Here is a 71,345-nt window from a genome sequence, read left to right as displayed (position 1 = left end):
TGAGATTAAACTGACTTTTAAAAGGAAAGAGAAGGCACATTTCCACCGGGAGGAGCAGGGTTTGCAACGGCATGTTCATCATGAAGTCTGCAACCTGGACAGAAATATTATATCATCTGTTTTTTAATAGTTATTCAACTGTATTCTAAGCACCAGCTGTCTGTTAGAATGTGATTTTTTTCTCTCTCTCTTTTTTTTTTTTTTTTTTGCTTTTTCGGTCATGTTATGTTTACCTGTCAAAGGTTTGTTACAAACTATGAAACACATCGTGCAGACTTCTGGATGTTAGAAGAAAACTAATACTGCTCATGAGGGAGACTAAAGGCAGGAAGGTGTCCTTTAAAACTAAACATGTTAATAGGACCTCCCTATTTATATAATAGTTTATGATATAGCACATGTATTTCAGTAATAGCCTGCTGATTTCAGTGTAGTGGTGAACAGTCACACAGCTCACGTAGGCGTTATCTGTGATACTCTTTAACTATAATTTATCCAAGTTAACTTCAGTTAACCATTCAGACAGTTCTTTTGCAATGAAAAACATAAACACTCATGCTGCCGGTAGGTTTCCTCAGTGCCCGCTTTTAACATTATAGTTGCTTATGCAGTAACCATGGTAACCACGGACTCTGAGCAGCTGGATCGACGGAGGTCAGACAACAATTTTACATGTATGATCTTAAAACAGGACACAGCCACTATACGTGCTGGCCTTATATCAAATGTGAAGGCAGACTGAGTCTATGTTTGACGTTTTTTATATCTAATCTTCCTTTTCAAACATTTAAACAGCAGCGAGTCTGCAGCTGAGGGAATACAAACTCAAATTGTCGGAACAGGTTTGCTCGTTTCTTGGATTCATTTGGTGATTTATTAAATGTATAACTATTATTCTAATCTGCTGCTGGGTCTCTTACACTTTTCTTTATGCTGTATATTTTCACGTCTTTGGAATAGTTGGAAGTTAGATAGTCAGCTGGGAAACTCTGTGTTAACTCATGGAGCTGAGGATATCGTGGATATGCTGACCTCGCTGCGTGGTGTACAGAGCGAGGTCAGCATGATTAATATTCACAATAAAAATATTAGCCGAACATCATGAAGTCTGTATGTGTTTCATAGTGTCGAACAACCTTTGTACAGTTAAAGCCAGCAGTTACTACATGACAGAAACACCAACGTTATCTCTTTTATGTGTTTATACACAGGTCACGCTGATTACTGAACAAAAACCCAAAGATCAGATGTTAAACAGATTTATTTGCTCTCTCTCCTCCTTAAACATGTTTTTAATGTTAGTTATAATTCAGAATTGGCGACTGAAACACGTAGGACATATAAGAACATCAGGAAATAAAACACCGATAAATATAACCTCAGTAAAAGAAGTCAGCGGGGGTTAATACAGCTGTGTACCGGGGCCTGCACTTTGTCGGCGGTAATAATAGCTCGATTGCTTGCGAGGCGAGCGGGTCTATCCCACGCTTTGCCGTGAGACTGGGCAGACATCTCCGAAATCATCGCAGCACTTTTGCAAAGAGGCTGTATCTTGACAAACCGACCAGACACATGAAGATTAAACCACTACATTCTCTGCTAAAAAAATATTAAAACGGTATTTGGTGACACACAAACAGGGTTTTTCAAAGTTCAGTTCTGTTAGCTTCCACATGCCGGTTGTTGTGTGCTAGAAACAATGGCCACCAGGCCAAAGCAATGGTTTTGACTCGATCAGCGTTAACCCCGCCCCCTGGGTTTGATGGGTGAGGCTGACAGATAAAATTATTTCAAGATGAGAGCCAGGCGCCAAGACTGCCAAAATGAAATAAATAAATATATCATTAAATAATTAATTAAATGTGTCAATAATTAATTAATTAATTACATGTGTCATAACTATTTATTTAATTAATTAATTCCAATTTTAATTAATTATTGCCACATTTAATTAATTATTTAATGGTGTATTTAATTAATTCATTATGGCAGTCCTGGCATTCCATACTTGACATCCATGAGCATACATTACTTTAAAAAAGGTCAGAAAAAAAGAAACAAAAATACTGTTGTTAAATTTGGAATAATAACATTTCTGGCTAATGGAATCCTTTTTTTCTTTTCTTTATTTGCATATTTGCATTCACAAGAACTGCACTTCCAAACCATAAAGGTCTCATTTCAATTCCAAAATATCTTCATTTTGACAATTAAAAATCAGGGAAAACTGTAGTGGTGCAGAAATAAACGTTTGGACTAAAAATTAACACTTACCCTGATTTCTTGCTTTCAGAGCTGAGAGTCAAGATGAGTCCCTTTGCAGTGGTGACAGAGGGTCAGAGAGTCACACTGACCTGCAGTACCAGCTGTCCTCTGACTGACAACACAAACTACATTTGGTACTTGAACAGTCGACCTCTGACCCCGAGAGAGAACCAGAACAAACATCTGATCCTAGACCCAGTCAGCAGGGAGGATGCAGGAAGCTACTCCTGTGCTGTGAAAACCAACAAAGATATCAGCTCTGCTCCAAAGACTCTCACTGTCCAAAGTATCACAGGAACATGGACACCAGCAGCTGCAGGAGTTTCTGCAGCTCTGCTCCTTTTAACACCTGTCATTGTCTGCTGGTGTGTTAGGTGAGCAATACGTTTATCTCACTCAGATCAATAGTATTCATCTGATATATATATATATACATATATATATATATATATATATATATATATATATATATATATATATATATATATATATATATATGTGTGTGTGTGTGTGTGTGTGTGTATACATATACATATTTGCTCTTTTTTTACAAATCAGAAAAAAGAGGATTTCAAACCAGCCTTCAAGAAGTGCAACACTAGGCAACAAACAGCAGGTACAAAATGAGAAACAAAAAACATTCTGCTGCAATAACAGCTGAATTTTTTTTTTTTTTTTAATGCCCCTTGAACACCTTGTTTTTCTTCACATTAATCCATTCCTCCGTATCCCAAACTCATGTTATTTTAACCACTGCACTGTTCTCTTTCATCTGAATTATAACCTCTTTATGTAAATGTATAAAATGTGAAGCTATTTGTTACTTGTCTCCACAGATTTATCCTGATTTCATTGGTAAAAATGTTCCAGCTAAATCGGAAGAGCAGGATACTCATTACTATGTCGGGCTGCGTTGCAGTTTGAAAAACAAAATTGACCCCTACTCAATCATTGAGTTATCGCCTACTAAGTAAATACACATTTTATTTTTGCTATAATCATCATATTCAAACTATGATTTGAAATCTCTTGTTGATTTGGAAATTATTTCTTTCTTCTTTTTTTTTTTAATTAGAATGACGACGACTTCCAGTCACTTTCCAAGAAGTGAAACATCAGACAATAAAGAGCAGGTAGAGGACAGAATTCAGATATAAACATCCCCTCCTCTGTGGTATTTTCTTCATGTATCATCAATTAGTCTCCTTTTTTTTGCCTGTCCCGTTTGGTTCTTTTGCCATCAGAATTATTGTCTAAAGGTGAGGAAAGATACCCAACGGATTTACTTTACCAAATTGACCATCTCAGTCTTGCCGTAATGGTCTATTTGATTCACCTTTTATTGTTTATTTTATTTATTTTTTATTTTCACTTGCTAGATACGGGACAGACTTGAATGAGGAAAAGAAAAGGGAGAAAGGAAGAGGGGGAGAAAAAAAACTGCGGAGAAGAGGGACGGGGATAAAGGGCAAAAAAACAAAAACCAACTAAATAAGCAGACAAAAAAATACATATATCAATCACCTGGATCACCTGTTGAGAAAGAAAAAAGAAAACAAGCAGAAGAAAACGAGAGCAATACAATAAAAAACATCACGATGAGATATGGGAATATAACAGTAAATACTAAATATTAAACATTATTGTGCAGCACGTAATATCGATAGCGCACAGTGAAACTCATTTCTGCTGCTTGTACCCGCGATCTTATTCTTTCGGTCACTACCCACAGCTTCTGACCATAGGTGAAGGTAGGGGCGTAGATCGACCGGTAAATTGAGAGCTTCACTTTTACAGTCAGTGGGCACTCCACCCTTTTCTGGCTGAGGACCATAACCTCAGGTTTGGAGGTATTGATTTTCATTCCCACCACTTCACACTTGGCTCTGCATTGTTCTGGTGCGAGCTGGAGGCCATCACCCGATGAAGCCAACAGAACCACATCATTTGCAAAAAGCAGAGATGAGATTCTTAGACCACCCAAGTAAAAGCCTTCCCCCACTTGGCTACGCCTAAAAATTCTGTCCATAAAAATTATAAACAGAATTGGTGACGAAGGGCAAGTCCGACTTATTGCCGACGATGCAGACCAAGCTCTTGCAATGGTTTTATAAGAATCAAATGGCACGTAGCAATGGGCCAGACACCCCATACTCTGGAAACACCTCCCATAGAACACTCCGAGGGACACGGTCGAATGCCTTCTCCAAGTCCACGAAGCACATATACACTGGTTGGGCAAACTTCCACGCACCCTCAAGTATCCTTGAGAGGATAAAGAGCTGGTCCAGTGTCCCTCTGCCAGGATCTGCCAGACTCTCCTTTTCAGCACCTTGGCATAGACTTTCCAAGGGAGGCTGAGGAGTGTGATCCCCCTATAGTTGGAACACACTACAGTCCCCTTCTTAAAGATGGGAACCACCATCCCGATCTGCGGTCTGCCAACCTAGAGGTATCTCCCCTGATCTCCACGCGACATTGTAGAGGCATGTCAACCAAGATAGCCCTAGAACATCCATGGCCTTCAGGAACTCAGTGCAATCCTCATCCACCCCAGGGGCTCTGGCACCAAGGAGTTGTTTAATTGCCTCAGTGACCTGACCCCCGGAGATAGGCGAATTGTTCCCCTTATCCCCAGATTCCTCCATTAAGGAGGTCCTCTAAGTATTCCTTCCACCACCCGACAATTTTCTCAGTCATAGTCAGCAGTGCTCCATCTGCACTATACACAGTACAGCCCAAATAGCAGACAGGTCTGGCCCGGATCTGGTGTCAAGCTGGCACTGCTGGCTGACTTCTGGCATGCTAAGTGGTATGTCATCCAGATATGGGTCAGGTCTGGCAATGAATGCACTGTTTATGTGATGGCATGCCATATCTGGCCCGATCGTGGTTTTGTTTTTGTGGCCCAGGTTCATAGAAAACAGGTCTGGCCCGGATTCTGCATCAAGCTGGTACTTCTGACTGACTGGTGTCATGGCAGGATGTATGTCAACCAGATGCAGGCCAGGTCTGACAATGATGGCACTATTTATGTTCCTATTTTCCTATTTTAGTTAGAAGACCCAAATGCCATCTTGCAATACTATACTGCTATGGTAGCCAACGTTTCAAATGCAGGTTTGACAAGTTTGTGAGTGTACACTTTATCCAAAACCTAGTGAGGGTTTACTCACATTCACCACTGGGTAGCTGTAGCTCAGGCGGTAGAGCAGGTCACCTGCTGATCAGAATGTTAGTGGTTTGATCCCTGGCTCCTCCAGTTTGCACTTAGTTTAGAGAAAGTGTGTGATTGGATGAATACAGCATGTAATCCGGGAGAGTAGAAAAAAGGGCTATCAGTCCATTCACTGTCTGAACAGAGTTTTGTCATGTTACTTTTGCACTATTATGTTCCGGGACATGTTGTTATTACATGGCTTGATTAAGGTACACATTAGGCTGACATCTGGGGCCAGAGTTTAAACTGTTCTGGGCCAGCACAGGGCCAGCAGTGTGTCTGCAACTTTGGCTGCACACGACTTACATATGGCCCAGATCAGGTTTGCCAGAAGTAATCCACACATGGGCCAGCACAGGACCACCAGTGTGCCTGCAACTGGCCTTGTTCTGGCCCATGAGTGGGCCACCTCTGGCAAATCTGATCTGGGCCACCAAAGGGCCGTCATTCTTTGAGGTATGTGGGCCGTGTTTAAGCACATTGTGTGGGCCAGATCCGGGCCATACCAATTTTGCTACGTGGGAGGTAGAGCACCGCTTTCCCCTTCTGAGTCCCATGACAGTTTGCCAGAATCTCTTCTAGGCAGACTGAAAGTCTTTTTCCGTGGCCTCTACGAACTACTCCCACACTCGAGTTTTTGCTTTAGCCATTGCCACGTTCTGCTTTGCCTGTCAGTTGTTACCACCACGACAGGCACCAACCAACTTGCGACTTTGGCAATGGAGGTGGTGAACATGGTCCATTCAGACTAGTGATGTGTCGGTCACGAACGAAACGGCTCTTAGAGCCGACTCTTTGAAGTGAACGACGTGATCCGGCTCCTTATTGGGAGCCATGGGTTGTTTTTTTTTTTCTTTCTCTCACCCTCTCTCTCGCACTTTTTTTCCGCTTCACTCCGCACACGAGCCTTGTGCTTTGCGCTGGAAAGAAGGGGGAGGGGCAGTAGTTACACTCGCAGTAGCACAGGAACAGAGCGGGGACAACAACGTCACATTAGAAAGGTATAGTAATCATCCACAACTATTTTCAGTTGCGGATGATAAAGGATTCAGAAAGTTTATCCATGCAGGCCCATATGACAGAGAATGTGCATCTTCTTTTTGTTTTCATATTTAAATTTATATTTAATTGTGTTGTGGTTTGCAGTGTTTTGTGTTGTTTCACTTTGAATTTGTTTAAAAGGAAAAAGCTGAAGATTTAAATAGTTAAAATTTGAAAATAGTTGCTTTTTGTATTATATGATTTATTTATTACATTTTATGTGGAGTGAATAAATAAAATTATATTTACGGTGTGGCCACTAGAGACAAAGCATGTACAAACCCCGAAGCACGTACAAACTCCAAAACACATACAAACTCCAAAACACGTAAAAACTCCATAGCACGTACAAACTCCGAAGCACGTACAAACCCTGAAGCACGTAAAAACTACAATACACAACAGAAGTACTCCAGGATGCTTGGCGCAGTGTTGAGGTTTTGTTATCTAGTGGCTACACAAGCCATGAAGTACCAACGACCAGATTTGGTGTGTGGTAGTAACAGGTAAATGAACATTTATTTAAATTATTTGAATATATATGAGCGTTTGCGTATAAATACACAAACAATACACATATGCCTTCAATTGTGTAATATAAGTGATCTAGGTAGCTCTGTTTTGGAAGTTCAGTTAACGCTAGAAATGTGTTTTGGAGTTTGTACGTGCTTTGGAGTTTGTATGTGCTTTGGAATTTGTAGGAGAGGAGAAAAATGACCTATAACCCAGTATGTTGTTTGTCTTCCTCCTCAGGTGAACCCTGGTCCCATTTATGAAAACATCTCAGCCCGTTATAGCAGATTGCACCTACCTATGACCCACACAACTGATCTCTGCTCCAATATTGACACACTTCCTGCTTACTAAAGTAACTTTGTTACCATAGTGATTTAAAGGGCCTTTTTCTCTGATAGGTTTAGTGACTGAACTAACTTCAGTATCACAGCAGGGACACCACATTTGGTGGATCTGCCAGTGGTTTTCATACTCTGCAACACAAATTACAGAATAAATTAATCTTGAACTTTTTAGTTATAAAATACATGTTATTGAAACATATGTCACAACTGAAAGATGGCAGAAAACAACTACTTGTGTTTGAGTGACGTTTTCTTAACATAGAACATAATAAATGTTGTGACTGTTCAAATTAAGCCGTGTGGGTTCATATGTATTCTATTTCAAACAAGTACTGGTATGTGGTTTGTCTCTAAACCTGAGCTCACTACAGATAAATATCATGGAAAACTTCTAGAGAGTACATTGAGCAGATTTACAAAATTAGGAAATTGCTGCGGTACTTTGTGTGAGACATACATTAAGACAAACACTTAAATAAAAATAAAAAGTGCTAAGCAGATTGATATATAGATGAACACAGGTGATGATCAGTGCAAAGTTGCAACAGGTGTAGAGAACACAATACAGGGGTCATGTGTTTGAATTAGAGCAAGTGGTGGGAACAGTCTTATGGTTATTGTTCATGAGTCCAACAGCAGAGGGGAAGAAACTGTTCTTATGGCGAGAGGTTTTGGTCCAAATGGACCGAAGCTTGCTGCCTGAGGGAAGCAGGTCAAACAGACCTTGTCCGGTCAGTTGTGCGCCCCAGTGTCCTGGAGGTGTAGAGGTCCTGCAGAGATGGGAGTCTGCAGCAAATCACCTTGTCAGCAGAGTGCACAACATGCTGCAGTCTCTGTTTTTCCCTGGTGGTGGCTCCAGCATACCACACCACAATGGAGGAGGTGAGGATGGACTCGATGATTGCAGTGTAGAATTGCGTCATCGTCCATGTTGGCAGGTTGAATTTCTTTAGCTGACTCAGGAAGTACACCAGGTTGTTATGCCTGCACCATGACACCAGACATTCAGCCTCCATCCTGTAAGCAGACTCACCCCGTCCGAGATGAGTCCAATAACGGTCATCTGCAAACTTAATTACCTTGACAGAGTGGTGGTTGGAGGTACAGCAGTTGGTGTATAGGGAGAAGAGCAGAGGAAAAAGAACACCACCCTGAGGGGAGCCAGTGCTGATTGTCTGTGAGTCAGAGACATTCTTCCCTAGTCTCATATGTTGCTTCCTGTCTGTCAGGAAGTCAATGTCCCAACGGCAGACGGGACTGACTTGCATGGTATGACCTGCTTGTCCAGGTCAATAAAAAAAATGTGGATGGTGCTCTTCTTTGTCCCAACAGCAAGCAGATAGAATTGCGTAGTGGAGTTGAGGGCATCAACATGTTTGTGAATGCTTGTTCTGCCTCATTTTAAAAATGAAGAAAAAAGGAAAATATGTTGAATTACCGAATCAGAATTTCCGTTGTTGCAAAGTTCAAATCAAAACCTCATTTATAACAGCCAATATAATAGTCAGTTTCAGGCGTACTATTAAAGCAAGAATAGTGCATAATTACAAAGTAATATATTGTTAATCAACTCTATAATACACCTCATACTGTGTAATGGACTGTATTATGAGCTTGGTATCATGTCTTAAAATTATGTAATTTTATTCATAAGTTGTTCTTTTGTAAAAGATGCTGTACACACTAGTTGATTTGTTAAATACTACCTGTAAAAACTCAAATTATTACCATCTGAAATTAAGACCAACCTTTTTTTTCAACAGAGAAAGAGTCCACTGAAAGCGGCCTGACTCAAACCTGATTTTATTAATGGTTCAGCACAGACACACAGTTTCTCATCCAGGATTAAAGGAGCCAGACTTTGCTCAGACAGGTAGGATTTAATTTTACACTGAGCATGGGTCAGTACTAGTGATACAGTTTAAGTGACGCACAGAAATCAGCAAATAATTTATTATAGATGCATTAAAGCTTGTTGGGGTATTTACTGTGAATCTGTGGCTGCGATGAATCATTTTACTGGTAACTTGATCAACTAGCAACTTAAGTCATGACAGAAGATAGTATTTCAGTCCTGGCATTGTTTAAATATTAATTACTTTACTACTATATACGATAACCGTTACATAGTAACAGTAAAACATTTAAAAACATCTACAATTGCCATGGGAATGAAGCACTGTTAGCCAAGATCTGTTTTACAAGGACCAGAAGACCACAGTTGTGATAATTGTGTCAATCACAGCTAACAGTAAGAAAGCAGAAACACAGTGAAATCGTGGAGTACCAGGGGCTGAAGGACCAACTGGAGGAGATTACGAAGGTAAAGTCCAAAGTGGTCTCAATGGTAATAGGAGCATGAGGAGCTGCCACCCCAAACTGGGAAGAGTGGCTTCAGCAGATTCCAGGCACAGCATCAGAGGTTTCTGTACAGAAGAGTGCAGTCCTAGGAACAGCAATGGAAACACTGCATAGAACCACATATAAATATGCAATATACATGAAGTATTAAAGTTGTTATTTCTATTTTACTGTAAAACACACTGAAGGAACTGACTTCTTGAAAATACAGCATGATTTGTTAAATATTACCTGTAAAAATTCTAATTATTAGCATTTGTTCAAGAAGTGGAGCTGATAATCTGATTAGAGACAAGAAAAACTATCCAAAATCAAGGCAAAAAGGCCGAAACCTGAGCTTTTGACTTATAGGGATTATTTGTATACATGTTGAATTTATTATTTAAATCTTGGGCATCCACCACTGTAACAGTATACAAATGATAGAAAATAAATACAAGTAAAATTGGTTCCTTTTAAGCTTGATTATTTACACTATAACTACTGATCCAATATTTTTTACATACTCATTTAAAATGTAAAAAAAAGAAGAAAAAAGCTACTGAAAACTTGCAACATAAGATAATGAAATAACTGCAGATATTTGCACCTCACTTATCTTGTACTGTGAACTTGACAAGAAGTAGCAGAGAACAATTCAAAATGTTGCTGAGATGAAGAGCTAATGGTGTCCTCTGGTGGACATGTCCTAAACTGCTAAGCAACTTCAAGAAGTCCCCCAAAATTATCTAGTTTCATCTTGAAGGTGACACAGGAACAAGTACAGTACTTATTTTTCATTAAAGAATATATGATAGTCCATCCGTCCATCTTGTTCTGCTTATCCGAGGCCAGGTCCCCGGGGGACAGCAGCCTAAGCAGACAAGCCCAGACCTCCCTCTCCCCAGCCACCTCCTCCAGCTTGTCCGGGGAAACACCAAGGTGTTCTCAGGCAACCCAAGAGATATAATCTCTCCAGTTTGTCCTGGCATGTCCCCGGGGCCTCCTCCCGGTGGGAGATGCCCAGAACACATCACCCAGGAGGCGCCCAGGTGGCATCCTTGTCAGATGCCCAAACCACCTCAACTGGCTCCACTATGTATGATAGTGTTTCATTTCATTTTGTTGAATTCCATTTATCCTTTCTGGGTGCGGCTAAAAAAGATTAAAGCCTTCCACAAGTTTTGACTGTTGAGCCACACTCAGCAGTGACATTAAAGAAACAGGAATAACCAAGTCTGCAGTAAGTGACAAGTTCAACCACTACAGTGAAGCAACAATAATAAATTAAGGTTAACTCTTCAAAGCCAGAATACAATTCAATCAGACAACTCAAACAGTGGTTGCATATGGATATGCATACAAGCATACAAGAAGGCAAGAGACAAAGAGGAAGAAAGTCAGTTTTAGTGTCAAAGCTGTACAAAGTGTGAAACCAGTTCCTTCTTACAAGAAAAGAAAAAAAAGGTGTTTGTCACCCTCACCCATCAGTCTGCAGAGAAAGAGTGTTTAGTTTGACTAATGCATTTCTTTTTGTCTTTTGGTTGAAAGTTTTACTGTCAGCTTTACACAAAAACCAGGATCTGTACTGTAAAAGGAAACGTTCATGGAAATGGAAAATACAATTCAATCTGAGAGCTCAAACACTCGTTAAGGATATTTTAAATAACGTGTTTCCCATATCACATTGTTTAATATTTTGAAAAAGAAAAGATAAAAATGGCAATAGAATTATGTCTACATCACTCCAGCTGTGTGTTTACATTTTAAACTGTTATACTCAAACATGCTCAGCAGTTTAACACCTCCACAACTTCCTGTTGAACAACTTCAATATATTTAATAAACGGAAGATTTAACACATTCAAATCACAACTGCATGCATCAAGTAAATAAAACAAAAGAATCATTATATAGGAAATCAATTGATGCAAATTAAAATATCACTCATGCTAACAAAGCATAAAATGAATGCAAAAGATTTAAAGAAAGAGGAAGCAAGTTTACTTTTAGTTTCAAAGATGCACGACATGTGAAACCAAAGAACATGAGTAGCAGACAGCAGCCACCCCCCCTTCCCCCCTCCTCACCCTTCGCTCAGACAAAGAGTGCTGTTTAGTTTGACCGATGACTTACTTTGTCTTCATGGTTCAAGCTTTTACTGTCAGCTTTATGCTCAAAGTCTGGACTAAAACAATGGAGTTGAGAGATGCTGGTCGTCTGCTTGTGGGTCTCATCTTTTACATTTCAGGTATCTGAAATTATTTATGAGTTCTTATGTAAAAATCATTAGTTAATATTAACTTAAGTCAAAAGTTTAAAAAAAGTTGAGAAATTTTTTAACAGATGAGAAATTTTAGATTAGATTAGTTCCTAATTTAAAGTACTGAAAATTATTAAGTGATTACTAACAAAGACATATTAATAAGATAAAAACATTTATTAACTCCCTTTTGTTAAAGGTGTTAATGGAAGAGAAACCAGGACCTGTGCTTTCAAAGGTTCATCAGTGGATCTGCACTGCTCACATCAACATCTGACTTCAAACAGAAAATGGTTCACTATACACTGGGATGGTAACAAGTACATTCAGAGTGAGCTCTCTGTGGATGGACAACGTGTAACGTACAACATGTCTGAAGAGAAAAACCCAACTTTAACCATCAATGATCTAAGAGAGAGTGATGCAAACGCTTACTGCTGTATGAAGACTACAGACAGTCCAGGACACTGTTGGCTCAACAGAATTACTCTTCAAGTTGTTGCAGGTACAGTGACTTTTACTCATGAATTACTTTCCAAATGACATCATTGTATAAGTTGTTCTCCATCATCCTCTCAGAGCTGCAGGTAAAGGTGATTCCTGCCACAGAGGGACAGACAGTAACACTGATGTGCAGCAGCAGCTGTCCTCTGACTGAAAAGCCTGCAGCCTACATCTGGTACAAGAACAGAGAGTTTCTCTATGAGGACTGGTCTCCCTGGTACCAAGAGCTGCTCAGCAGTGAGGAAGCAGTCACATACTCCTGTGCTGTCAAAGGCTACGAGCATCTCAGAGCCCCTCAAGTCTCTGTGGGTGAGTCATGACTGTTGTTGCTACAGACTCTCCAGCTAAACCCTGTGAAAATGACCTCAGTACAAATATTTAACATCATGTCTTTTTGTTCAGATTCCATCACACAGACATGCTTCAGTCTCTCTTATGCTTATGGAAACATTTGTTCTTATAAACAGACATTAGTGGATAAGCCGTGCTCCATCACCTACCCCAGAGGTGAAGTTTATATCATATTTGTTGCAACAATACATGTATATATCTTAAATAAGATGTATGATTATATCAAATATAGTGACAAGCAGTGTGTTTATCCTTTTTCAACAGAGGTTCATGTTCAAAGAGCTTCTTCCATCTCAGAGTTTGTCACACTGACCTGTAACACCAGCTGTAACCTGACTGATGATCAAACTGTTTTCATGTGGTATCACAACAAACAAAACCATCATGAGAATCAAGATTATTCAACTCAAAAATCTTCAACAGGCACATTCTCTTGTACAGTTAAAGCTCACAAACATCTCCAATCTAAGGAAGTTTGTAAGTGTTAAACATATTTTATTTTATATATAATAATGAACTCAAGCGCTGAAACACAGACCAATCAAACAACTTTAAATCTTCCATCTATATTTCAGGTGTTCAGGATAAAAACTGCTGGAGAGTGAATTATGTCAGCAGGAGAATCTGTGCTCTGGAAGGATCTTCAGTCAACATCACAAGTGAATACTCACATCCTGATAACATGAAGCCAGAGTTTAAATGTTGGAGTAAAAAATGGAGAAAAGATAAAGTGGAAGTTGAAGAGCTGATTGAGGCTGCAGGTCGTGTGGAATATCAGGACAACATGAAGAACCAACACATCCTGAGCATCAACAACCTGAAGAAGAATGACTCAGGAGGATACACATTCAGATTCAACAAAGATCATGAAGGATGGACCCAGTCTGATCTGCCTGGAGTCTTTTTGATTGTCACAGGTAAATCTAAACTCCTCACTCAGCAGACTTTACTTATTAATGTCTGAACAGGAGCAGAGGTGGAAGAAATATTCAGAGCCTTCTTTGTTCTTTAATAATGTTAAAATATTCCCTTACAATGAAAAAGTTTGCTTTTAATTAAAATCATGTGCATTTTATGAAACATAACTTTAGTTAAAATATCAAAAGTAAAAGTTGGCTTCTATTGTAGATAATCATAATAGTTTTAATATTATATACAGTCGGGTCCAAAGGTGTTCAGACAAACTGCCCTTCACCACAGTTTCAACAGGTGGCATACCTGCTGCTTCAGAGCTATTTCTATTTATTGAATTACTGTTTTGATACTACAGGTTCTGTTTATAAAAGAAAATAATACTCATCAATAATACTCATATTATTTCATCAATATTTTTGCTCTCGATTGCTGTTAAATATAAAAAATAACACCTCTGCTTTCAAGAAGAAAATAAAACAGTTTTCAGCTCTGACTCACAGCAGTATAAAGTTAAGGAAAGTTTCTTCGTGGTTCAGAGGTCACTCAGCAGAGGATGGTTTAAAGATGTGCATGAAATGGAGTGTTACAATTCACCAATAAAATTTTGATAAATGTTAACTTTTTTTTAAAGAAGGAAAAGACATTTAGTATTTTCATTTAAGTAGTTTTTTAATTATTAAAAATAAAAGCTAAAGCTACGCCCCCTTCTACCGTTGATTGACTGTGTGTAAACCTTACCTGACACAAACTCTTATCCATCATCCATCCATCTATGCATCCATCCAGCCACCTCCTCCAGCTTGTCCAGGGGAACACCAAGGCGTTCCCAGGCCAGCTAAGAGATGTAATCTCTTCAGCGTGTCCTGGGTCCGCTCCAGGGCCTCCTCCCGGTGGGACAACTGGCTCCTTTCGATGTGAAGGAGCAGTGGCTGTACTCTGAGACCCTCCCGGATGACTGAACTTCTCACCCTATCTCTAAGGGAGAGGCCAGCCACCCTTCAGAGGAAGCTCATTTCTGGATCTCAATCTTTTGGTCACTACTCACAGCTGCTGACCATAGGTGAGGGTAGGGACATAGTTTTAATAGTAAATTGAGAGCTTCGCTAAGCTCTCTCAGCTCTCTCTTTACCACAACAGACTGGTGCAGGGTCTGCATCACTGCAGCCACAGCACCAATCTGTCTGTTGATCTCCTGCTCTCTTCTCCTGTCACTCGTTAACAATACCCTCAGAGCCAGGTGGCGGCTAGGAGCCTCCTACAAAATTAAAAAGGTGATAACACATCCAGAGTTTGAGTCCTGTGAGTAAAAAACAAAGCTGACTGAGACAAAAACAGCTGAAAACTTGTGATTATTAGATTAAATACAGCAACTTTTTCTCTATATGTTTTACTTTATAAAGCGAATTATTGTTTATTACGATCAAAGCCAGCAGCTGTCTCTAACAGTCTCAATTTGCAATGTTTGTGTGGGGATTTCTCCAAAACATGTGTTATTCACCATCATTGACAGTCTGGTTTAATAAGTATTTTTGTTTAGAATTGTGCTTGTCTGCATCCTTGTTTCACAAAACAGCATTATCAATTTGTGGCGATAGTCAATTTGGCCAGCAGATGTCACTGTGGAGATGGGTCTCAGATTGAAATAAAATTAGAAGCAGAGCACAGCTTGAGTAAACTAACTGAAACACAGACACTGACTAGCTGACAGGAAATACACAACTGGGCAAAACAATGCACAGGTCAAATAAGTCAGCCCAATGACAATGGAAGCAAAACTGAACACTACACACAGGACAAAAAACTATCAAAATAAATCAGGAGACTAACACTGACTGAAACACAAACTAGACAGGGCAAATTAAACACAAAGTTAAAACTGACTAAACATGGGAAACATAGGAAACATAAAAGAAACACAGACGAGGCAAAGAGAACATAGGAGGGCAGGAAAAACTTGAGAATATCTAACAAAGAAATCTTGAATACAACACAAGATTGACGACTGAACATAAGCAAATGTAATGTTTAAATTAAAACTAGAACGAAGTCAGACAGAAAATTTACTGAGTCCAAAACAGAAAACACTGAGTATAAAACCAAAGATCATGACATAAAGACCCAAAGCACAATGCAAGTTTCAGTTACTGAAGACAAAAGTCAAGGCGGAGACCCACAAAAAAAGAAGCAACTGGACAGGCAGGATGCAACGGTAGGATAAACCTTAAAGTAAATATTAACTCAGGCTGTCATACATTGTACATGGAGTGGAGTTTAAAAAAGCAACTATTCCCTCGTAAATGTCATAAAAGTACAGAACTTAAGTCAATGTTAGATTTTATCAGTGCATGGGGGATTAAAGAGTCTGCTTTTTGGCTTAACTCACTCAGATTCAGTCTCTAGCACATGTTGCAATTGTGTAATGTTTCATCTTAACATATAACATCTGTCATTATTAATGTTCCTGTTTCAGAGCTGAGAGTGAAGATGAGTCCTTCTGCAGTGGTGACAGAGGGTCAGAGAGTCACACTGACCTGCAGCACCAGCTGTCCTCTGACTGACAACACAAACTACATTTGGTACTTGAACAGTCGACCTCTGACCCCGAGAGAGAACCAGATCAAGCATCTGATCCTAGACCCAGTCAGCAGGGAGGATGCAGGAAGCTACTCCTGTGCTGTGAAAACCAACAAAGATATCAGCTCTGCTCCAAAGACTCTCACTGTCCAAAGTATCACAGGAAGGACACGAGGAGTTTCTGTAATAGTTCTGGTTTCAATAGTTCTCTTTTTCTTCTTTTTGATTAGGTAAGCAACAGTGTGTTTGATTCAAAGTGACAACATTTTATCTCTGGCATGAACTCACTTATTTTTTCTGTTTATTACTTTCAATAACCAGAAAAAAGAGGACTACGAGTCAGTCTTCCACAAACGAAACATCAAACAACATAGTGGAGGTAAAGATTACTGTGGAGTTGGAAAACACATTTTCATACTGAATGATCTTTCTTACAGAGTCAAAGGAGTCAAATCTTTAAGTGAATTATGATGTATCGCTTTTTGTTCTTAGCTAAATCCTGATCCTGCGTGTGAAGACGTCTTAGCTCAGCCACAGGTGGAGGATGAAGTCCTCTACAGCAAAGTTCACTTCTTCAAAAACCACACAGATCCTCTTTTTTCCACCATAGAGACACTTCAGCCAAGAGAAGAGCAGCATGCTGATTATGCTGCTGTGTAGTGATGGGATTTCCGGCTCTTTTTAGAGATCCGGCTCTTTCGGTTTGGCTCACTAAAAAGAGCCGGCTCTTTCGGCTCCGAACCGGCTCTTCAGGTTGTTTTGTTGCTTTAATTAATTTATTATTAACAATAATATAAAATTATGCACAAAAGGAATTACTAACGTAAAAACAAGTGGTTTTATTTATATATGTTTATATATAAATATATGCAGTGGCCCCTAGAGACAAAACACGTACAAACTCCAAAACACATTTCTAGCATGAACTGAACTTCCAAAGCAGAGCTACTAGATCACTTAAATTACACAATTGAAAGCATGTGTGTATTCTTTGTGTATTTATACACAGGCACTCATATATATATTCAAATAATTTAAAAAAAAAGTTCATTTACCTGTTATTACCACACACCAAATCCGGTCGTTGGTACTTGCTGGCTTGTGTAGCCACAAGATAACAAAGGCTCAACAGTGCGCCCAGCATCCTGGAGCACTTCTGTTGTCTTTTGTACGTGTTTTGAGTTTTTATGTGCTTCTGAGTTTTTATATGCTTCTGAGTTTTTACGTGCTTCGGAGTTTGTACGTGTTTTTACGTGTTTTGGAGTTTTTACGTGTTTTGGAGTTTGTACGTGTTTTTACGTGTTTTGGAGTTTGTACATGCTTCAGAGTTCGTACGTGATTTGAAGTTTGTATGTGCTTTGTCTCTAGGGGCCACCGTAAATATACTTTTATTTATTCACTCCACATAAAATGTAATAAATAAATCATATAATACAAAAATCAACTATTCACATTTCAAGTTTTAACTATTTAAATTTTCAGCTTTTTCCTTTCACAAATTTAAAGTGAAAAGAACACCTGCAAACCACAACACAATTAAATATAAATTATAATATGAAAACTAAAAGAACATGCATATTCTCTGTCATATGGACCTGCATGAATAAACTTTCTCAATCCTTTATCATCTGCAACCGAAAATAGTTGTGGATGATTACTATACCTTTCTAATGTTGTTGTCCCTGCCTCTCTTTCTCTCTCTCTGGCTCTGTTCCTGTGCTATAGTGATGGGTCGTTCGCGAACGAAATGGCTCTTGGAGCCGGCTCTTTGACGTGAACGACGCGTGCCGGCTCCTTATCGCGAGCCGTCACGTGTTTTTTTTTTTTTTTTTTCTTTCTCTCAGCCTCTCTCTCGCACTTTTTTCCCGCTTCACTCTGCACGCGAGCCTTGTGCTTTAGGCTGGGCAGAGGGGGGAGGGGCGGTAGTTACACTCAGTAGCACAGGAACAGAGCCAGAGAGAGAGAAAGAGAGGCAGGGACAACAACATTAGAAAGGTATAGTAATCATCCACAACTATTTTCGGTTGCAGATGATAAAGGATTGAGAAAGTTTATTCATGCAGGTCCATATGACAGAGAATATGCATGTTCTTTTAGTTTTCATATTATAATTTATATTTAATTGTGTTGTGGTTTGCAGGTGTTCTTTTCACTTTAAATTTGTGAAAGGAAAAAGCTGAAAATTTAAATAGTTAAAACTTGAAATGTGAATAGTTGATTTTTGTATTATATGATTTATTTATTACATTTTATGTGGAGTGAATAAATAAAAGTATATTTACGGTGGCCCCTAGAGACAAAGCACATACAAACTTCAAATCACGTACGAACTCTGAAGCATGTACAAACTCCAAAACACGTAAAAACACGTACAAACTCCAAAACACGTAAAAACTCCAAAACACGTAAAAACACGTACAAACTCCGAAGCACGTAAAAACTCAGAAGCATATAAAAACTCAGAAGCACATAAAAACTCAAAACACGTACAAAAGACAACAGAAGTGCTCCAGGATGCTGGGCGCACTGTTGAGCCTTTGTTATCTTGTGGCTACACAAGCCAGCAAGTACCAACGACCGGATTTGGTGTGTGGTAATAACAGGTAAATGAACTTTTTTTTTAAATTATTTGAATATATATATGAGTGCCTGTGTATAAATACACAAAGAATACACACATGCTTTCAATTGTGTAATTTAAGTGATCTAGTAGCTCTGCTTTGGAAGTTCAGTTCATGCTAGAAATGTGTTTTGGAGTTTGTACGTGTTTTGTCTCTAGGGGCCACTGCATATATTTATATATAAACATATATAAATAAAACCACTTGTTTTTACGTTAGTAATTCCTTTTGTGCATAATTTTATATTATTGTTAATAATAAATTAATTAAAGCAACAAAACAACCTGAAGAGCCGGTCCGGAGCCGAAAGAGCCGGCTCTTTTTAGTGAGCCAAACCGAAAGAGCCGGCTCTCTAAAAAGAGCCGGAAATCCCATCACTACTGTGCTACTGAGTGTAACTACCGCCCCTCCCCCCTCTGCCCAGCCTAAAGCACAAGGCTCGCGTGCAGAGTGAAGCGGAAAAAAAGTGCGAGAGAGAGGCTGAGAGAAAGAAAAAAAAAAAAAAAAAAACACGTGACGGCTCGCGATAAGGAGCCGGCTCGCGTCGTTCACGTCAAAGAGCCGGCTCCAAGAGCCATTTCGTTCGCGAACGACCCATCACTACTACATTATTGTGTACATTATTGTACTTTATTGAGCCCCGTGGGGAAATTGCTCTCTGCATTTAACCCATTCACTCAGTGAAGCAGTGGGCAGCCATTGGGCGCCCGGGGAGCAGTGTGTAGGGACGGTACCTTGCTCAGGGGTACCTCAGGGTAGCTGTTAAGGGGAATCGAACCCTTAACATGTCTAAACTTCACTGCTGTGAAGTTTAGACATGAAACGAGCTCTGATGGAGAATCTGTTGTCATTTCAACAGAAACAGATGACACTTAAAGACCTGCAGACGTACACTGCGGCGAACAAGCCTTTTAACAAACCTCTGCACCTCTCATTTAAATTTTTGTGCGTTGTACTTGAATCTATATTTCACATTATTTATAAAAAAAATTTCTGTATTCAACACAACTAGATTAGCCAGTTTGATTGGCTTCGTATGTTACTCGTGTTAATGTAATAATTCATGGTCATGTAAAAAAAAAAAAACAATCATAGTAAAAGTTAATCTGCCTTTTGTCTCCCTCTTCTGACATTGAGAGCAATTACACACAATGAGAGGGTGTAAAAACAATATAGCTCCAAGAAAGAAGGGATACAACAGCTGTAATGTTTGCTGTGGGGATGCCCCTCGTGTGTATAGATGTGCTGTTACAGCAGAGGACACTGACATGTTTGCGAATCTCCCTGCATTATAGCCCGTGATATTGTCACAATGCAAAATTGCAGAATTCATTCAGAGCTATATATTAAACACATTTGTATAGTTTTACATTTGTTGATTTTAGATAGTCTAGTTTTGATGTGAAGCATTTTTACGATTTTAGATGTTTGAGTTCGTTCCTAGACAATTTTATAATATTATTCCAGACGGCATACTCCATCCGTCCATTTTAGTTTTGAGGAGGGGCTGGAGTCTATCCAAGCTGTTAGACAGCGTATTACCACCTAGCACTGCTTTTTGCCACTGGTACTGTACTGTACTGGCAAGTATGTACTCGCGTTCTCGGCGAGACCAGACTTGCCACTGAACACTGAAATAAACCAAACATTAACATTTAGAAGTGATCTAAGTTACTTATATATCATGTTTAACCTCAGTAGCGAAATCTCTATTAATAAAATAGTGTGCATGTATGTCTTAATAAAAACAAGCAGGTGAGATGTTAGAACGCCTTTATTTTTATTTTAGTACAATAGACAGCTGCTGGGGTTTGTTTAACCTGACTAGCGAAAAGACTGCGTAGGGGTTGAAAATTATGTGCCAGGAGTCCGCTGTTCTCGCCGGCTCTAGTGATCCTCGACCTCACTGTCTGCTATGGAGCTGGCGGGTCACAGACGTCTCTGAAAACGTCAGAGCACGTTTGGAAATATATGATATCTTGATAAATCGAGCAGATATTTGAAGCTTACACAGCTACATTCTTGCTTGAAAATAACGTTTATTTTGTGACCCAGCAAGAGAAATATTTAAAAGTTTTCAGCCCTGCTCGTCTGCCATTGCCGCGTTTGAGTTTTGGATGAAATGCATTCTGGGATATTTAGCTGTACCAAGTCCACACAAGTCACCACCGATGCATGCTCGATAAAACAGGCGGAGCGAGAAAACATCCGGGACTTTTTCGCGTTCTCGGCTTGATGCATACTTTGAATTGGAACAGTACTTGGTCTCCGACTGATGACGTATCACGAGTACACGAGAACGCAAGGATGCACAAGTACGCATATTGAGACAGGACTCAGTAGCCAGAAGAGAGCAAAATAAAAACCGATTTTGTTCACCTGAAAGACTAACGGAATTAAATAGCTGCACATTCTGTAGACTGACATTTCCAGATGTATTTTAAAATGACATCACATGTGAATATTCAACTGTAAGTGTTACTAAAGATATCTAATGAAATTTATATTTCGACAAGCAGATTGTCGTTTTGTTAAGAAACGTCTAATAGTCACATATTTCCAATAACGGAATTGAAACTTTGGGATATTAATCAGAATCAGAATACTTTATTGATCCCTGGGGGAAATTATTTTTTGTTACAGTGTTCCATTTTAAACCAACATTAAGACAAGACAGACAATACGCTAACTAAGAATAGTACAATATATACATATATATACATACATAAGTCACTTATAAATAAATAGTTGGAAAAGAAACATGTGTAGCTGTAGCAGCAAACAGTGTGTTAAGTGGATGCGTTGTACAGGGAGATGGCCACAGGCAGGAATGATTTCCTGTGTCGTTCAGTGGTGCTTTTCGGTAATCTCAGTCTCTCACTGAACGAGCTCCTGTGACTGACCAACATGTCATGGAGTGGGTGGGAGGTGTTATCCAACATTGTCTTTATCTTGGACAGCATCCGCCTCTCCGACACCACCTTGAGGGAGTCCAGCTCCATCCCCACAACATTGCTGGCCTTACGGATCAGTTTATTAAGTCTGTTGGCATCTGCGACCCTCAGCCTGCTCCCCCAGCATGCAACAGCATAGAGGATCGCACTGGCCACAACAGACTCATAGAAAATCCTCAGCATTTTCTGACAGATGTTGAAGGACCTCAGTCGCCTCAAAAAATAGAGACGACTCTGGCCCTTCCTGTAAAGTGCTGTGGTGTTTTTAGCCCAGTCCAGTTTATTGTCAATGTGTACTCCAAGGTATTTATAGTCCTCCACAATGTCAACACTGACCCCCTGGATTGAAACAGGGGTCAAGTGTTTCCTGGTCTTCCTGAAGTCCACGATCAGTTCCTTGGTCTTTGCCACGTTGAGCTGCAGATGATTCTGCTCACACCACGTGACAAAGGAGTCGACCACAGCCCGGTACTCTGTCTCATCATCCCTGCTGATGCATCCAACCACCGCAGAGTCATCAGAAAACTTCTGAAGATGGCAGGTCTCTGTGCAGTGGCTGAAGTCTGTGGTGTAGAGGGTGAAGAGGAAGGGGGAGAGGACAGTCCCCTGTGGTGCCCCTGTGTTGCTAATCACCTTGTCAGACACACACTGTGGGAGACGTACATATTGTGGTCTTCCTGTCAGGTAATCAACAATCCAGGACACCAGAGAAGCATCCACCTGCATCGCTGCTAACTTATCACCCAGGAGGGTCGGCCTGATGGTGTTGAAAGCACTGGAAAAGTCAAAAAACATGACCCTCACAGTGCTCGCCGGCTGGTCCAGATGGGTGTAGACACGATTGAGCAGGTAGATGATGGCGTCCTCTGTTCCGAGACGAGGCTGATAAGCGAACTGAAGGGGATCCAGATGTGGTCTTACTATGGGTCGCAGCTGGTCCAGGATGAGCCTTTCCAGGGTCTTCATGATGTGGGAGGTCAGTGCCACGGGCCTGTAATCCTGGGGGCCACTGGGACGAGGCGTCTTTGGTACAGGGACGAGGCATGATGTCTTCCACATCACCGGGACCCTCTGCAGACTCAGACTCAGCATAAACAGTTTATGAAAGACTCCACACAGCTGGGGGGCACAGGTCTTGAGGACAAGGGGACTCACTCCGTCTGGTCCAGCAGACTTGCCTGAGTGAAGTCTCCTCATTTGCATCTCAACCTGGTAATGAGTGAAGGTGATGGGTGGGGGAGGGGTGTCAGGAATCTCACAGGAGGCAACATGTGAAGAGAGAGGCTGGCACAGTGGTGTGGCTCTGGATTCCAGGCTGACTGCAGGTGAGGTTGTGGGGGTGGGAGCAGACACTGTGGTGTCGAATCTATTGAAAAACAGATTCAACTCGTCGGCTCTATTCTCACCTCCCTCAGCTCCCCTGCTGTTGGTTGGCCTGAATCCAGTGATGGTCTTCATGCCCCTCCACACCTCTCTCATGCTGTTCTGCTGGAGTTTCCACTCCAGCTTCCTCCTGTAATTGTCCTTAGCCTCTCTGATCTTGTCCTTTAGTAACACCTGGATCTTCCTCACCTCCTCTTTGTTGCCCCCTCTGAAAGCCCTCTTCTTGTTGTTGAGGAGGGCTTCCCTTAGTCACCCACGGCTTGTTATTTGGGTAACAATGAACAGTCTGAGCTGGAACAATGGAGTCGGTGCAGAAAGTTATGTAGCCTGTGATACACTCAGTAAGCCCATTGATGTCCTCGGCGTGAGGCTCACAGAGTGTTTCCCAGTCGGTCACCTCGAAACAGCCCTGTAGTTCCGCTATTGCCTCCTCTGACCACCTCCTAACAGTCCTGGTGGTCACAGGTTCCCTCCTCACAATTGGCACATAGCGGGGGGTGAGGTGAATCAGGTTATGATCTGACCTACCAAGTGGGGGGAGGGAGGAGGAGCTGTATGCATCCTTGACGTTAGCATACAGTAAGTCTAAAGTTTTCTCTCCCCTGGTGGGACAGTCCACATATTGTTTGAATGTTGGTAGTGTATTGTCCAGTGATACATGGTTGAAGTCACCCGAGATCACAATAAAGGCACTCGGGTGCTGAGTCTGTAGCCGAGCTATGGCAGAGTGGATAGTGTCACATGCAGCTGTGGGGTTAGCAGAGGGGGGAACATAGACAGCCACCAAGATGACGTGAGAGAATATTAAAGCATATTCTTACTATTGAGACATTTTTAGAATATGCTGGAACCCTGTCATTGTGTTATGGACTTCAGGTCAACAAAAGCCATACCTGACTGAGTTGCAGAACTGGTTGCTGGCTCTGGCTGTGACGAGGTAGATGGGATAGGAGGGACGGGCATGATCTGGTCTTTTTCATTTTCAATGATGGTGGCACATTCTGCAGTCAGACGTCTCACTGCAGCTTGAGCATTGGTCTGACTGCAAAACCCCACAGCCTTGAATCTTGGATCAAGCAGGGTAGCAATGGTCATGACACTCATTGTTTCCAAGTGAGACGAACATTCACCCAGCATTCTTGTGAGGTTCATGCACAGCTGGCGGGCTTTGTCATCCAGAACTTGAGGTTGTTTTTTAGCAATTGCATACCGCAGCATGCAGACAAGTGGAATGACTTTGGACCCAGATACTCTCTGCTCTCCAGAAAGTTCAGTAGTGGCTGTGTAAAAAGGAGAAAGCACCTCCAGGCACTCTTTAACTGAGTGGTACTCCTCAGCAGTGACAGGTGTGAGATCTGTTCTCATTGAGACAAGGGCAGCACTAACTGGCTCTCTCTCCTCATACAGACGCTGCAGCATGGTGTATGTGCTGTTCCACCTGGTATCAACCTCCTGAAGGAGCTTTAGATGTGATCTGCCCATCTGCTGCTGCATTTGGCAGAGCTTCTCCTTTGCTGTTGTGCTAGATCGGAAATAGCTTACCAATTTACGTGCCTTACCTCTGATCTCCTCAAGCCCAGGCTATATATATATATATATATATATATATATATATATATATATATATATATATATATATATATATATATATATATATATATATGTGTGTGTGTGTGTGTGTGTGTGTGTAAAGACAAGGTTTGTGAACTTTTCAGTCAAAATAAACAAATGCAAAACAGAGGCAAACAAGAACACAAAGCTGGCAAACCTACCCGATTGACCGAAATCAACTCAAAATATTCCCACACGCCAGAACGTCCTCTCTTCCTTGCTGGTTCCATATCTGTCAGTGGAATGGTCACCTCTTCGCTCTCTGTCACCATCAACACACTCCACGAATCCCGTGGATGATTCACTTCCTTATATCCGTTTGAATCAGGTACCGAAGCAGTTACGTGCGTAATGAAGCTTCGGACGTCACTGGTCACGTGACTTTTGCCAAACGAAGCAAGCCTCGACACAGTGCTTCTGAACCAGTGTGTTGTTTTTTTCGACACACGCTCCGGAGCGCCAGCTTCAAGCGGGCCATCACTACTGCAGGGACACCGGCCCTCGTGGACTAACTCTACGTCCACACGTACATGGGTATTTTTGAAAACTGAGATTTTCCGTTTTCATTTTAAAAAATAATCCCGTCCACACGTAAACGCAGAAATGAAGGAAAACGCTGCTAGGAACATGCCAAAGCAACAGGTGGCGATATATTCCTAACCGTGTAGAAATGTTGGGCAATCAGAAGTCTAGAAGCCTCGGTGGGAAATAGTAAACAAAGATGGGGCATAGAAGCAGAACCGAGTTGTATGTGTGGAGGGACAGTAACTGTTTATGCATATGTAAGCATTTAAACACTGCAGAGAGTATAAGTAACAGTACTGTAGAAATTAATTTGATCAAAACAATAACGTGGCGCACAGTGTGACGTCAAAAAAAGCGCACACCTTTGACGCTGCGTTTTCTCAGTTTTTCTCGTCCACACGTAAATGCAAAAACTGAGTTTTCGAAAATATCCACCCTGGCAGGCGTTTTTAGAATCTACGTTTTCAGTGACCGAAAACGCCGTTTACGTGTGGACGAAAGGTGCAAACGCATAGAAAAATCTGCATTTTCCAAAATACCCGTGTGGTATCGCAAGAAATAAGTGGTTATATAAATATGAGTATACATAATAGTTATTATTCATAGATACCTACATCCTAAGTTCCTGTTAATCTTCTGAAAGAAACAGAATGAATGTGTTGTTACAATGGTAATGCCAGGAGAGGCAGTATTAGTTCTGTGTTACATTAATGTGTAAGGAAGTGGAAGAAGAGTGTGTCCTGTAGGAGGCAGTAGAAAAATGGATGCTCATGTTCTGTACATGCCCTGAAAGTAAGGTTCAGTAAACCAGTGCAACGATACCCCGGTGTAAGGCTCAGTTATTGTATTTTTATTTTTTGAAGATGCAACATCTTTTTGGCGACGAGGACGTTTAGGGGGAAGGAGTTTGGGCGATCGGACTGAAAGAAAAGAGAAGAAAATAAAGTGATGGAGTCGGCTACAGGTTTGGCTAGCTTTTCAAAGAATGCAAAAGTTTTCGGCTGGAAATAGAAGGCAGTGACCTCGAAGCGGAAATGGCTACAATTGGTACGCTAGTAGCGTTCGATCCAAAGAATCAGACTTGGGATGAGTACACGGAAATACTCGAGCAGTTTTTCGCAGCTAACGGGATCGACGATGCAGAGAAACAAAGAGCGATATTAATAAGTGTCGTCGGAGCAGCGACGTACAGCTTGATGCGAAACCTTCTCAGCCCGGCCAAGCCCAAAGACAAAACCTTCCAAGAGCTGGTGCTTCTGATGAAAAATCACTTCGATCCGAAGCCCAGTGAAATGGTGCAAAGGTATAAGTTCGACTCTCGCTCCCGCAAGCCGAATGAAACCGTCATGGAATATGTAGCGGAGCTGCGTCGCCTGGCACAGGATTGTAACTATGGCAACACGTTACAACAGATGTTGAGAGATAGGATCGTCTGCGGAATTAAGGATGACCGAATTCAGAGACGTCTCTTGTCAGAAATAGATCTCACTTTTGACAAGGCTCTGTCAATTGCAGTAGCCATGGAGACTGCAAATAAAAATGCACAGGATCTGCAGACCTCAGGGGCGTCAGCAAAATGTTTCAGTCTCGCTAGAGGACAACAGGAGAGTCGTACCTTTAAAGCAGAAAATAAAGAGTGTTATCGTTGCAAAGGAACCAAGCACACAGCAGCAGACTGTAAGTACAAACAAGAAAAATGTCATGCTTGTGGTAAAATGGGACACATAGCTAGAGCTTGTAAAAGCAAGACTAAACTGAACCAGAAAAAGTATGGATCGACATATGTAAAGAAAGAAAAAAAGCAGAGTTCACACTACAGTACTCACAATGTGGGCGAGAAAGCAGATAACAACAAAACTGATAGCTCTGAAGATGACTCTTTTATGTTGAACTGTGTCAAGTGCAGTCAAGGGCACAAAAGAAAACTGTTCAAGTTAGGGCGTGGCAGTGCGGTACACTTAAGAAGAGTAGACCCCTACACTGTGGATATGCAAATTGATGGAAAAAAGGTGAACTTTGAAATAGACACTGGATGTTGCCTAACAGTCATGAACGAAGCAACATTCAGAGAAACAGGGAAAGACAGCAAGCCCCCCAGCCTGCAGCCCATCAAAATCAAGCTCGAAACTTATACAGGGGATCCTGTTAAGGTGATTGGTGCAACACGAGTCAGCGTCAAATACAAGCAGCAGAAAAAACATCTGCCCCTGGTGGTGGTCGAAGGCGACGGCCCCAGCTTGCTAGGTCGAGCTTGGCTCGAGGAAATTAAATTGGACTGGGGTGAAGTGAAAAACAGTCCTAACAACAGAAAGCTGCACCAAGTCAAAACAACAGAGAAAACACTTCAGCAAGTGTTAAGTAAACATGAAAATGTGTTCAAAGAGGAGTTGGGCACCCTGAAAGGAATGAAAGCTGCTATTCATGTGAAAAGTGATGCCACCCCACGCTTCTTCCGTCCGCGTTCTGTCCCCTTTGCTATGCGAGCAAAAGTCGACGAGGAAATAGACCGACTGTTGAAAGAAGGCATCATCTCGCCAGTGAAATATGCTGAATGGGCGGCACCAGTAGTGCCACTCCTGAAGCCCACAGGGACAATAAGACTGTGTGGGGATTACAAGCTTACTGTAAATACCGTGGCTTCACTGGAGCAGTACCCCATACCAAGAATGGAGGACTTGTTTGCCACACTGTCCGGGGGTAAGCAGTTCTCAAAATTAGACATGAGCCACGCTTACCAGCAAATCCTCTTGGATGACGAATCGAAAAAGTTCGTGACAGTAAACACATCGCGGGGGCTGTTCACGTATAACAGATTGCCTTTTGGAGTGGCCTCTGCTCCAGCAATATTCCAGAGGACCATGGAAAGTCTTTTGAAGGGGATACCTCATGTAGCAGTGTATTTAGATGACATCTTAGTGACTGGAGTGGATGAAGTAAGCCATCTACAGAACCTGGATGAGGTGTTGACCCGGTTGGAGGAAGCTGGGTTGAGGTTAAAGAGGTGCAAGTGTGCCTTCATGCAAGAGAAAGTGGAGTACTTGGGGCACATAGTGGACGCCCAGGGGCTCCACCCAGTGGAAAAGAAAGTTAAAGCAATCATGGACGCACCTACCCCCACAAATGTCACTGAACTGAAAGCATACTTAGGTTTGCTAAATTACTACAACAAATTCCTTCCAAACCTGGCAACCCGGTTGGCACCCTTACATGAACTTTTGAGACACGAGGTACGGTGGACATGGCAAAAGAGACAAGAGGAAGCATTCCAGAAATCTAAGAACCTGTTGAACTCGGCAGAGGTGTTAGTTCATTATTCTGCTGACCGTGAGTTGGTTCTCTCATGTGATGCATCCCCATATGGCGTAGGCGCCGTATTGTCACATAAGATGGAGGATGGAAGCGAGAGACCTTTGGGGTTCATGTCACGCACACTCTCTCCTGCTGAGAAAAAGTATTCTCAGCTTGACAAAGAAGGTCTAGCTGTGATATTTGGCATCAAGAAATTTCACAAATACTTGTATGGCCGAGTTTTCACGATTTATACAGATCATAAACCCCTAATCTCACTGTTCAATGAAAAGAAGCCTATACCTCAGATGGGCTCACCAAGAGTACAAAGATGGGCCGTGACATTGAGTGCTTACGAGTACAACATCAGGTACAAGCCAGGAAAACATCATGAAAACGCGGATGCGCTCAGCCGGTTGCCGGTACCAGACTCAGCACCTGAGCGAGAGATGGCTGAGCAGGTTTTGATGATGGATGTACTGGATGACACATTAGTGGACACTGCACAGATCAAACGATGGACAGCTAAGGATGTCTTGTTGTCGCAAGTCCACGAGTACACCTTAAAAGCCTGGCCAACTGAGACCGACACCTGTTTAAAGCCGTATCGACAGAGAAAGCTGGAACTGAGTGTGAGGGATGGTTGCGTGCTCTGGGGAGCCCGAGTAATTATTCCCACCAAAGGCCGAGACAAAATATTGAAACTCCTGCACCAGACTCATACAGGCATGTCGAAGATGAAAGGCTTGGCAAGGTCGTATGTATGGTGGCCAGGGATGGATGAGAACATTGAAAGAGAAGTGCAGGCATGTGAGGAGTGTCAGAAACACTCCAAGTCACCACCTACTGCACCATTACACCCTTGGGAGTGGCCGGAGTCACCATGGTCCAGAATCCATGTGGACTATGCAGGGCCTTTCCTCGGGGAGATGTTTCTAATCATTGTGGATGCTCATTCCAAGTGGATGGACATTTACCCTGTGAAATCCTCTACATCACAGGTAACTATAGAGAAACTGCGCCAGAGTTTCAGTGTGTTTGGACTACCTAAAATGTTAGTTTCAGACAACGGAACATGCTTCACAAGTGCTGAATTTGAGTCATTCATGAAGCAGAATGGAATTGACCATGTAAGATCAGCACCTTTCCACCCTTCTTCAAATGGGCTGGCTGAGAGGGCGGTCCAGACCTTTAAGGAGGGGATGAAGAAAGTCAAAGGTGATACCTTGCAAACCAGACTGTCCCGATTTCTGTTCAGTTATCGCATCACACCGCATGCCACTACTGGTTTATCACCTGCAGAGTTGATGATGTCACGGAGACTCAGATCAGTTTTGGACTTGCTCATGCCTGATGTGAAAACAAAAGTGCAGCACAAACAATCGAAACAGAAAGAAAATCATGACACCAAGAAAAGACTGAGAAGTTTCACACCAGGAGACAAGGTCTTCATCAGAAACTACTCCTATGGCCCGAAGTGGATTCCCGCAGTCATTGTGAGAGCATCGGGTCCAGTGTCTTACATTGTTACCATTGGATCAGGTCAAACTGTGAAGCGGCATGTGGATCAGGTGAGAGCAAGAGTGGCTGACACTGTTCCCAGTACACCAGACAGGGAGGTGGAGCCATTGCTTGACAAAGAATCAGTGCCTGAGTGCTGCTTGCCATCAGAGTTGGACACATCGCCACAACCTCCGGCAATGGAGTTGCCTTATGCTCCGGAGACTCCAGCTCCCGGAGACTCCTCAGGGACACCCGTGTTGCGACGTTCCCAGAGAGAGAGACGTCCACCAGAGACTTTAAAGGACTTTGTTAGGTAGTGTGAGATCTTCCAGAAATAGAGCAACAATGCGCTCTGATCTCACAGGAAGGACGTACCTTCCTAGTTAGAAAAAAAAAAAGAGAAACATGGAAACCTATGTACAGTTGTATGGTTGTATGGTTACCTTAATTACATGTTGATTGTTTGTTAAGCATTCTTTAGATAAACAGTTATTTTGTAAGTCAAGGGAGTTGTTGACTTAAGGGGGGAGGAGATGTGGTATCGCAAGAAATAAGTGGTTATATAAATATGAGTATACATAATAGTTATTATTCATAGATACCTACATCCTAAGTTCCTGTTAATCTTCTGAAAGAAACAGAATGAATGTGTTGTTACAATGGTAATGCCAGGAGAGGCAGTATTAGTTCTGTGTTACATTAATGTGTAAGGAAGTGGAAGAAGAGTGTGTCCTGTAGGAGGCAGTAGAAAAATGGATGCTCATGTTCTGTACATGCCCTGAAAGTAAGGTTCAGTAAACCAGTGCAACGATACCCCGGTGTAAGGCTCAGTTATTGTATTTTTATTTTTTGAAGATGCAACAACCCGGGTACGTGTGGACGTAGCCTGAGATTGCCCACCCCTGGGTTAGTCTGACAGCTGAACATATTTAAGGCTGCCAGTTGTCATTGGAGAGGGGGGATTTGTGCTGTGAAGAAGCTCGATGAGTTAAGGAGAGCTGTATAGCAAATAAATACTTTTTGTTCCACTACACTTGCCTTGGTCCATCTCACTGTGTTTCCAGCCGCTAAGGGCCGCCCTGTTACACCTTTCATCCTTTGTTTTTTCTTTTCATCTTCCACTTATGATATACACGACCCTACACCATAACTTCTTGCAAACCAGTCTCTCATCCATCATTGCACTGGGTCACTTTGACAGTTCCATGGCCAAAGTGAGTCTGAAAGTCTGCAGAAAAGCAGTTAATCAGTTAATCCATTCAAGAATTTTGTTGGTGTGACAGACATAAACTGCTATCCATGCTGAGTGAGGGTTTACTTGTTCGCTTCTGGTGTTTGAGGCAAGAACCAGAATTCCAGGTACATGCCCTGCAAAGGCCAGGTATATTTGCTTATAAGGATATTGAAAGGACTGTACACTTCGGCTTTACCGTCATTTAAAGAGCTGTATGCATTTGTGTCACGGCCCCAGAAAGGGCTGCAGGCCTTTGCTTTACAGCTATCCAAACAGCTACATGCTTCTGTTGTACAGCTGGTTAAAGGGCTGCATACGGCGTGAAGCAGTCCAGTTAAGCACAGCTGCATGTTTCTGCTGCACAGTCAAAGGCAGCTGCATAATGAGAAGGGTCCTATGTGTTACACACTGGAGGACGACAGGGTTCATTCAGGTGCACATGAAGATTTATTGCACTGAAACACAGCAAAACAATTCAGTGTTACTGGCGGCTTCCATTGTAATAACTGGCCTGCGTTACTTTTGTGTCATTACGTGTAATGGCCATGTATTAATCAGCCCTTAACACACAGAGAAAATGACCAGTAAACAATAGACAACATAACATGTACTGGCTGGTCTATTTCCTATAACTTTAACTGACACCAGCTAACTGTTTCCTTTCACCTTACTGATGGAACAACACGGTTACAGAGATTAATGCAGGAGGCTAACATGACTTAGCTAGCGCACAAATGTTACTAGCATTACCCACAGATAACGTGAAACAACTCCCTTATTCGCTCACATCAAACACCATATAAACAAGAATTACACTCCAAACATGTTAAATAAGTATCAACTTTACATAAATGTATGTAGTTCTCGTATATTGCTCTCACCTGAAACACAGCAAAACAATTCAGTGTTACTGGCGGCTTCCATTGTAATAACTGGCCTGCATTACTTTTGTGAAGGATTATTTTGCCAGTTACCCATTTGGCTGAGCCGCCACTGCCACCTACTGGCGAAACTAAATATCGCCCTAACTTCACATCAGGTGGGAGCAAATGAGCTTTTCGCTCTGTGTTATGATGCAAACTATTGTCACAACAAAGATGATGGGGGGTGGGCACGAACACATAAGGAACACATCTGAGACTTGTTCTTAATGCTCAAAATACTCAGGGTGCCACATATGCACATACTTTAGCAGTGCCAAGCTAAATTGGCACTTCCCTTTGTTGGACTAATCACAGTTGGCCATAATACTAAACTATATTTAACCTAAATATATGGGTCCTGTGATTTGAGTATGCAGGTTAACTGCTTAATACAGTGACTCCACTATATAAAGACTTCATTGTGAGTATGCATAGTATATATGAGTATATATGTGTAAGGAAGAGGACTCCCTTACTATATTTAGGGCCCGAGCACCGAGAGTGCAAAGGCCCAATTGTATCTGCTCCGTTTCTTCTTATTATTATTCAGGCAAAACAAGGGCCTCTTTGAGGGCCTAAACATGCTCAAAAACTCATGAAATTTTGCACACATGCCAGGTCTCGTGAAAAATTTTGTATTTTAATGGTTTTACATATGAGCACTGGGAAATGGCTCTAGAGCTCCACCTATGCTTTGTTAAATGCAGCCCTACAACCACATCGTTTGAGGTACATGTATGAAATTTGGCACACATGTGTATCATGCCAAGACAAACAAAAAAGTCTGTGGGCCCATTGATGCAAACCCAACAGGAAGTCCGCAATTTAGAAGTGAAGGTGACATTTTTGCTCTAATTTTGCCATTTCCATGCCTCGAACTTTTTCGAACTCCTCCTTGGAATTTGGTCGTATAAGCTTCATGTTTGGTCAGTGTCAACTACATACCTGGGCCATGTTAAATTGCGGAGCTTTTGAGTTTTCGTGATACGGTGTGGCGGTGGCGCCACGGCGAATTTCGATGACTCGCCATGAAAATCTTATTGCCTCTCATTCCCTCATACATTGTCCGATCTGGACCAAAGAGCACACATATGATAAGGCTCCACCCCTGAACATATTTCAACTGCCATATTTGACATCAAGGACAGCGCCACCTAGTAGGAACTAGGTGGCGCTTTTACACTTTGGGGTACAGTATTGTGATGGGTGACATCTGCAGCCTCAAATTTCTCCAGGAAAGCCTTATGGAGTTGGTCTTGGGTTACAGTGAAAACTGTGACTTTTCGCGAAAGGGTGTGAACCCTGCAGCATGGCGAACTTTGATGTCTTGCCATGAAGAAACAAATTAGTATAACTCAATGAAATCCAGTCTGATCAGTACCAGACTTTACAGGCATGGTGTCAGACCCGCCCTGAATAGATTGATGTGCTCATTGTCAGGAATACGCAGAACGCCACCTAGTGGCAACAGGAAATGTCATGTCTTTCATTTTGTCGTACTGATTTTCACAGGTTCATCGTGGCCACCTCAAAAGCGGTGAATATCACCATCAGTTGCTCATGATGCTTCAGTGCGAAAATTGTGACTTTAAACTGAACGGCGCACCCTGGTGGCAACGCGGTTCACCGTGAACAATGAAGTGGCGTTTGAGGGGCTTGGAAAGTTTAAAAAGTCTTGAAATTTGGCACACACCTCCAATGGGACGAAGGCTTTGTTGTTATGTGATCACCTTCCTTGAATAGCGCAAAATGGCTCCACAGCGCCCCCTACAAACTTTCAAATCATCAGCCCCTGCTCTGTGTTTTATGTATGAGTCTGAAATCTGGGAAGGTTATAGGAGGGATCAAGATGTACAAAAAAAGTCTCTTGGAGCAAAATCCCAAATCCAACAGGAAGTCAGCCATTTTAAAATGAATGTGTAATTTTGGCGACATTTTCCCCTCTTTTCAGGCACCGTTCTTTGACGAACTCCTCCAAGGGATTTCATCAGATTGATGCAATTTCCTGTGTGTGGAATCTAAAGACCGTTGTGATGTTAAATTGCGAAGCTTTTTACGTTCAGGGAAACGGGGTGGTCATGGCGGCATGTGGAGTTTCAATCACTCGCCAAAAAGCAGTAATCTGCTGTCACTCGAAAACACAATGTCCAATCTCTCCCAAAGGTCGTAGGCATGATTAGACTCAAGCTCGGATATGTTTGTTATGCCATTTGTACATAATGGTTAGAGCGCCACCTAGTGGGACGACTATAATCCTGGTTGAATAAGATGAAATGTTAGCTGGTGGTTAAATGCATGAAATCCATCAATGTCACATCAGATCGGACATGCTGGTATTAGGTTTTGGGCGTGGCTCGACACGCCAGGGTGCGAGGGCCCTCATAACGCTGCTTGCAGCTTTAATTATATTATATTATCTGTATAGCACTTTAGAGCACACCTTTCACTTTATTAAAAGCACCTTATCAAGCACTTTATTTAGCACTGAACTTTAAGCATGGATTTGCACACAAGAAGTTTAAATATTTATTGACTATTTATTGGGAATTTTAAAATCAGTTGGTAGCCTTGTTTCACATCCTGCACAGCTGCTCCTCATCAAGGAATGTGGTGGTTGTCTGTCAGGAGAAAAGAATGGTGATTGAGATTTTGATTAAGGTTTACCAGTAAGGAAAACTAATGCAAATGTGTGTGTGATTACACACAATTTATGAAAGTAACTATGATTACATGTCTAGTGTATACAGGAATATATATGTCATAATAAAATCAACAAACCTCAACATGTAAAAACACTTTGAGTCATATGTTCAAATACCTTTGGTCCATTTAATAAGAAGGTGTCACATGTTAGGGAGCTGAAACTCCTAAACCCTTTATCCAATTTGAATGTGGATACCTGCACATGACAGCTGAGACCATACACATTTTGTCCATATTCATTATGTGTTTATGTGTGTATGTAAACTGTATTGAAATTTTGGATTTACAAAGTATGACAATTGCAAATACAGATGTCAGTATGACAGTACACAGCCAACTAACCTGTAACAATGTAGCCAAAACAGAACATGTGATCACAATCACTTTCTAGAAAACAAAACTGGTCTTTTTGCATGCTAACTTAAAGAGAATATAAAGAAACAGTGCAGAATATTATGGGAAACATAACCTGCACTAACCAAATGTCCATGATCTCAGCAGCACAAACTGCTGCTGAGATCATGTGCTGTGATAATAGCAACCTACGCTGGGCAGACCACAAACTGCTAAAGAGTAGAACAAGCTAGATGGATCCTTAATAATGCTGATGTTTTCAAAATGGCCACCATTGTTATTATTGTTATTATTATGATTATGATCATTTATAATATCATCATCATTATTATTATTATTATTTTAACATGCCTTGTAATAATGTTTGTATAAACATTTTGACATGAGTTAGGACTGAATGTTTCATTATATCACATCACTCCATTAGGTGGGAGCCACACAGCACATAAATATATAAATATATATATAGGGGAATAATATTAACACTTTATTGAGAACTGAAAGTTACCTGAACATCTAAAATATTCAAGGGTAAGACAACTAAACCATATTGCACTTCCTGCAGAGAACAAAAGAACCACAGAGGAAGGACGTTCATGTCTAGTTTCAAAGGTGCTTTGTGTGCCAAACCACTGAACATAAAACAGTCATGCGAGCCCTTCTGTTTTTCAAGCGATTTTGAGATGTGAGTAAATCGCGTCTACTTTTATATTTATTGTCAACGTTATGCTTCCACGCTGGTCTCCAACCAACATGTTGCTGACAGGTTTTCGATATGTGTTCCTCTGTTTCATCTTCTACATTTCAGGTATGAGTAATTATTTATACATCCTTGTAAAAAGATACCTAAAAATAATTTACTTATTTACATTCTAAGGATAGAAAAAAACGACAGGTGATAAGACAATAAATCCGTTTGCTAATAAAAGTTTGTGTTAAAGGTGTTAATGGAGGAGAAACCAGGATCTGTGCTTTCAAAGGTTCATCAGTGGATCTGCACTGCTCACATCAACATCTGACTTCAAACAGAAAATGGTTCACTATACACTGGGATGGTTACAAGTATGTTCAGAGTGAGCTCTCTGTGGATGGACAACGTGTAACATACAACATGTCTGAAGAGAAAAACCCAACTTTAACCGTCAATGATCTAAGAGAGAGTGATGCAAACGCTTACTGCTGTATGAAGACTGCAGAGAATCCAGGACGCTGTTGGTTCAACAGAATTACTCTCCAAGTTGTTGCAGGTACAGTGACTTTTACTTATTACTTACTTTCCAAATGACATCCTTGTATAAGTTGTTCTCCATCATCCTCTCAGAGCTGCAGGTAAAGGTGATTCCTGCCACAGAGGGACAGACAGTAACACTGATGTGCAGCAGCAGCTGTCCTCTGACTGAAAAGCCTGCAGCCTACATCTGGTACAAGAACAGAGAGTTTCTCTATGAGGACTGGTCTCCCTGGTACCAAGAGCTGCTCAGCAGTGAGGAAGCAGTCACATACTCCTGTGCTGTCAAAGGCTACGAGCATCTCAGAGCCCCTCAAGTCTCTGTGGGTGAGTCATGACTGTTGTTCCTACAGACTCTCCAGCTAAACCCTGTGAAAATGACCTCAGTACAAATATTTAACATATTTAACATTTTTGTTCAGATTCCATCACACAGACATGCTTCAGTCTCACTTATGCTTATGGAAACATGTGTTCTTATAAACAGACATCAGTGGATGAGCCGTGCACCATCACATACCCCAGAGGTGAAGTTTATGTCATATTCATTTAACTAAATAATATATGATTAAATAAGTTGTGTGATTATATCAAATATAGTGACAAGAAGTTTGTTTATCCTTTCTCAACAGAGGTTTATGTTCAAAGAATTTCTTCCACTTCAGAGTTTGTCACACTGACCTGCAGCACCAGCTGTAATCTGACTGACCATCAAGCTCTCTACATGTGGTATCACAACAAAAGAAACTATCATGAGAATCAACATTTTTCAACTCATAACTCTTCAACAGACACATTCTCTTGTGCAGTTAAAGACCACAAACGTCTTCAATCTAAGGAAGCTTGTAAGTGTTAAATATATTTTGCCAACTAATAATGAAATACAAAAAAATCAAACAACTTTAAATCTTCCATTTATATTTCAGGTGTTCAGGATAAAAACTGCTGGAGAGTGAATTATGTCAGCAGGAGAATCTGTGCTCTGGAAGGATCTTCAGTCAACATCACAAGTGAATACTCACATCCTGATAACATGAAGCCAGAGTTTAAATGTTGGAGTAAAAAATGGAGAAAAGATAAAGTGGAAGTTGAAGAGCTGATTGAGGCTGCAGGTCATGTGGAGTATCAGGACAACATGAAGAACCAACACATCCTGACCATCAACAACCTGAAGAAGAATGACTCAGGAGGATACACATTCAGATTCAAGAAAGATCATGAAGGATGGACACAGTCTGATCTGCCTGGAGTCTTTTTGATTGTCACAGGTAAATTTAAACTCCTCAGTCAGCAGACTTTACTCATTAATGTCTGAACAGGAGCAGAGGTGGAAGAAATATTCAGTTTGGGTGAAATTGGCAACGTCACACTACAAATCATCATTACAAGGAAAAGGCCTGTATTTAAAACTGAATTCATACGTTTTCAGAAAAATTGCATTTAATATTGTAGAAAATAGTACTTATTATGCAGGAGAAATGCCTTTTACTTTCTATAAGATGTATTCACATGCCTGTTGCAATTTTCACTTTGGGTGTTTATGGTTCAGGTTTGATCAACCTGGATACTGTTATTTTGTTTGATCTACAGCTGTCATGTACAGCTGTGCAGCAGCCAAGGCAGGACCCAAACACAGGACTCAGAAACAATATAGGGGAATAAACCAAAGGAAGCAAACTTTATTTGCTGAATACGACTCGATCTAATACTGACTAACAGGATTGGGAAGGGGTCGGCAACCTGCGGCTCCGGAGCCGCATGCGGTTCTTTAGTCCTTTTAGTGCGGCTCTGCGTGGTTTGGGAAAATAAATTCTTTTTTTAAGTAATTAGCTGAAGTGTATTTCATTAATGTTAGTTCTTTTTTTTAACTTGTAGTTCTACATTGGAAGATTATTGTGATATTGAAATATAAATATAAAATTATATTCTATTATTTTTTGATTGCTCAAAATAAGCGTCACACTCGCGGGTGCCGCTCAGGTGCGACCGCCTCCCCTGCAGCGGCGCTGCAGACCACGCCCCGCCACACACATTAACCAGGTAAAATACATATTTAGGCTGAATTTTGTAAATATCTATTTTTCATCTTTTAGCAGCATAGTGCTTTTTTTCAAATTATTTTTTTAAAAGTCAGGTCAAGGCTCCAAAAGCCCAAAGGAGATATAAGGGTGGCGGCTGACAACAGTTTTTGTTTACTGGATCATTTTAGTTCAGTTGGGTGTCTTTCCTTTTGTTATATTTCCTTAAGAGTTCAAAATGTGTTAATTACATAAATAAAAAAGTAATTTTCTCTGTAGCACTTCATAGATTTAAGCAACACAGCTTAGTTGTTTACACAAAGCATACAGGTAAAATAACAATATATTCAGTGTTATCTTCATTTTAGACGTCAAAAAGTATTTGCAGCTCCCAGTGTTTTTGTTTGCGTGGAAATCATGTCCAAATGGCTCTTTGGGTGTTAAAGGTTCCTGACCCCTATGATGGGGGAAGCAAAACTGAACACAATGAACACAGGATGAGGGGCTGTCAAAATGAAACAGGAATTATGATAAACACAGGCTTGACATGGGGACCAGAGGGAAATAGTAATGGGGACATGACTGACTGTGGAAACAGAAGGGAAACACTTGGAACAACACATTGTCTGGATAATTGAACATGCTTTTTTAATTTATTTATTTTTTGTCAACATAAAGGTCTCATTTCAAAATATTTTCATATTTTAGTTTAATAGAAAAACATTTAAAGTCACATAAAAAAACAGTAGTGGAATACAAATATAAGTTTGCACAGAAAAAAAATAACACTCACCCTAAATTTTTGCTTTTAGAGCTGAGAGTGAAGATGAGTCCTTCTGCAGTGGTGACAGAGGGTCAGAGAGTTACACTGACCTGCAGTACCAGCTGTCCTCAGACTGACAACACAAACTACATTTGGTACTTGAACAGTCGACCTCTGACCCCGAGAGAGAACCAGAACAAACATCTGATCCTAGACCCAGTCAGCAGGGAGGATGCAGGAAGCTACTCCTGTGCTGTGAAAACCAACAAAGATATCAGCTCTGCTCCAAAGACTCTCACTGTCCAAAGTATCACAGGAACATGGACACCAGCAGCTGCAGGAGTTTCTGCTGCTCTGCTGGTTTTAATACCTTTCATTGTCTGCTGGTTTGTTAGGTGAGCAAAAGTGTGATCTCATTCAGATCAATAGTATTCATCTGATATTGTTTTAGTTGTGTATATATACATGTGTGTGTGTGTGTGTGTGTGTGTGTGCGTGTGTGTGTGTGTGTGTGTGTATATATATACATATATATATTTGCTCTTTTTTTACAAATCAGAAAAAAGAGGATTTCAAACCAGCCTTCAAGAAGTGCAACACTGGGCAACAAACAGCAGGTACAAAACAAGACACAAACAATGCTGCTGAAATTGGAAAAAAAAAATCCCCATTGTCAACCTTATTTTTTGTTCACATAACTCTATTCTATTTTACTTTTTTATTTATAATCATTATCATAATTAGCAATAATTATCATTTAATCAGGTATTTTAAGTATATATACATTTATTGTGGGCATGAATGTCAAAGCAATTTGGGGTTTTTAATGATTGATTTCAACTGTTGTTTTTCAAGCGTGGTATTATTGCAGGAATAAAGTGTTTTAATTAAGTTTATAAAACACCTAAGTGCATTTATTTTAGACTTTAGATTTTACAAACAGCTTCAAATAGATACATATCTCCCAATAATATTTGTTCAAATGTCCTTTAGCGGGTTGCAGCTTAGCCAGACATTTTTAGTAAAGATCAACAACAGTCTGGCATATTTCTGGTTGTATATTTGACTACTTATCTTTATATAAGTGGAATTCATCTTCATTTGTTGGATTCCTGTCGTGTTCCTGGCTTTTAAGCATACTCCACAAATTTCCAATAGGGTTGAGGCTGGGGCTTTGAAAAGGCTATAAAGCTTAATGTAAGGCTGCTTTATTTATAGCTCAATTTTTGTCTCATTTGACGACAAAATTGTTCTCCAGAAAAAAAAAATGGCGTTTAGATATGGGAAGCTACAATTTTCGGTTAAGCTTAAAGGGGTTAATTTTGAGGCAGGAGCTCTTTCTTGTCAGTATCCTCTGAGTCCATTACAGTGTAAAACATGTTTTCACTGTGGACAGTGTTCCAGCAGTTTCCAGGTTATGGCTGGCTTGATTTTTGGTGGTTTCTGGGTTATTCCTGAACATCCTAACTAATTTCCTCTCATCTGAGGGTGACAGTTTAGGTCTTCCTCGAGGCCTAGGCAAAGTGGTCACACATGAAAAAAATATACTTACACTTATATACAGCTGTTTGAAATGATGGTCTTGCTATCTGCAGTTGTTTAGAATTGGCTTCTGACACTTTTGTTTGATTGTTTTTATTTTTTATTTATTTTTTTCATTTTTAAAAATGGATGCTCTACAACTAGTCAACCCTGGAAAAAACAGCAGTTGAAAGCAGTCATCAAGAGCCTAACTTTACTGTGAAGTTCATCCCCGTTATGAATATATATAAACACAGCTTAAATGTACACTTTATTTATCTGAATTCAATCATTTTAATTTCAGATTCATTTTATCAATGTATTTCTTTTTTCTTATTGCATTTTAATGAGCGACACAATCTACTTATCTATTTGTTTGTTCTACTTTACTTACTTATAATTGTTATAGCAAAGGAATTTCACCGATTTTATACTTTATATTTTGTCACCTCACAAACCTGCTGGTCAGAGTATCACCTGCAAATAAAGTAAAAATATTTAAATGAGGAGAAAAATGACCTATAACACAGTATGTTGTTTGTCTTCCTCCTCAGGTGAACCCTGATCCAATATATGAAAACATCCCAACTCATTATTGCAGAGTGCACCTACCTATGACCCACACAACTGATCTCTACTGCAATATTGACCCACTGCCTGCTCACTAAAGTAACTTTGTTACCATAGTGATTTAAAGGGCCCTTTTCTCTGATAGCTTCCACAACACAGCAGCGACACCACATTTGGTGGATCTGCCAGTGGTTTTCATACTCTGGAACATAAATTACAACAGAAATTGTTCTTGAACTTTTCCGTTATAAAATGTATGCTATTGAAACATATGTCACAACTGAAACATGACGATCACAACAATTTGTGTTTGAGAACAGCTGAGTGACATTTTCTCAACATTTCTTTTATGCACCATATCCCAAAACCACGTGAAGTCACTTTTACATCCCTCATAGCTTTCCAAAGAAATTGTAATGACATTTACGGCAATAAATGTGGTTACTGTTTGAATTTGTCCTTGTGGTTTCATATGTGTTCTGACTGAGAAACACTGTCCTCTGAATACTGACAGACACTCTTCACTAAAAATCTAATCTTTACAAAACTAGTCATGTTATGATTAGCAAATAAGAGAACCACGTGACAAAATATACGAGACAAGGAAGCAAAAGTGTCCAGTGCACAAACATAGAGCAAGACAGGGGGAGGCAACAGATGGAAACACAGGTGGGGGGAGATGACTAAAGCTACTCATACTGAAACCCACATGCCCTACATTACAGAGAGCTCATTTCTAAAACAGAGATAACGAGAAAGCAAAGAGTCTAAACAGCAACTTAAACTTTAAAATGTGAAGTAAGAATTCAAGACTGCAACAAAGAGTCAAACAACAGGAACCATAAGAAATAAAGAAGGAAGTGATTTTGCTGCTGTTCAACTGTGTTTAGTTTGTAGTGGAAACTGCTGAAAACAACAGAGGAAGCAGAACTTTCTGCTGAAAAGAGTTGTAAAAGCTAAACTGCTTGCATTTGAAAGGGTACAGTGAAGATTATCGAGAAAGCTGAGCACATGCAAGCGGGCGAACACGTGTGGGATTCGAACTTTCGCCCCCGGGTCTCAAGGTGGCTGCTTATCCCACTGAGCCAAACCAGTTCTGATGCCAACCAAAGATATAATGACAAAAACAATTATCACTGATAAAAGGTGAAAAAGCTCAAAATTCTGCTGAAAAGAGCAGAAGAAACAGAAAATTGAGCTGAAAAGAGCGGAAGAGATTGAGATTTGTACTGAAAAGAAGTAAAAATTCTGCTGAAAAGAGGTGTAGCTGTGGCTACAATGTAGCTTGCCATCACCAGTGTGTGAACGTGTGTGTGAATGGGTGGATGACTGGTTGTGTATAGCGCTTTGGGGTCCTTAGGGACTAGTAAAGCGCTATACACATATAAATACAGGCCATTTTAGCAGAAAGAGCAGAACAGTTGAAAATTTGAATGGTGAAAATCTGCTGAAAACTGAGGGAGTAGTTAACCAGCAATGGTCGGAGCAACTAGAATAAGGTAGAAGAATAAAGCTTATCTGACTACAATCAGATAAAGTCTAAATGTTGGTACAAAGAATCAGAATTCCACTTTTAAAGTCAAGAGAAATGCTGTGGGGGAAGCTGAACAGCTGACTGAGTTTGCAGATCATGTGGAGTATGATGATAGCAGGTTTAATATAAATTTATAAAAACTGTCTTGTCTACTCAGATGATTTCTCATCTTATGTATAAAAACAACTCGGCTCAATCAGCAGAGCAGGATCATTTCTACAAAATTTGCAGCTTTATAGACTTAGTTTAGTTTAAATAATTAAAGTCAATGTGTTCTATAGAGTAAAACATTTATAAGAATTGCATTAATATATATCCAGTGTGATGTTGAATACCTGCAGCAATACATCAGTTCTACACTATGTCTCTTTGTATCTGAAGAAATGATAGATAAATGAGGAAGTGATTGTGTTAAAGCTGAACGCAGTTTGTCTGCAGAAATACTCTGAATTTAACATTTCGTCTTAGATGGATGTTGATTGATTAATGCTTCTGATATTTTATCAAGTTAGATATGAGCAGTGGTAGTAATCAGGCCTTGAAAATATTCATATAGCCAACTTTTTCTGATTAGAAGTAAAAATCTGCAGCAGCCATGTTGTTGCCAGAAACTGGATGTTTGTTTATGGGTTTCATTCTGTGTCTCTCAGGTAGGAATAATTTGTTTCTCTTCATGACAAGTAAGTAATGATGTGTCAGGAATGTAGATAAAAGATGTAAAAAGTTCATTTCAGAAAACAGGAGATTCCCAGTTAACAGGATTTTTACTTGTTCTAGTGTTCTGAATTCTCCAGCGTATAAAAGCACCAGATTGTGATCCTTCTCACTGAAAAAAAGGCCACATTGGGTTTACTTGATTCAATAGTGGACATTGGTTGCACACAACTGTTTTGCTTTGGCAGAAACTTAAACAACTGAGTTAAATCAACACAACTTACTCATATTCAATAAACCTGTGCATTTTGTGTTGATAAAACGTGATTGAAACATGTTTAGATGAAGTAAGGTGAGCTTTTGGAATATTTTAATCCTTCGCAATGTTGTCATTTTATTTCAACACTATTCAATAACATTTACCCCAATACTACTTGGTCACTTAAATACTACATGCTGTCTTCATATTACATAATGTTCAACAAAGTCTAGAGTCTGGTTAGCATAAAAATGAAATGGATCTACAACTTCCTCCTATCTTTATCCATGGTTGCAGAGGGGCTGGGGCATAACCCTGAAGTGATAGGTTACAGGAGGCAGGGTACACCCTGGACAGCTCACCAGTCTATCACATAGAGACAAACAACAATTTTCACTTACATTCATGGGTAATTTAGATTCACCAATTAACCTAACCTAACTCTTTTGACTTTTAACTGTGGGAGGAAACTAGAATACCTAGAGAGAAACCACTGCAAGCCAGATTGGGGATTTAAACCCAGGACCTTTTTACTGTGAGGCAACAGCACTAACCCCCATGCTACAAAGCCAGGCTTAACAAAAGTAGGAAAGCTATGATTTCAAGGCTTGATGCAGAATTTTTCGTATGTTTTTGTCCTTGACAGGTTAAACCACAATAAATAGAATAAATAGCGATAGCATACACGTGGTGTGTGTGTGTATCTGCCTCTTATAACTCCAGTGATTTTCCTGCAGTTTGAAATCTTTTGCAATCTTGTGAATTTCATGAGTCCAGCAACTAACCACTCTTACTAGATTGTGTCACGTCATCTGAACAAGTTGTTGAATTTCGTACAGATCCTACATGATTTAGTTACGTTCAAGATAGAAACATGAAATTTTTGTGTTCAAATTACAAGTTAGACTTTTTTAATGTAACAACCACCCAATTTACTTTTTTCGGTATACCAAAAGAGTAGAGGTGGCTGCTCGACTTGACTGAGATGGATGCCTTCCTGAAACCACGATCCAAAGCACACAAGACTGAAATCCCTTGCGGTGTCGCAAGATTCAACATCGCTATATTACTGACTTAGTTCACTCGAACATGATATGAACAATTTAATCTACCCTCTCTACATGTCATGTAGTTTCTACACTATATAGTTACACTTAACTTTAAAGCATAAGGCAATTGTGTTAAATACACGCAAGATGCTTACATAAATCCAAGAGATGACCAATCCCCTTTTTTTCAGTGTAACATGCTGTCATCACAGATTAGCACAGAAAAGAAAGTTAGCATAAATGTTCACCATGTTTTCTAATCACATGTTGTGTTAAAGGTGTTCAGGGAAAACAAAACAGCATCTGTGCCTTGAAAGGTTCATCAGTGAATCTGCCCTGCTCACATCAACATCCCACTGCAAGAAATAGCTGGTACACTGGACACTTGACTGTCTCCAAGATTGAACTCTCCACAGATGAAACACATGTAAAGTACAGCATGTCAGCAGAGAGTAATTTCACTCTAACAATCAATAATCTGACAGAGAGAGATGCAAATTTTTACTGCTGCATTAAAACTGCTCATAGATCAAAGTGTCAACAAAGTGGAATTCATCTCCATGTTACAGGTACAGTTCTTTTTACAAATGCATCACAAATGAATGAGTTTATGAATGATCAGTGTATTCATGTTGGTCATGTGACCTCTCAGAGCTGCAGGTAAAGGTGATTCCTGCCACAGAGGGACAGACAGTAACACTGATGTGCAGCAGCAGCTGTCCTCTGACTGAAAAGCCTGCAGCCTACATCTGGTACAAGAACAGAGAGTTTCTCTATGAGGACTGGTCTCCCTGGTACCAAGAGCTGCTCAGCAGTGAGGAAGCAATCACATACTCCTGTGCTGTCAAAGGCTACGAGCATCTCAGAGCCCCTCAAGTCTCTGTGGGTGAGTCATGATGGACACCTCCTCATCATGTTATGAGATGTTAAACACAAACACTTTACTCTTCAGACTCTAATGAATTTACTGGAAGTTGTTGATTTTTCTCAGGTTCCATCACAGAGACCTGCTTCAGTGTGACCTATGCTAAAGGGAGAATGTGTTCTTCTCAGCAGACATCAGTGGACGAGTCCTGCTCCATCACATATCCCAGAGGTGAAGTTCTGGACAAACTGCACTTTGAAACTTCATTTTTATTTCTTAATTTATTTGACATGACAGAGATGAACTGGTGGAAAATGTGTTCATCATCTCCCAACAAACTCCCAGAAAGCCTCAGATCAGCTGAAACACTCAGTTTATTTAAATCCAGGTTGAAGACTCACCTGTTCTCAGCTGCATTTGAATAAAGCACCAAATCCACACTTTAAGCTTAAATTTCAAAACTTACATTTAACTACTGATTTTATCTACTGCTCTGATTTAATCTGTTTTGATTTTATATACTGTTTTGTTTGTTTGTTTGTTTGTTAATTAGTTAGTTAGTTTATTTGCTTGTTTTAATCAATTTTAAATCATGCTTTTTATTTGTTCTTGTTTCTAATGTCTCTGTAAAGCACTTTGAATCACCTTGTTGTTGAATTGTGCTATACAAATAAACTTGCCTTGCCTTGCCTAGTCTGAGTGTTTTTCAGAGCTGAGAGTGAAGATGAGTCCTTCTGCAGTGGTGACAGAGGGTCAGAGAGTCACACTGACCTGCAGCACCAGCTGTCCTCTGACTGACAACACAAACTACATTTGGTACTTGAACAGTCGACCTCTGACCCCGAGAGAGAACCAGAACAAACATCTGATCCTAGACCCAGTCAGCAGGGAGGATGCAGGAAGCTACTCGTGTGCTGTGAAAACCAACAAAGATATCAGCTCTGCTCCAAAGACTCTCACTGTCCAAAGTATCACAGGAACATGGACACCAGCAGCTGCAGGAGTTTCTGCAGCTCTGCTGGTTTTAACACTTAGACCCCCGGAGAGCAGTCATTTTGGTTTTCTACCTTAGACCCCTGCGGAGTCATCATTTTGCGTTTCTACCTTTAAAAGCCGGAGAGCAGTCAGTCAAATGCTGGAGTCGTTCATATGTATATTAGGTCGTTACCTAGGAATTCTGGAGGGAGGGGAGTGGGGGTGAGTGATTGAGGGGGTGGGGGAGTGGAGTGTTGCATGATGTCTTGGAAGCGGTTTCGTGCCATAGTTCCAATTATCTGTGGGTTTCCCAGGTTTGCTGACCAGCAGTCATTTACCGATGGAACCCTGTAAACCCCCCGCAAGATGACAATTGCAATAAATGCCATTAGTTCAGGGAGGTCCATGAACCAATGAACATGCTCCATGCACCACTCAGCAGGCCATTTGTAAATATGTGTACAAATGGTTGGTTTTTTGTACTGTTTTCATCAATAAATGTCAGCAACAAAGGACATACACCCATGTGTGTTGATTTCTCCCTAAGATGGCAAACTGAAACACTCCAAGTTGGTGACTTTTGGAGATTTGTTTCCCTGGATGATTGAGAATGCATCAAGATGAAACACAAAAGGAAGCTCACCGCTTTTGTTGCTGCCATAAATGCCATTAGTTCAGGGAGGTCCATGAACCAATGAACATGCTCCATGCACCACTCAGCAGGCCATTTGTAAATATGTGTACAAATGGTTGGTTTTTTGTACTGTTTTTATCAATAAATGTCAGCAACAAAGGACATACAAAGGACATGTGTTGATTTCTCCCTAAGATGGCAAACTGAAACACTGAAACACTCCACTCCCCCACCCCCTCAATCAGGTGGGGGAGCTGCTAAAAGCGGTGAGCTTCCTTTTGTGTTTCATCTTGATGCATTCTCAATCATCCAGGGAAACAAATCTCCAAAAGTCACCAACTTGGAGTGTTTCAGTTTGCCATCTTAGGGAGAAATCAACACACATGGGTGTATGTCCTTTGTTGCTGACATTTATTGATAAAAACAGTACAAAAAACCAACCATTTGTACACATATTTACAAATGGCCTGCTGAGTGGTGCATGGAGCAAGTTTTGGGTGGCTTGCGACCTAAAATCCAAGTACACAGATGCAAAAAAAATCAGGCCACTGTGCGATGTGTTCACTGCTACAGGTACACATGTGGTAAATGCAGACGACAGATACCGTGGCAGTGCCAGGATTGTGAGTGATTGCTGAAAATGTTGAAATGTACTCACTCACTTTTTATCATTATTTGTAAATATGTGTACAAATGGTTGGTTTTTTGTACTGTTTTCATCAATAAATGTCAGCAACAAAGGACATACAAAGGACATGTGTTGATTTCTCCCTAAGATGGCAAACTGAAACACTCCACTCCCCCACCCCCTCAATCACTCACCCCCACTCCCCTCCCTCCAGAATTCCTAGGTAACGACCTAATATACATATGAACGACTCCAGCATTTGACTGACTGCTCTCCGGCTTTTAAAGGTAGAAACGCAAAATGATGACTCCGCGGTCAATTTAGCCAATTTAGCTTCCACTTCCACCATTTGACTGCTCTCGGGTTTTATAGGTAGAAAGGTAGAAGCCTGGGGATGCTAGTGTTAATACTTCTCACTGTCTGCTGGTGGATCAGGTGAACGTTACTGTGTTATCTCTAAGACCAGTTATGTTTAAAGTGTGATGTGAAATGTTTTACCCATTCACTGATTTGTTTCTTTTATGCAACCGAAAAAAGAAGACTTCCAGTCAGTCTCCAAGAGGAGAAATGTCAGAATCAGTGCAGCAGGTACGAAATAAGATTCAAATAATTCTGCTGTGTTAGAAAAACATCCCCTCATCTTTCCTTTTTTCCTCACACGATCATTTATTCTGGAAAAAAGCTTAAACTTATTATATGTCTGCCTTTTTCTGAGTAACCAACTGTAGCATTCTTTTCAGTGTCCCTACCTACACCCGATGTTCATGTTCATCATTGTATCAAATAAGTCAGATATACATCAGCAATCCTTACCACACATTACATTAATATCATCTTCAACTAGATTTGTAATTGATTGGACATTGAACAGTCGTGATGTTTACCACTGACAGGAAAAATAATTTTTGAGTTCATTGCCATTTTTGTCCCGTCTGTTTCTCATTGTTATATCATGACCTCTGACCTTAATTGACACAATTGAGACCTGAAGTTCTTTAGAGGTTGTTTTTTGGGGGGGTTAGGTCTCTTAACTTGTTTCAGTTTGTCAGACAGGTTCTATTTGAGAATCTCAGTGACAGTGCAGTACAGTGACAATGTAACAAACAACAAACAACCAGCTATGAGTTATTGATGCAGTTTGATATAAATTTATAAGAACTGTCTCGTCTCCTCAGATGAACGTTGACTCCATGTATGAAAACATCTCAGCTCAGTCAGCAGAGCTGGATGATCATCACTACAGCAGACTGGACTTCAGTGAGAACCACACAGCTGACCTCTACTCCACCATTGAGCCACTGTATGCTCAATAAAGAAACGTTTGTTACCATGATGATTTCAACTCCAGTGATATTACTTTACCATCACAGCAGAGAAACTGCAGCATCTGGATCTGTCTGTGGGTTACACTTTCTTCATTGGAATATAAAATAAAGGTAGAAATAAGTAGAAATTGAAATCAATTGAAATTGAAAAGCTCAAGTAGAAATTCTCAAGCTTTTGAATTAAAACATATTTGGTAATGATGTACGTCTGTCACAAAAACCTGCAAAAAATGACGCAACCGTTTAAAAATTCTGCTATGTCCAAAAGCCCACGAGTGTGCATTTACTGATCACCCACTTAAAGGGTGCTATTTTTGATAACTTTGTTAGACATTGTATTACTTTGTGTGCTTTGGGTGTCACTAATAAAAACATCAAAGCCATTGTGTCCGCAGGTTTGTCTTCTGTTAGGTTTTTGTCTGTACCACAAAATAACCACTAACACTGTCACCTGTCTCTGCTTTCATTGTCAGCACTGTCAGGTTTTTGATGAACATATAATAATATGTAGCCATGTCACATGTTTAACTGAGCTGCTTTGAATGCAGTTTGTCTGGAGAAAGACTCACAAAATTAAAATCTTTTTTCAGCCTTTCAGGTAGGAATGAACTATTTAAGTAAAGAGCAGATTCACTGTTTGACATGATTTGTTCTGTATGACCTCTCAATTGTATTTAAGTACCAGATTTGGACTCTTTAACACTAAAGTGTTTTCTTCACACAATTTGAAGTCCATCATTATACAATGAGAAAGATGAAACAAAGATGACAAGTGAAAAACATTCAAAACAGTTGCCAATCTTCATAGGGGTAGACGTCCCAGACAATTCACCCCAGTCAGACCACATAAGGCTCAGAGAAACTGCAAATCCCCCCAGGAACTACAAGACTCCAAAGGCCTCAGTTAGCATGTTAAATATTAATATTCATCTAAGTGCAATTAGAAAAAGACTGAACAAATATGGTCAATACAAATAATGAACAGCACCACATTTGGAGAGCATCTCAAACTAATTAAGCACACAAGTCATATACACTGAACGAGGGCTGATGATATGGGCAGTTTTGCCTACACAGAACCAGGACACCAGGGCTGAACTGGGCAGCTGAACTGCTGCTACGCCATATATCTTAAGGCACCCGGGCCCTCACGTATCTGCGATACGCACCTTGAAGAACAGAATTTAATTTTGAAGAAATGAGAAAGGATAAGAGTTGACAAGTTAAGAGAAAACAAAAAACAAAAAGAAAAAATAGTAAAATCAAAAGAATCGGTATGTTAGCTGTTGGGGCTGCTGTCACTGCACTGTCAGCAGTACAATCAGTAACAACTACTAACAAGCCCTCACAGTCACAGTGGGGTGCTTTTGTAGGGACAACAATCCCAATAAAAAAGTGAGGAAGAGACACAGGAAGTTGAAATTAATGTATTAAGAAAATAAATGATTATGAAGTGAGATATTCAGGGATTCAGGTAAAATGAATGGGAACTTTGACCATGAGCCACTCTTAATAGCTAAGGTGTGGCTTCTGATTGTCACAAGCTGCTGTGCAGCTAAGGCGTCCTAAACCAACGACAACGTGATTTAAACTTGATTCAAATAAATAATCAAACAAAATGAAGTATATTCATAATATGTGTATCGGAGCTCAGTGACCTTCCAGTCACTGAGGTGGCCATGGCCCTCACATTTGACTCTAAAATATTTTAAAGTCCTCTGTCTGACAGCTAAAGCCTAGAGTAAAATGAGTCATACAAAGGACAGTGAACCCAAGCTCATCAGCAAATCTTCAACAGAATGGCTTAAAAAGAAAAGAATCAAAGACTGGTCCAGTCCAGTCTTTCCAGACCTTAGGGGTGGCTGTAGCTCAGGTGGCAGAGCAGGTCAGCCACTAATCAGAAGGTCGGTGGTTCGATCCCAGGCCAAATGTCCTTGGGCAAGATACTAACCCCGTGTTTGCCTACTGGTGGTGGTCAGAGGGCCCGGTGGCGCCTGTGTCCGGCAGCCTCGCCTCTGTCAGTGCGCCCCAGGGCAGCTGTGGCTACAATGTAGCTTGCTATCGCCAGTGTGTGAATGGGTGAATGACTGAATGTAGTGTAAAGCGCTTTGGGGTCCTATGGACTAGAAAAGCGCTATACAAATGCAGGCCATTTACCTTAGCCTGATGGAAAAACTGTGTTGAGTCATTAAGAGGGATGTGCATAAAAACATGTCTGCAAACTGAAGCAATGCTGTAAAGAAGGGTTGGCCAAAATTCCTCTGCGATGATGCAGTTCCTTATAGGAACTGAAACTAAGATATTTAAAGACTTAGCAGCTCTTGAACTTGAGACACTCTGTCTCTGTCAGGCTCTCTCACACCAAATAAGAGGAAGCCTCAAAACTTTGTCAGATTTAGCTTCATATAAAGGCAAGCAAACCAGTAAATTGTCTGAAATCAGGCGTACTAAAATCCAGGAACTTTTCACTGGACACAAATAAATGTGTTCAGTTCTAATAAATGTTCTATTTTAGGTATTATCACTTTGTACATTATTGTGGATGGAACAGAAGGTAAAAATCTTGATCCCAGACTCAGAGGACTCAGAACTGGTTCATCATCACCATCATCTCAGCTGCACCTAATATATTCTTGATGGTCTGGTTGTATTAAAGGTTCTTTTTATTGCACAGCTTAAGGGAAAATTTCAGTGACTTGGATGCCTTTTGAAACTGCTGGAGTGAGAATGAGGAACGAGACAAAAAGAAAAGAGAAGGAATGCAACAGTCAAATGATGATGTCACAGTCAGTATACATTTCCTCTGTACTCACAAATCACAGAAGAATAAGCTGTATAACATCTGTATTAATTTATTTTTTAAACTTCCTGGTGACCTTGACTTTGAGGTAAAGCTCACACCTTGACCAGTTACCAGTAAAGAATTCAAACTCATGTTTTTCGTAGATGCACCTGCAGCTAAGTGGTAAAAGGAGCTCAAAGCTTCACTTAAATTTATTCATGAATATCTCGACTGGTTTTAGCAACACTTACTTAAGCTACGCTGCCATCTCCTGGCAAAACTGACTATCACTACCACATCAGTTGAGAGGAAGAACTGTTAAAATCATAACACAAATTTTTAAAAAGTAATGTATATTTACTAAGGTGATAATCAACATTTAAAATTCCCACCAGTAAAAGGCTGAGATTTCTTCTTTGACTCTTATGTCTTTTCTTTTCCCTTTCTTTGATTTTGTGAACTTTATGCTTCGAAGATGAAGATGAATCTTTTGAAAGATGCTCATTAAACTTTTCTGGGTTTCATCTTGTACATCTTAGCTATAAGTGATTATTAAGTAAGGTTTACGTTACTTACTCATTACATATTTAGTAAATTAATAATCTGAATTTATGCTGGATTAATTAATTAATTAATTAACTAATTAATTACTATTACTGTGGTCTCAGAGGTCCATCAGTGGATCTGCACTGATCACATCAACATCTGAGTTCAAGCAGAAAATGGTTCACTGTACACTCGGATGGTTACAAGTAAGTTCAGAGTGAGCTCTCTGTACGTGTAACGCAGAAACGGCCCTAACCAATCTGGCGCCCTAGGCAAGATTTTAGGTGGCGCCCCCCTACATCAGCAGTGTAGTGTAATGTTGTAACAAATAATATTTCTATTAAATAAGCTTTACTTTGCATTTTAATTAACGTGGGATTATTTTTTGTATTTAGAAATAATAGTACCAACTTTTTTTTTTTTCAACATTTGTGGCACTGGCATGGCGCCCCCTGATGGACGGCGCCCTTAGCATTTGCCTATACGGCCTATGCCACGGGCCGGCCCTGGTGTAACGTACAACATGTCTGAAGAGAAAAACCCAACTTTAACCATCAATGACCTGAGAGAGAGTGATGCAAACACACTTTTACCAAGAGCTGCTCAGCAGTGAGGAAGCAGTCACATACTCCTGTGCTGTCAAAGGCTACAAAGATCTCAGAGCCTCTGAAGTCTCTGTGGGTGAGTCATGATGTTTATGGTTGCTACAAAACAAAAAGAATGGGTCATACAGCAAATCATTACAATCAGGATCACTTCTTTGTTTCTAGGTTCCATCACAGCAACCTGCTTTAGTGTGACCTATGCTAAAGGGAAAATATGTTCTTACAGGCAGACATCAGTAGATGAGCCGTGCTCCATCACATATCCCAGAGGTGAAGTTTTCACAAATAAGCAAACATCTTCCACCAAACCTCTAATATATTAGTTTGATCTCATTTTTCTTCAAAAAATATAAAGCTCACATATTACCTTTATTAATACATGTATTAGCAAGCCATATTTAATTACTCCTTTTTCTTAACACCAAACACCAAAAATAAAATTACATACATTATGTCAAAGTGACTCATTAAAACTATATTTATCATCTCAGAAAGCAGAAATTACAAGAATCAACAATTTTCATTTCAAAGCTATTCAACAGACAAGTTCTCCTGTGCTGTAAAAGGCCTTGATTACCTTCTGTATACACGGTGTATATACACACACACACACACACACACACACACACACACACACACACTCTGTGCTAATATTTTCTTGTGCTGCTTGAATCGGCAACAAAGTTCCTTAGCTAGAAGACTCAGAAACAATCTTCTTTTGCCTGTCCGCCCTGTGCATGCCTTATACAAAATGTAGGCATTCACCACCGCCAGGTTCAGCATATTGTAGAAAACCGCTACTGGTCACCTGCGTGTTGCTGCTCTTACAGAATACATGCGTGCCATTTGGTCCAACACGTCTACACCACACTGTAAAAGAAGAGAGAGAGAGTCATGAGTATATGTTTTTTCTATAGGCCTGTATAGCACACATCAGAAAACATTGTAGCACTGATGTAAAATTATACACACATTCGCATACCTTCATGTGGTTATAGTTTCTTATTGCTTTGGGTTTCCTCTTTCTGCCGTCACTGATCGTCACATCTTAGTGCATGGAACTAAGAACACACACAGTCTTGGTTTTTTTAGGTCCATAAATTGTGAAGGAGACACCGCCACTTCTAAGCACTGAAGTGGAGAATTCCTCTCGCTGTGCAGTGTCTTTTGCAATTTGAGGAAGTTCACGGCGGACTTTATTCACCGGCACGGTGAATAAAGTCCACAAAACAACGTTACTTGGCACAAGTAACGTTGTTTTGCGCTGCAGTAGTCTGTGCGACAGCGACAGTGAAGTGAAGGAATTGTCCGTTGTGACGTTTCTCCCATCATCCAAAAACAGCTCCACCAGTTTCATGACCACGTTCTCTGCCAGCCTCTCTTCCTTCTGACGACTGGGGTCCTTTCCCAAGTAGATGCACTGCAGACATATTTGGTCTCCAGATCCGTGGCCATCCAGAACTTGATCCCAAATTTGTCTGGCTTGGTTGCGATATACTGTGTGAATGGACACCGAACCTTGGTAGGGAAAAGCTGTTCATCTATGGTCATGTGTTCTCCTGGAATGAAACTCTTAGCACAGTTCTCATTGAAGCGTGTCCAGATGTCAGAGATTGCCTCAAATTTATCTGTTTTCACCCGTTCTGCCCGCGTGTCCTTGTCATCAAATTGAAGGTGTTGCATAATTAAAATGAATCTATCTCGGGGCATTGTCTCTTTGCTTACTGGCACCAGAAATCTTTCTGACCAGCAATCTAGAATGGCACCAACGGGACACATGATTGCTCTTAGGGTCAGGGTTTTTTTTTTTTTTTTTTTTAATTTTTGCTATTTTTACAGGAACAGGCAGAGGAGAGAACATGTAAAGCTGGAGTGATCACACATGTCACTCATGTCATTGTATTAGCAACTTGTCATTCTGTTTTCACACATTTTTTTATAAATAAAATGGACTTGTGTTTCCATATATTGTGAATGTGACCAAAAACAAATGTCCATTACAGAGGCCATAAATGAATAGGCTGGTGTGGTGGGGCGTGGTCTGCGGTGCCGTGAAGGGAGGGCGGATGCACCTGCACGGCATCCTTAATCACGCCCGCCTAGTTAAAACACGGGGATTCAGGGGTTTGGGTGTGTTGTGTTGAGATGTACATATCCGAATGATACTCCGTGGTCCCGCCGTGCCTTATTCTCGCCACAGCTGGTTCTCAGGAGGGTGTAGGGTCATATAAAGACAAAATTATACAGAATATATATAACATAATATAATAATATGATATATATAATATATAACTAACCAGACCAATTTGTGGTTTGCAAGGACGAGAGGACCATAGTTGGATAAATGTGTCAATTCTAGCTAACAGCAAGATCAGAAATCAGAAACACAATGAAATCAAGGAGTACCAGGGGCTTAAGGACCAACTGGAGGTAAAGTCCAAATTGTCTTAGTAGTAATAGAAGCATGAGGAGCTGCCACCCCAAATCAGGATGAGTGGCTTCAGCAGATTCCAGGCAGAACATCAAGGGTCTCTGTACAGAAGCGTGCAGTTCTAGGAGCAGTAATGGAAGATACTGCATAGAACAATATACATACACAATACATATGAAGTATTGAAGCTGTTATTTATGTTTTACTGTAAAATTCACTGAAGGCTCTGACTACTTGAAAGTAGACCATGATTTGTTAAAAATTACCTGTAAAAATTCAAATTGTTACGATTTGTTCGAGAAGTGAAACTGATAACCTTAATAAAGAAAAGAAAAACAAAGGCAATAAAGTCTGAAGCCTGAGCGTTTGGCTTACAGGGATCATTTGTATATATGTTAAATTTATTTTTCCAAACTTTGGGCATCCACCACTGTAACTGTATGCAAATGACAGAAAACAAATACAAGTAAAATTGGGTCCTTTTACGTTGTGGGGCCCAATTATTTAAACAAAAATAAAGATCAACCTTTTTTTTTTAAATCTGCAACATAAGATAATGAAATAACTACAGATATTTATACCTAACTTATCTTGTCTGTGAACTTGAAAAGAAGTAGGCAGAGAACAATAGAAAATGTTGCTGAGATGAAGAGTTATAATGGTGTCCTCTGGTGGACATGGCCTGAACTGCTAACCAACTTCAAGAAGTCACCCAAAATTGTCTGGATTTATCTTAAAGTTGACACAGCAACAAGTAAAGTACTTATTTTATAAAAGTAATACATGATATATATGACTTTTATATGTTAATTATTTATATATGATAGTGTTTCATGCAGCACAGTAAGACCAAAAAACAAAAACAAAAACAGAGTGAATTTAAAACAAAATTCTTGTCACCAGTGTTTACCTCTATGGTTCAAATCCTATTTTTCCTTCTGGGTGCGGCTAAAAAAGGCTAAAGACTGGCAGACGTTTTGACTGTGGAGCCACACTTAGCAGTGACATTAAACGAACAAGAATACGACAGGACAAGTGACAAGTTAAACCACTACAGGGCTGCAACAATAACATTAATATCACCTCTTCAAAGCCAGAATACAATTCAATCAGACAACTCAAACACTGGTTGCATATGGTTACCCTTAAAGAAAGTAACTAGAGACAGGCTACATAATCATATATATATATATATATATATATATATATATATATATATATATATATATATATATAAAACACCAAGCACGCCCCTGCGGGCGGTTTATCCTTCAAGCTCGGGTCCTCTACCAGAGGCCTGGGAGCTTGAGGGTCCTGCGCAGTATCTTAGCTGTTCCCAGGACTGCGCTCTTCTGGACAGAGATCTCCGATGTTGTTCCCGGGATCTGCTGGAGCCACTCGCCTAGCTTGGGAGTCACCGCACCTAGTGCTCCGATTACCACGGGGACCACCGTTACCTTCACCCTCCACATCCTCTCGAGCTCTTCTCTGAGCCCTTGGTATTTCTCCAGCTTCTCGTGTTCCTTCTTCCTGATATTGCTGTCATTCGGAACCGCTACATCGATCACTACGGCCGTCTTCTTCTGTTTGTCTACCACCACTATGTCCGGTTGGTTAGCCACCACCATTTTGTCCGTCTGTATCTGGAAGTCCCACAGGATCTTAGCTCGGTCATTCTCCACCACCCTTGGGGGCATCTCCCATTTTGACCTCGGGACTTCCAGGTTATACTCGGCACAGATGTTCCTGTACACTATGCCGGCCACTTGGTTATGGCGTTCCATGTATGCCTTGCCTGCTAGCATCTTGCACCCTGCTGTTATGTGCTGGATTGTCTCTGGGGCATCTTTACACAGCCTGCACCTGGGGTCTTGCCTGGTGTGATAGACCCCAGCCTCTATGGATCTTGTGCTCAGAGCTTGTTCTTGTGCTGCCATGATTAGTGCCTCTGTGCTGTCTCTCAGTCCAGCTTTGTCCAGCCACTGGTAGGATTTCTGGATATCAGCCACCTCCTCTATCTGCCGGTGGTACATACCGTGCAGGGGCCTGTCCTTCCATGATGGTTCCTCGTCTCCCTCCTCTTTCTTGGGTTTCTGCTGCCTGAGGTATTCACTGAGCACTCGGTCAGTTGGGGCCATCTTCCCAATGTATTCTTGGATGTTCGTTGTCTCATCCTGGACTGTGGTGCTGACACTCACCAGTCCCCGGCCCCCTTCCTTCCGCTTAGCGTACAGCCTCAGGGTGCTGGACTTGGGGTGAAACCCTCCATGCATGGTAAGGAGCTTTCTTGTCTTTATGTCAGTGGCTTCTATCTCCTCCTTTGGCCAGCCTATTACCCCAGCAGGGTACCTGATCACGGGCAGGGCGTACGTGTTGATGGCCCGGATCTTGTTCTTACCATTCAGCTGACTCCTCAGGACTTGCCTGACCCTCTGCAGGTACTTGGTGGTTGCAGCTTTTCTAGTGGCCTCTTCATGGTTCCCATTCGCCTGCGGGATCCCCAAGTACTTGTAACTGTCCTCTATGTCTGCAATGTTGCCTTCTGGTAGTTCAATCCCCTCAGTTCTGACTACCTTCCCTCTCTTCGTTAATGATCTCATTAATATATATATATATATTAGAAAGAGGAGGGAGACGAGGAACCATCATGGAAGGACAGGCCCCTGCACGGTATGTACCACCGGCAGATAGAGGAGGTGGCTGATATCCAGAAATCCTACCAGTGGCTGGACAAAGCTGGACTGAGAGACAGCACAGAGGCACTAATCATGGCAGCACAAGAACAAGCTCTGAGCACAAGATCCATAGAGGCTGGGGTCTATCACACCAGGCAAGACCCCAGGTGCAGGCTGTGTAAAGATGCCCCAGAGACAATCCAGCACATAACAGCAGGGTGCAAGATGCTAGCAGGCAAGGCATACATGGAACGCCATAACCAAGTGGCCGGCATAGTGTACAGGAACATCTGTGCCGAGTATAACCTGGAAGTCCCGAGGTCAAAATGGGAGATGCCCCCAAGGGTGGTGGAGAATGACCGAGCTAAGATCCTGTGGGACTTCCAGATACAGACGGACAAAATGGTGGTGGCTAACCAACCGGACATAGTGGTGGTAGACAAACAGAAGAAGATGGCCGTAGTGATCGATGTAGCGGTTCCGAATGACAGCAATATCAGGAAGAAGGAACACGAGAAGCTGGAGAAATACCAAGGGCTCAGAGAAGAGCTCGAGAGGATGTGGAGGGTGAAGGTAACGGTGGTCCCCGTGGTAATCGGAGCACTAGGTGCGGTGACTCCCAAGCTAGGCGAGTGGCTCCAGCAGATCCCGGGAACAACATCGGAGATCTCTGTCCAGAAGAGCGCAGTCCTGGGAACAGCTAAGATACTGCGCAGGACCCTCAAGCTCCCAGGCCTCTGGTAGAGGACCCGAGCTTGAAGGATAAACCGCCCGCAGGGGCGTGCTGGGTGTTTTTATATATAATATACATGAATCCTGATATAAGAACAGGAGTAACTTTACTTATGAACGACAGGATGAGTTAATACTGTATGATTCATAGATCACGACTTTCAGGTCCAATTAGTTACAGAATATTATTGTGTGATTAACGATAGGAAAGTGAAAATGAGTTTCTGTTAAAAGTGCTTCATAAATAAATGTTTATAGAAATGGAAAATATAATTCAGTCTGAGAGTTCAAACACATTTCAGATATTTTTAATCAATTGTTCCCCATAGCTCATTGTTTCATATTTTTTAAAACAAAATATAGTCACAGTAGATTAAAGTCTGAATCGCTCCAGCTGTGTTTATTACAAATTGTCATACTGAGATATGCTCAGCAGTTTATCACCTCCACACCTTTCTGTTCAACAACTTATATTTAATAAACTGAATATTTAATGCATTCAAAACACAACTGCATGCAGCAAGTAAATAAATTAAAAGCATTATTATTGAGGAATTGAACTGATGTAGATTAAAATAATATTCATGCTACAACAAAGCATTTAAGGATGCAAACGATTCAAAGGAAGAGGAAGCAAGTTTACTTTTAGTTTCAAAGATGCAAGATATGTGAAACCAAAGAATATGAACCAGCAGCCCACCCCTCGCTCTGATAAAGAGTACTGCTTAGTTTGTCTGATGACTCACTTTGTATCTTTTGGTTTGAGCTTTTACTGTCAGCTTTACGCTCAAAGTCTGGACTAAAACAACAATGGAGTTGAGAGATGCTGGTCGTCTGCTTGTGGGTCTCATCTTTTACATTTCAGGTATCAGAGATTATTTATGAGTTCTTATGTAAAAATCGTTAGTTAATATTAACTTAAGAAAAAGATCTTGTAATATTTACAGATGAGGAATTTTAGTTTAGATTAGTTTCTAATGTAAAGTACTGAAAATTATTAAGTAATTAATAACAAAGACATATTAATAAGATAAAAACATTTATTAACTCCCTTCTGTTAAAGATGTTAATGGAGGAGAAACCAGGATCTGTGCTTTCAAAGGTTCATCAGTGGATCTGCACTGCTCACATCAACATCTGACTTCAAGCAGAAAATGGTTCACTATAGACTGGGATGGTTACAAGTTTGTTCAGAGTGAGCTCTCTGTGGATGGACAACGTGTAACATACAACATGTCTGAAGAGAAAATCCCAACTTTAACCATCAATGATCTAAGAGAGAGTGATGCAAATGCTTACTGCTGTATGAAGACTACAGACAGTGCAGGAAACTGTTGGCTAAACAGAATTACTCTCCAAGTAGTTACAGGTACAGTGACTTTTACTTATTACTTACTTTCCAAATGACATCATTGTATAAGTTGTTCTCCATCATCCTCTCAGAGCTGCAGGTAAAGGTGATTCCTGCCACAGAGGGACAGACAGTAACACTGATGTGCAGCAGCAGCTGTCCTCTGACTGAAAAGCCTGCAGCCTACATCTGGTACAAGAACAGAGAGTTTCTCTATGAGGACTGGTCTCCCTGGTACCAAGAGCTGCTCAGCAGTGAGGAAGCAGTCACATACTCCTGTGCTGTCAAAGGCTACGAGCATCTCAGAGCCCCTCAAGTCTCTGTGGGTGAGTCATGATGTTTATAGTCCCTACAAACCCTTCAGCAAAAAACTGTAAAAATAACCTCAGTAAAAATATTAAATCTCATTTCTTTTTGTCCAGATTCCATCACACAGACATGCTTCAGTGTCACTTATGCTTATGGAAACATGTGTTCTTATAATCAGACATCAGTGGATGAGCCGTGCTCCATCACATACCCTAGAGGTGAAGTTTCCACAAACAAATTGTATAAACACTTCTCCAAACCTTTATATCATATTCGTTTAAACTGCACAATTATGTGACTTAAATGAGCCGCATGATTATATCTAAATAGTGACGAGAAGTGTATTTATCTTCGATCGACAGAGGTTTATGTTCAAAGAGCTTCTTCCACCTTGGGATTTGTCACACTGACCTGTAACAACAGCTGTAATCTGACTGACCATCAAGCTGTCTACATGTGGTATCACAACAAAATAAACTATCATGAGAATCAACATTTTTCAACTCATAACTCTTCAACAGACACATTCTCTTGTGGAGTTAAAGGTCACACACATCTTCAATCTAAAAAAGTTTGTAAGTGTCAAATCTGTTTTTCTTTTCAACTAATAATGAAATACAGACCAATCAAACAACTTTAAATCTTCCATCTATATTTCAGGTGTTCAGGATAAAAACTGCTTGAGAGTGAATTATGTCAGCAGGAGAATCTGTGCTCTGGAAGGATCTTCAGTGAACATCACAAGTGAATACTCACATCCTGATAACATGAAGCCAGAGTTTAAATGTTGGAGTAAAAAATGGAGAAAAGATAAAGTGGAAGTTGAAGAGCTGATTGAGGCTGCAGGTGGTGTGGAGTATCAGGACAACATGAAGAACCAACACATCCTGACCATCAACAACCTGAAGAAGAATGACTCAGGAGGATACACATTCAGATTCAACAAAGATCATGAAGGATGGACACAGTCTGATTTGCCTGGAGTCTTTTTGATTGTCACAGGTAAATCTAAACTCCTCAGTCAGCAGACTTTACTCATTAATATTTCAATATGAGCAGTAGCGCTAGAACTATTCAGATCTTTCTCGGTTATATAACAATGTTAAAATATTCCCTTACAATGAAAAGTTTGTTCTTAATTAAAAGCATGTAAATGCTATGAAAAATAACTATAGTTAAAATATCAAAAGTAAAAACTGGCATTTTGCTTGATTTAATATAATAGTTTTAAAATTATATACAAATGAGTTTTTCGACAAAGAAATAATTTTTGTAACAACTTTCATCTTCAATTGAGGCATTTTAATAAAAGAATTACTTAAACGGTTCAGGAAATACAATCATATTTATACGGTCCCCCATTTTCAGAGGCTCAAAAGGGAACTGGATATCTGATAGCAAGATACATTAAGCAAAGAAAGATCCGGAGTTTATTTCAAGTATTTCATGTTTATTTACTAAAATGTTCTGGAAAAATGAAATATTTGGACAAATGAATCAAGATTCATTTGTACCAGAATGATGGCCAAATGCCTCAAATGCAATAGTGTTTCACAGTCCCACTGGATAAGGTATCATGGGCTGGTTGTGTTGTGCCCTTAAACAGGGGAAATAGTGAGGAGAGGTGAAAGAACGGCACAGACACGCAGCTCTCACTCTCACTCGTCTGTATTGAGTTTCAGAAGCAATACAACCAAAACAATATTCTTATGGATGCACTCAGTCTCAGGACAACTGTATCCAAACTAAGTCACTATTGTTCGCTGCATTAGCTGATGAGAATACTTTAGATAACATGAACTGTAGCATTAGACAAAAACATATTTTTAACTCGCACATGTTAGCTGACACAGTCACTAACTTTCCACAGCAATGAAATAATACTTTAAGTACTGCATGTCTTTCAGTAGTTAACTTATACAGATCGTAACAGAAAAATCTTCACACAATATGGCGGAGTAATAGCGAAAACTAGCATACGCAGCAACAAAGATTAACTGGAACTTCTCAGCAAAATAGTCCGCAATTCACATCTTCCGCTACAATGAACAATGATAACAATGTAATAATCAACAGTAACACACATTTATATAAATTTGTGCATGACAGTTACCTTAAACAGGGGAAATAGTGAGGAGAGGTGAAAGAAAGGCACAGACACGCAGCTCTCACTCTCACTCGTCTGTATTGAGTGAAGGAGGAAGCGCGCGAACCCACCTACTGGAGCCCTGAGGCATTAACAATGGATCGATGCACAATCAACCCAGGCAAAACTTTCACTACTTATCTCCCTCTATATTCCCACTGCATATTCTATTCGAAAACAGTCAAAGCAACAAATAAAACATTAATAAGGGCATGACATGAAATGTAAGGAACAGAGATGTACAACTTCAAAACTAATCAAATTTATGATCCACCACAGTTGCATGGCAGGCAGAGACACAAATACTCACTAACAGAGACGCACACTCAACATGAGGAACCAGCAACGTGACAAGGAACACTGGGAAGCTGGGAAAAACAAGGCACATGTGAAATAAGTCAGACTAATGACAAGGGAAGCAAAACTGAACACAACACAAGAGACTACCAAAATAAAACAGGAACATAACACTGAGACTGAAACACAAATTTAACAGGCCAAAGTAAACACAAAGATAAAACTGAGTAAATATGGGCAACAACAGAAACACAGACATAGGAGGACAGGAAAAACCTGAGAATAACTAACAACGAAATCTTAAACACACATTTAGAATGACACCCTAACCTAAGAAAATATAATATTTAAACTGAAAACTACTCAAAGTCAAATAAATGTTTTATTATTTAACTGAATATGAGGACTGGAGGGTCTGCCTGCAGTCAGGCCTCAATTAAAACTCATGTTTTGTGAGTAATTCATGTTGCGATTTGGAAGAGTTTCATGTCTTGCCTTAATACTATTATTATTACTATTATTATTATTGTTGTTGTTAAATGTTCGTCTTTCAGAGCTGAGAGTGAAGATGAGTCCTTCTGCAGTGGTGACAGAGGGTCAGAGAGTCACACTGACCTGCAGCACCAGATGTCCTCTGACTGACAACACAAACTACATTTGGTACTTGAACAGTCGACCTCTGACCGCGAGCGAGAACCAGAACAAACATCTGATCCTAGACCCAGTCAGCAGGGAGGATGCAGGAAGCTACTCGTGTGCTGTGAAAACCAACAAAGATATCAGCTCTGCTCCAAAGACTCTCACTGTCCAAAGTATCACAGGAACATGGACAATTGGAGTTTCTGTAATAGTTCTGGTTTCAATACTTCTCCTTTTCTTCTTTTTGATTAGGTACGCAACACGGTGTTTGATTCAAAGTGACAACATTTTATCTCTGGCATGAACTCACTTATTTTTTCTGTTTATTACTTTCAATAATCAGAAAAAAGAGGACTACGAGTCAGTCTTCCACAAACGAAACATCAAACAACATAGTGGAGGTAAAGATTACTGTAGAGTTGGAAAACACATTTTCATACTGAATGATCTTTCTTACAGAGTCAAAGGAGTCAAATCTTTAAGTGAATTATGATGTATCGCTTTTTGTTCTCAGCTAAATCCTGATCCTGTGCGTGAAGACATCTTAGGTGAGCCACAGGTGGAGGATGAAGTCCTCTACAGCAAAGTCTACTTCTTTAAAAACCACACAGATCCTCTTTTGTCTACCATAGAGCCACTTCAGCCAAGAGAAGAGCAGCATGCTGATTACACTGTGGTGAAGTATAGAAATAACACGAGCTCTGATGAAGAATCTGTTGTCCTTTCAACAGAAACAGACCCCACATGGTGTTGAACAAGCCTTTTAACACATCTCTGCAACTGTCATTTAAAATTTTGTGCATCACACTTGAATCTTCATTTTACCTTTTTGCTGTGTTCGACAAAATTAGATTAGGCAGTTCGATGGGCTTCACATGTTACTCATATGAATGGAATAATTCATGATCATGTAAATATTATGCTCATGTATTTTTATTTTTATTCTATTTTAGCAGGTCACGTGCCTTTTGTCTCCCTTTTCTAACCGTGAGAGCAATTACACACAAAGAAAGGTTGTTCACTATAATCCAAGAACAAAGGGATACAACAACTGTAGTGTTTGCTGTGGGGATGACCCTTGTGTGCATGTGCTATTATAGCAGAAGACACTGAAATGCGGGAATGTCACTGCATTATAGCCTTGATTTTGTCACAGTGCAGAATATTTAAGTCCAAGTTGTTACTCTTATTTATTTCGTAACAACTGGAAACCTTGTTATGTCTTTTTCAGAACTGTACATTTAACCATTTCATTGCTGTTAGTAATTTTTATTTCATTGACGGTTTGTTCTTATATCATTATATCACTGGTGAATTTTGCCACTTAGCGCTGCCCTTTGTCACTTTTATATATGTATAAACATATGATGTGTTTTTGTGTATATATGTAAACCTTGTTGAAAATTTGGATTTACAAAGTATGACAATTACAAATACAGATATCAGTGTCACAGTATAAAGACAAATAACCTGATTTAGAAATTATTTTATTTGTGGCAACAATCAGAGATAAAAGGCTTTTCATCTGTAAACTCCTCACCCAGCCCCCACACTTGCATGTGCATTGCTGCGATTGCAATCAGTTTCTAGCAGAGAGTCTTTTTGCGTGCTAACTCAAAGATAATAACAGGGTTCAGTGGAAAATATTACTGAAAACATAACCTGCAAGCGCCAACCAAATACCCATCTGCAGAGACTGCTGCTGAGATCATGAGCTGTGATAATGGCAGCCTACAGTGGACAGACCACAAACTGCTAAAGAGCAGAACAAGCTAGACTGGTGCTTAATAATGGTGATGTTTTCCAAATGGTCACTATTATTATTAATATTATTGTTATTATTATTATTTTAACAGGCTGTAAACATGCCTTGTAAAAATGTTTGTATTTTAAGCATTTTAACTCTTGTGCCATTTTTTATTGCACTCCATCAGGTTTGAGCAGGAGAGTTTTAGAAAAAGTCATGAATACATACAGCATACATATATATACATAAATGTAGAGGAATAATATCAATACTTAGAACAGTCATTGAGACTGAAAGTTACCTGAACATCTAAAATATTCAGCACAAGACAACTAAGCCCCATTGTTCTTCCTGCAGACAGCAAAAGAACCACAGAGGAAGGACATTCATGTTTACTCTCTTTTCTTTTTGTCCTTGCCTGTCCTGCCCGGCAATCAGAATTATTGTCTGAAGCCCAAGAAAAAGCCCAGCAGATTTATGTTCCCAAGTTGACCAAGTTCCGCTTTTGCTGTCCTGGTCCACTTGATAGTAATAGTTTTTATAGATAGATAGATAAAATAGAGGATTTTTTATTATGAGTTATTACAATCAGAACAGATAGGACGGGGAGAGGAAAGAGAAAGAAAAAGGAAAGAGAAGTTTGGAAGACAGTTAACAGAAGGAGAGGAGAGATAGAGAGAGAAAAGACACTGAAAATCTGCTGAAAAAAAATGAGCAAAAAAAAACAACAGCAGGGAAACCACAGCAACAACCAACATATGCAAAAGTAACAGTAAATAATAAATATTAAATGTTACTGAGCAGCATAGAGTACTAATAATGCATTATGTGTTTAGAGGCAGCAGCCGACCAAGATACTGTGCATCTGTGATTACCTGTTTGTACACCTCTGTGTGTAAGAGCTCTTGTGTTCATAAGATTTCTCCATCTAAATGTCTAACAGTAGGTGTAGGGAGCCATATGCCCCCAGGACATGAAGCAGGAATGGAAGAGACCCAGACCCCCAGACATCCAGTGCTTTCTATGCCTGCTGAACATAAAACAGTCATGTTAGTCCTTCTGTTTTTCCATCCATTATGACCTAGATGAAATTTATTCAAGAAAAAAAACAAGACATACAAAAAAAGTTTTGAGCCTTTGGCTTTTGTTACTGTTATAGGAGGGGTAAATCTGGGATGTCCTTTGGGAACATGGTGGGGTTTCCTCATCCTCACACTCTCTCTTGGTAGAAACGAAGGTTTCTGTGCGTGATGCCTACAATCAGTGTAACGTTGCATTTTCAACTGATATTTCTGAACTGAGTGACGTGCAATGTTATCCAGTGGAGACACAGCAGAAGGCAAAGGGAGTACATCCAGTTTAGTAACCAACTTTCTTCCATACAGGAGTTCATAGGGAGAGAGGGAAGTAGTTACATGCGGTGTTGCATGGTAAACTTGAAGCCAATCCAGCACAGTCTCCTTCCATGGTTTTGACTGCTGGATTGCTGTCTGGATAGAAGTGCGGAGGGCACGATGAAACCTTTCAATTGCTCCATTTGCAGCTGGGTAGTAGACAGATGTTCTGCTGTGGGAGATGCCTCTATTACAGAGGTAAACTGTGTACCATTGTCAGTTACAATGTTCTGGGAGCAGGATTAGTATGTGCAGTTTTGTCATTGAACTGGCAAAGGCGTTTTGTGCGCACAATCCCTTGGTGACTTCCATGTGCCAGTGCAATCAGTTTAGGTCTCACTGAAAGTGGTGCAATGAGCCTTGAGCCTCTGAGAACATAATCACTTAGGGTTGAGAGTGCATTACAGATTTTGTAGTAAGGTGCAAGTGTGACATCAAGTGCTTTGATTGAGGCAGGCCAGCCACTTTATATTTGTGAACGCAAAGCAACCAGTTCAGGGCAAGTTGAACAGGCAGAGTCAAAGTCCGCAACTGGAAGAGAGGACATGGCAGCAGCAACTTGAGCTATCATTTCATGATCTGCATCTGATGTGGGATGGGAAGAAACAGACAGGGGCAGGCGAGAGAGACAGTCAGCTGTATAGTTTGGAGAACCTAGGCAGACCAGCGGGCGATGCACATGCCAGCCCGATTAATCCCTTTGGTGCTCAGCAGTGTTGTCAGAGCTTGGTGGTCTGTCTGCAGAGTAAAACGTCGGCGTCACAAATATGTTCTCCATTTCTCTGCAGCCCACACACAAGCATAAGCTTCTTTTTCAATAGTTGAGTACTTTTGTTGTGTTGCAGACAGTATCCGGGGAGCAAACGCCACAGGTTTTTCTGTGCCATCAGATTGCACTTGAGCAAATACAGCACCAAGCCCATAGTCACTTGCATCAGTAGAGATCACTACACGCAAGGCAGGGTCAAACAGTAGCAGTGCAGGACTATTCACCAGGAGTTTTTTAACTTCTTCAAAGCTCGCTTGTGCATCTAAAGTCCGTGTGAAGGTGTTCTTGTCGCTAGCACAGGCATGCATAGGGGCTACAACAGTTGCAAAGTTTGGCAAGAACTTGGAGTACCATGACATCAAGCCCAAGAAGGATCTCAAAGCAACAGCATCAGATGGGGGAGGGGCTCTTAAAACAAAATCAATATGCTCCTCATCAGGAAGAATGCCATCAGCAGTGACAACATGACCTAGGAAGCATAGTAATGTCTTCCTAAAATGGCATTTGTTTTCGTTAAGCACAAGTCCAGCATCTTTGAGCTTCTGCAGGATAGTGTTAAGGTTTTGGTCATGCTCAGCTGCACTTTTACTGTAGACAGTAAGGTCATCCAGGTAGTTTTGGAGACCTGGGAGGTCTTTTTTAAGGATTTCAGCCATCACTTTTCTGAAAAGCTGAGGGGGCAGAGGCCAGTCCATAAGGTACTCTGCAGAATCTGAAGAGTCCATCATGTGTAATGAATGCTGTCAAATCTCTGCTATCTTCATGCAGGGGCAGCTGGTAGTATGCATTTGCAAGATCAATTGTAGAAAACCTCTTTGCACGCTGTAAGCTGGCAAACAATTCATCTACATGTAGTAAGGGGAAGCAATCAGTGATCACAGCTTTGTTTGGTTCACGGAGGTCTGCATACAGCCTTATTCCACCAGTTTTCCATCCTGTCACAACAATTGTGGATACCCATGGTGATGCATCAATCCGTTCAATGACACCAGCTTTGAGTAAACGATTCAGTTCTGCTGAAACTGAAGCCCTCACAGCAAACGGGAGACGTCGCAGCTTCTGACGGGCAGGTTTGACTGTTGGGTCAACTTTCACTTTATACACAAAGGCACGCACACAGCCAATATCTGGGGCAGCAGGGATGCAAGGAGCAGGTGATTGGTTTGTAAACATCACAAAAGCAGTACGATCAGTACATGGAGGTAGAGCAGTATTGCCTGCAATGCTGACATTCAGTGCTTCCATCAGATTTCTTCCAAGAAGAGGAGTTCCTTTTTTTTACAACAAAGAACACAGCTGAGGCAGATGCATTTCCTCTGCTCACTGTGACTTGCAGGCAACCTAACAGGAATTGTTTTCTTTGTGTATGTAACCAGTTGAAGGTCAGGTGGTTGTAGTGGCGTATCACTGAAGTGCTCTTTGTAGATGTGGTTAGGCAAGATAGAAACTGCAGAACCTGTGTACACAATCAGTTCAATGTCCTTAGCTGATGAGATAGGTGTGCTCACATTTATGCTGCATTGCAATCCTTTTGATGCATGAGAAGGATCTGTTAAGTAGAGGACTGTGAGTTGTGGTAAATGGACTTCCCATACATCTTTTTTCTTGGATGAGCAGCAGACACGAGCAAAATGTCCAATTTTATGACACATTTTACATGTAGCTTTGGCAGCAGGACACTGACGAAGGTTGGCTAAATGACTGTTTGAACCACATCTAAAACAGTTCTTAGTGGGTGTGGTTGCATGAGATGGCTTTGCAGGTTGAGCATTGGATTTGTGTTTCTCACTCACGCTCCTGCATGGAGTGTGAGTGAGACTGCACAGCTTGGACTGGAGTACTGCTGTCTGCAGCTATGGATTTAGCTTGTTGAACTGCAGATTCCATTTGTGTTCCCAGTGTAACAGCTTTATCTAGAGTCAAATCGGGTTCAAGCAAATTTCTTTCTCTTATGCTGGGGCTAGACACATGTTCAACTAGCTGTTCACGGATCATTTCTTCTGTCCTGTCATCAAACAAACATTTAGAAGCAAGGTCACGCAAGCTCGCCACATACTGGATAACAGTCTTATGTGAAGCTTGTGTTCGCTTTCTGAAAGCATGTTTTTCCACAACAACATTTACCTTGGGTGAAAAGTGTTGTTCTAGGGCAGTAACAGCAGAGGCGGAAGTATCACCTGTATTTGGCATTGAGCAGAAAATCCTTTGTCCCGCTGTTCCTAAGCAGTGAAGTAAAGTAGCTCTTCTTCGTGCAAATAATTGTTGAACATACGCATCCACATGTTAAAGGCCAAAGCAGGATCTCCAGGGCAAGGCAAAGCAGTGGAGAGGCGTTTGCAGCCATGATGACAAAAAAACTAAGCAGAAAAAAACATGCACATTGAGTTATCAGTTAGCATCTTAACTTTATTCTAACTCTAAATTTTCCCGACTGCACTTTACTCTTATTTCATGACACCACCCTCTAGTGGTGCAATATGGTATAGTCATTACAGGACACGACACTTGCTTATGTCAGCTGTTAGGGAAAATATTCTAAAACACTTCTTCAGTAAAGACTCAGAGAAGAGAAACACACAGAGTTCTTGCTAGCAAGGGCAGCTCCCTACTGAGAGACTCGCACTAAGAAACTGCCCCGGTCTTTATTTATACTTCAGTGTGTGTGTGTGTGTGTGTGTGTGTGTGTGTGTGTGTGTGTGTTACTGCTGATCAAAGGGTCAAACATCCTTGGTCAGGAAGAGGGTAGCCTCCCCCTCACCCTAGATGGTTCACCCTAGATAACACGGTGAGGAAGTCCTGCAGTTCATCTAAACAAAGAGCACTTAGACTAAAACAAACGTAACTACGTTAATCCTGCCATAAAACAATAAAACCAGGTACAAGCTCTCTCGTGCTCCCAGGACATGGGGGTGCATTCCTGGGGTGCACCCCAAGCCTGCAGCCTGTTAGTGATCACACACAATTAATTATATGCCTCTAAGTATACATGGTTGAATATTTCCTAATACAAATAACTACATGCAGTATTCTACCATATGCAAACTTATATCACTAAAAGATTATACTGACTACTAAATACAATTTTCCATTGACATTCCCTCCTGTTGTCAGTAAAACTTAAAGTGAGATACCAGTTTGTCATTAATCACACAAGTCTTCATGTTCCAACAGGTCGGGGTCATTATCATCATCATCACTTGTCATGGCTATTTATGCAGCAACAGTAGAAAATATTACGCGGTTAATCATGAGTTTTATACATGGCAATATACACGTTACAAAGACACAAAATAAAAGTAAAAATATCCCAACTCCGATGAATAGTCTTTTTAGCACCTGTAACCAGGAGCCAGTGTAAAGCCAAGAAAACCAGTCACTTGTATCACTTACATAGTCCTGATTTTGGGCCTGCTGGATCTGTCTTAAAACATTCAGGGCGTCAGTCATGTTTGATGAATGTGCGTCTT

General features: G+C 40.6%; 6 protein-coding genes across 6 annotated transcripts in view; 5 read left to right on the top strand and 1 right to left on the bottom strand.

Moving 5' to 3' along the window:
* The window catches only part of LOC146667648 (uncharacterized), an 11,552-nt gene extending 4,124 nt beyond the window's left edge, over nt 1–7,428 (top strand). Inside the window, exons 7-9 of the mRNA XM_085408796.1 lie at nt 2,294–2,639; nt 2,824–2,881; nt 7,280–7,428. Coding sequence (XP_085264922.1) covers nt 2,294–2,639; nt 2,824–2,881; nt 7,280–7,393 — 518 coding nt within the window. The 3' untranslated portion in view covers nt 7,394–7,428. The remainder of the gene's footprint in view (nt 1–2,293; nt 2,640–2,823; nt 2,882–7,279) is intronic.
* A 4,455-nt stretch (nt 7,429–11,883) lies between these two features.
* LOC146667647 (uncharacterized) lies at nt 11,884–20,664 on the top strand. The gene is made up of 10 exons (XM_085408500.1): nt 11,884–11,977; nt 12,189–12,494; nt 12,569–12,802; nt 12,896–13,000; nt 13,109–13,321; nt 13,420–13,761; nt 16,230–16,563; nt 16,655–16,712; nt 16,826–16,980; nt 19,752–20,664. Exons 1-10 carry the CDS (start codon nt 11,899–11,901, stop codon nt 19,828–19,830), a joined length of 1,905 nt encoding a protein of 634 aa, XP_085264626.1. The 5' UTR covers nt 11,884–11,898; the 3' UTR covers nt 19,831–20,664.
* A 3,482-nt stretch (nt 20,665–24,146) lies between these two features.
* LOC146667646 (E3 SUMO-protein ligase ZBED1-like) lies at nt 24,147–24,803 on the bottom strand. The gene has a single exon (XM_085408795.1). It carries the CDS (start codon nt 24,783–24,785, stop codon nt 24,147–24,149), a length of 639 nt encoding a protein of 212 aa, XP_085264921.1. The 5' UTR covers nt 24,786–24,803.
* Nucleotides 24,804–36,766: 11,963 nt separating this feature from the next.
* On the top strand, nt 36,767–49,814 carry LOC146667644 (uncharacterized). The gene is made up of 8 exons (XM_085409298.1): nt 36,767–36,987; nt 37,083–37,187; nt 37,293–37,505; nt 37,587–37,928; nt 46,604–46,914; nt 48,507–48,562; nt 48,658–48,718; nt 49,306–49,814. The coding sequence occupies exons 1-8, from the start codon at nt 36,804–36,806 to the stop codon at nt 49,441–49,443; spliced, it is 1,410 nt and encodes a 469-aa protein (XP_085265424.1). The 5' UTR covers nt 36,767–36,803; the 3' UTR covers nt 49,444–49,814.
* On the top strand, nt 43,662–46,578 carry LOC146667645 (uncharacterized). The gene is made up of 4 exons (XM_085409299.1): nt 43,662–43,716; nt 45,307–45,597; nt 45,681–45,914; nt 46,020–46,578. The coding sequence occupies exons 1-4, from the start codon at nt 43,662–43,664 to the stop codon at nt 46,316–46,318; spliced, it is 879 nt and encodes a 292-aa protein (XP_085265425.1). The 3' UTR covers nt 46,319–46,578.
* A 10,222-nt stretch (nt 49,815–60,036) lies between the features above and the next one.
* Nucleotides 60,037–64,806, top strand: LOC146667643 (uncharacterized). The gene is made up of 9 exons (XM_085408499.1): nt 60,037–60,091; nt 60,290–60,595; nt 60,670–60,903; nt 61,000–61,104; nt 61,249–61,461; nt 61,547–61,888; nt 63,884–64,220; nt 64,312–64,369; nt 64,483–64,806. The coding sequence occupies exons 1-9, from the start codon at nt 60,037–60,039 to the stop codon at nt 64,720–64,722; spliced, it is 1,890 nt and encodes a 629-aa protein (XP_085264625.1). The 3' UTR covers nt 64,723–64,806.
* The last annotated feature ends 6,539 nt before the right edge of the window (nt 64,807–71,345 follow it).

This window comes from Rhamphochromis longiceps, linkage group LG6, assembly GCF_057381845.1.
Source record: "Rhamphochromis longiceps isolate RC_006_pf linkage group LG6, R_longiceps_female_GT1.1, whole genome shotgun sequence".
NCBI lineage: Eukaryota > Metazoa > Chordata > Actinopteri > Cichliformes > Cichlidae > Rhamphochromis > Rhamphochromis longiceps.
This window is presented reverse-complemented; position numbering and strand designations above follow the sequence as displayed.

Excerpts from the sequence above, each read along its gene's own strand:
- LOC146667647 (XM_085408500.1), top strand. The coding sequence starts at position 11,899 with ATGCTCAAAGTCTGGACTAAAACAATGGAGTTGAGAGATGCTGGTCGT. Across the intron at positions 12,495-12,568 it reads TACTCTTCAAGTTGTTGCAG|AGCTGCAGGTAAAGGTGATT; the intron begins GTACAGTGACTT and ends TCATCCTCTCAG. Across the intron at positions 13,322-13,419 it reads TCTCCAATCTAAGGAAGTTT|GTGTTCAGGATAAAAACTGC; the intron begins GTAAGTGTTAAA and ends TCTATATTTCAG.
- LOC146667646 (XM_085408795.1), bottom strand. The coding sequence starts at position 24,785 with ATGCAGCAGCAGATGGGCAGATCACATCTAAAGCTCCTTCAGGAGGTT.
- LOC146667644 (XM_085409298.1), top strand. The coding sequence starts at position 36,804 with ATGTGCAGCAGCAGCTGTCCTCTGACTGAAAAGCCTGCAGCCTACATC. Across the intron at positions 48,563-48,657 it reads CTCACTGTCTGCTGGTGGAT|CCGAAAAAAGAAGACTTCCA; the intron begins CAGGTGAACGTT and ends TCTTTTATGCAA. Across the intron at positions 48,719-49,305 it reads TGTCAGAATCAGTGCAGCAG|ATGAACGTTGACTCCATGTA; the intron begins GTACGAAATAAG and ends TCGTCTCCTCAG.
- LOC146667645 (XM_085409299.1), top strand. The coding sequence starts at position 43,662 with ATGTTGTTGCCAGAAACTGGATGTTTGTTTATGGGTTTCATTCTGTGT. Across the intron at positions 43,717-45,306 it reads TTTCATTCTGTGTCTCTCAG|GTGTTCAGGGAAAACAAAAC; the intron begins GTAGGAATAATT and ends GTTGTGTTAAAG. Across the intron at positions 45,598-45,680 it reads AATTCATCTCCATGTTACAG|AGCTGCAGGTAAAGGTGATT; the intron begins GTACAGTTCTTT and ends GTGACCTCTCAG.
- LOC146667643 (XM_085408499.1), top strand. The coding sequence starts at position 60,037 with ATGGAGTTGAGAGATGCTGGTCGTCTGCTTGTGGGTCTCATCTTTTAC. Across the intron at positions 60,092-60,289 it reads TCTCATCTTTTACATTTCAG|ATGTTAATGGAGGAGAAACC; the intron begins GTATCAGAGATT and ends CTTCTGTTAAAG. Across the intron at positions 61,462-61,546 it reads TCTTCAATCTAAAAAAGTTT|GTGTTCAGGATAAAAACTGC; the intron begins GTAAGTGTCAAA and ends TCTATATTTCAG.